The sequence below is a fragment of the Xyrauchen texanus genome, chromosome 6, assembly GCF_025860055.1.
Source record: "Xyrauchen texanus isolate HMW12.3.18 chromosome 6, RBS_HiC_50CHRs, whole genome shotgun sequence".
NCBI lineage: Eukaryota > Metazoa > Chordata > Actinopteri > Cypriniformes > Catostomidae > Xyrauchen > Xyrauchen texanus.
Genome location: NC_068281.1, coordinates 46932740 through 46993687, shown reverse-complemented (window position 1 = coordinate 46993687; position 60948 = coordinate 46932740). Strand labels below are relative to the sequence as shown.

Here is a 60948-nt window from a genome sequence, read left to right as displayed (position 1 = left end):
TTCAGCCTGTCGACCTTAGCACCAACTATTCCTGGTGCTGGGTCCCGAATATCGCCAAACAAAGGGTCTAACAGAATATGAACATGTTTCTCAATGAATGCCACCAAATCTTTGAACAGAGCTCTGCGTCCAGATGTACCCATTATGTTATGTGCCACTGACCTCCATTGCTCCCTCAGCTTGAATGGGAGCTTAGACATGACTGCTCTTACGTTACTCGTCATGTCCAACTCCTGCATATATTGTATGTTCTCCATGACATTACAGCATGAGCGCCAAAAAAGCGAGTAAGCCTGCAGTGTATTGACATCTTCTGCCTTTATAGGCGGCCACGCCAAAACATTTTCCATATATGCAGAGGCAACTTTATACTCGTTGCCGAAGTGTTGTTCAAGCAGCTGCTTTGCTTTAACGTAGCCTAGATCAGCTGTCATATGCTGGCAGCTTCGTACCAGTTCCCGTGGTTGTCCCCTCGTGAATTGTTCTAGATAACAATCACATTGACTGACCTTATCCTCCACTGCCTGCTCAAATGCTCGCTTAAATGAAATATATTGAAGAGGATCCCCATCAAATAAGGGAATCTCTCTTGCAGGCAATAACATGAAGCGCTGCTGTTGGACCAATGCAGTAGTTATTTCGTTTTGCCTTAAGATATTCCCCCATTGCTGTTCCTCTACTGGCTGAGCACTGAACGGGTGGGGTCCCAAAGGTTGTGGTGGTACAATATGGTGATCGTCCATTTGAGAACCAATCCTCTGGCTTAGCCCAGCCTGGCTTTGTTGACTAGTCTGCTGAGTTAGCATAACTGTAGGTTGTGGATTGCCTATTGGCAGTGACCAATCCTGGCTCTGCTGTGCTTTGTGATGGTTTACAGGCCTGTATGCCTTTGCCATAGGATTGAGTTCGTTAACAGTTACCGCTCTTTTGCTTTTTCTCATGTAAGAACTCATTCCATTAGATGTAGTGTTAATGTCGGAGGCAGAGGCCAGCACTTCCAACTTAGCATTGGAGGCAGCTAACATAGATTCCAGCTCAAGTTGCTCTCTTCTCCTTTTTAGTTGTTGCTCCTGTTCCTCCAGTGCATGCATTTCCTTTAAAGATGCAGCCCGAGCAAGCAGTGCAGCTCTTTCTGCCTTTTCCCTTATTCTTGCAGAGTTAGTGGATTTTCCACTACGAGAACTCCTCCTGCTTGATTGCTTGCTAGGAACATTTGAGACACTGTCCTCTGGCCGAATATCATCATTGTCCTGCTCCTCCTGTTTACCTTTTTGAGAACCTTTTTCATCACCACATTCATCATCTTTATTACCTTTCATTGATTGAACAGCACATAACCAACGGTTCACCTCAGACATAAATTCATCATTACAAATCATTTTTGCTTTGAACCAAATACCATGTTTTTCCCTTTCACCCTCAGGTAATATGACCAGCAAGGAATCATGAACACATTTTGCATCATCACACAAATCAATAAGAGCACCCATTGTACATTGTACACCTTCTTTATCACTTATTTGCATAAGCTCTTTAATACGTTCTCTTAGCTTAGAAGCCTTGTTTAATTTAACCTTCCTATCATTTTGCAGCCTTTCCAACTTTTGTTCAAATCCCTTTGCAGTTAATGTTACAACACGTTTTTCTTTCTGTTTTAACACACCAGAACCATTTGCTTTACTGTTCCATTCCGCTGATTGCACAACCGCCTCAGCAGCTGACGCGTCTTTTTCAAGTACACTCATGGTGAACTTGAACGTCACAATGCTAATAATCAATAACCAATGTAATTTGTTTTTCAATACAAAGTTCCTTTGTTCAGTTTTTTTTTTCCTTTCACCAATGCATTGGATTTTTACGCCCGGGTAATGACTAGTATGCACACAACTTATGAATGGCCATTCAAGTACTTTGTAGCGCTACAACATACCTTGCGTGGGACGTCTTGTAGATGAATAAAAACCAGCTCACGTTGTCCTCACATTGGTGAATGATGAAAGAAGTTTCTCGTAGTCCTCGAACAGCTGAACGGACTTTAGCTTGTCTGACGTTGTTTCCGGGCCGGCTGAATCAGCACCGCCGCGTCCTCTCACCGATGCTGGGCTAAGCGGGTAGTCCCCGCTTACTCCGTTTCAGCCTGTCCTCTCGTCAGGTTCCGGTGTGTAACAAATACACAATGAACAGTGCAAATACAATGAACAGTGTTCAGTGTCCGGCTTCCAGCGGCCACTCCGCATGGCTTTAACGGTGAACATCAAACTTCACGCGCGACGATCTTTCAGCTTCATAAAGCCTAGTTTTTGACTTGTGTAACCGCTAAGCCAGCCTAAGCTTAGAACAGCTGAGGGTCACACAGAGGGTTGAAGTAGGCTAGTTGACGTGCTTACCGTGGTCGCTTAGTTCGGTTCAGAAATAATGTTACAGGAGTTCAAGTTCTGATTTCTTCTCTGTCGTGAGAGATATGATTTATTGTTACACAAGGTCTTCATTATCCACAACGAAACAATATTCCATCTTCATCGACACTGTCACATTATCAAACATACAGCCACAGCCTCCTTTGGCGGTCAAAAACTAGTTGGCATTTTCCCTCTGGCAACACCTGTGTCTGATTACACCTATCCTCCTAAGTAGTTGAGCCCCAATAGCTATACCATGAACATGTCACCACCTAATGGCCAAACCTGGACATAAACATTGAAATGGCTCTTACACTACCTTTTCTAGTATTTTAACATAAATGGGAGATTTGAAATCAGTCTATAATTAGCCAATTCTCCAGAATGAATCTGTAGCTTCTTAAGCGGTTTGATAGCTGCCCTTTAAAGTTTCTTGGGACATGTCCTAAGTATTGTGAGGAGTTAATAATATTAACCCTCAGAGCGCGACGGCATCGTCCACGACATCACACGGCACCTCCGATAAATATTTATATAATTTGATGAAAGTTTTATCGATTTTCTTACCGTTTTTTCCAGCAGAAAGCTAAAGAGCTAGCCATCACGGGGGTGTCTTTGGTGTCTTTGTAGCCTTTACAGAAGGTTTTCTATCCAGCCCGGAACTTGTGCCTCTTTTCGAGTTTTTCAGCAATAAATCCAAACACTTACATCCAAGATTTATCCACTTGATGTCCATAATTTATCAATTCTCCATCATTTTTGCCGCTAGCTCGATGATAGCTGCCATTTTGGATATCACATGATGCTTTGCGTGAGGTTGTTGACCAATGACAGGCTGATCCGTCTTCCACGTTGGTGTGCGTCATTACGCATGAACCAAGCTCTGATATTGTGGAGAGAAAGCGCACGGCAAAGTAGTTTTGAGGAGAGAGAGACGCACGGCAAAGTAGTTTTGAGGAGGAGAGAGAGAGAGACGCCAGCAACAAAGTGACCATGTACCTGTGCCAACATCAGACCAAACTGAAACCAGCAAGAAGGCCTCCTATGGTAGAAGGCAATGTGTGAACTGCAAGCAGACAAGGCAGGTCAAACAGGCCACCCCCTGGAAAAGCAAAGCCTGTGATGTGGCCCTCTGTGTGATTGCTGATAGGAACTGTTTTGAGGCTTGGCACCAGTGAATGAGGCAAAAACGCCTGGACTTTTTTTGGAAAAATGTAAATAGTTTTGGTTCTGTAGAAGTTACAATGTTTATTCCTGTGCTCCAGGACTCCAAAGACATGAACAAACTGTTTTCCAGAGGAAATTTGCTTAGCTTTTATTTATTTGTGTGTGATTTCAATAAATATTTGAGTGATTCAATTTCCGTTTTATTTTTTCATTTGTCTTTATGGTCCCATAACTTATTTTACATTCAGGTGACATCAATGCAACACAAATATGCTGAAAGTCCAATTTGTCTTGAAAAAAAAGAGGTGTGTCAATTGTCTGTGCACAACAGGGTTGATGTTTTACAAGCTTTTTTAGTAAATAAAACCAGACGGAAAATGAATTGTAAAAATGCCCTTAGGTCTTAAAGGGTTAAGAAGAGGTTCTGAGATTACAGGGAATACCTCTTTTAAGAGCTTAGCTGGAATTGGATCTAACATGCATGTTGTGGCTTTTGAGGTTTCGATATATTTTGTTGGCTCTTCATAACCTATGACAGTGAAGGATTGAAGTTGCTCTTGAGGAAAATTACGAGACACTGTTTTCTGAGGTACTGTGGCAGATAATTGCATAATTCGACTTTATTTCTGATTATGTCAATTTTATCAGTAAAAAAAATCATGAAGTCATTAGTTACTATTGTGCTGCTGAATATCTGGTTCAGTCGAGGCTTTATTCCTAACCAATAATGAATAAACACTTAGGATTGTTGTGGTTATTTTCTATAAGTTTGCTCAAATATGCAGGCCTAGCAGCTTTTAGTGCCTTTAGCTGTGCTTCCATGCACCACGAAATACCTCTAATTTTGTTTTCTTCCACGTACACTCCATTTTCCGAGCTGCTCTCTTGAGAGCATCAGTGTGATCATTGTACCATGGTGTGGGCTTTTCTTTAATTGTAGGGGCTTGACACTACTATGAGTACTGGAGAAGACTGTATTTATATTTTCTGTTATTACATCAAGTTCTTCTAGACTTTGTGGCTTACTGAGTATATGAGATTGATCTAGAACATTATTAGTGAAGCTGTTGTTAGCGGTCGAAATAATAATTCTACCTGAACGATAGCATGGTGTAGATTGACTAACATTAGCTGATCGTAGCATACAAGTGACGAGGTAATTGTCTGAGATGTCATCGCTCTATGGCAGAATTTCTCTAGTATCAGAATCATCTCCATATGACAGAATTAAATCTAGCGTATTATTGTGGAGATGAGTTGGTCCTGTCACATTTTGTCTGACTCCAAGAGAGTTGAGAATATTGATAAATGCTAATCCCAATGTGTCAAATTCATTATCTACAGTATGTGAATGTTGAAGTCACCAAAACTTAAGGCTGTATCCACAGTAACTACCAGATCTGATTCACCAAGGAAAATTCACCAAGGAAATCTGAATATGGCCCAGGTAATCTATATAATTTTAGCAAGGGCAAAAGACAACAGAGATTTATTTATTTTATCTGATGGTGTCTCATTAAGCATTATTAGTTCAAAAAACATATATCCTTTCCTCTGAGTAACACCCAAAACTTCACTGTAAATTGTAGCAGCAACTCCTCCTCGACCCTTCAGACGAGGCTCATGTTTATAACAATAATGACCTGGGGAAGTAGATTAATTTAAACTGATATATTCCTCCAGTTTAAGCCAGGTTTCAGTCAAACAGAGCACATCCAAATTATGATCTGGAATAATATAATTTACAATTAGTGCTTTTTCAAAGATATCTAATGTTTAGTAGCCCTACCTTTATATGATGTTTATCTTACATTTTTTTATTTTAAAGTTTTACCTCAATCAAATTTTTTCTAAATGATTTAGTGAGAGTTTTGTAGTTCGGGGAATATACATAGTCTATATATGATAGGTGTTACAATCTCTGTGTGTTGTAGTTTGTGTGACCTGTGTGACATCTCAAGGAAGCTAGCATACGTTAGGATTAGCAAGTTCTTTTTTGCTTCCTGACCTGGTCCCCAGTTAGTCAAATAGTATCACTATTAAGACTATGAGCCAAATTACTAGAGATGAGAGCAGTCCGTCTCACTTTAGCAGGTTAGGTCTACCCCAAAAACTCTTCCAATTGTCTATAAATCCTATGCTGTTCTCCAGACACCAATCAGACACCCAGCTATTCAGTGACACTAATCTACTATAAATGTGAAAGCCTTTTCAATGGATCAAACCACTCTCTCAGTCTCCACCCAGGCTCTGGCTACCATCTTGAAATTTTACGAAAACATACTTTTGCAAACTTATCCCACAGTGTTCATCAGACCGTTCCCAGATTTTTGTCAGAGCACCATATCCATTTCAAGGCCCTCTTTTTGTTAAATAATTCTCACATTATTACAGCGGTTCCTATTTACTATATCTTTCACATGGCTCTATTGCGCTTGTTATGCTTTTCACTTTCTCTCACCAGCTGTTGTGTGATATCCTCCACATTCAATATGTGTCCTGATTTAGTAAGGCATTCTTGCATGTATTAACAACATAATTTCAAGTCAGCATGAAGTTTTGTCTACAAACTTTATTAATCTAGATTTAAATTGCGTTGTCATTTGACTGATAAATGATATACGTTCAGTTGTGTTACTTTAGTGTTGAGAAAGAATGCGTCGACCATGCTGGAGACAATTTTAAATGAACTACTATATTGTTTCCCATAAATTGTAGATAGACCAGTTTTACCTTTTTCCCTTTTTCCCAATATGCAATGACAGACGGTTTTTTTTATTTCTGTTTTTAAGGTTATTGAAATTTGTATTTGCTTTCCAACACTGGACACATCCTAGTGAAAGCTAAATTTCCAAATTCTACTCCGAATTGCCTAAAGAAGTTAAGACATATTGATAAAGTTGGTTTTAAACATGCTTTGAGTGAGAAGGGAACAAAAGGGAATGTATGAGGTGCATTTTAGGAGAGTTATAATGTAGACAGAAAAGAAAAAAGATTTTACAGGTGTACTTTTAGTCTAATACTTTATTTTAATTATATATTAATATAATTGTACATATTAAATAATCTGCACCCGTCTACTGAGGTACTTCAACTTGGGAATTAACATTCCTTGCGTTTGAACATCATATTTATGGGCAAAATGGCATAATTTTTTTTTTACATTTCCGTTGAAGCAAAGAATTGTGGGTTATGAGTGCCAACGAAGGATACTTCTCATGCATCCTCCGAATTCCTGTGATCTTTCAGGTTGTATTTGAAGGCTGCATCCGAAGTGTTCTACTCGCTTTTCTGAAACAAGACAGCCTCGATGACGTATGCGGACGACAAATGCGATCTCTGGAGGATGCAGCCTTCCAAGACTTTTAAAAAAAAAATGCGAAACAAGCAAGGGGTATACATAGTACACAATAATTCAGATATACTTTACAAGCATGCAAAGACATTATATTCACTGCACAATGCAATGGTTTTCAAAGCTTTGGAGTTGTTGGATGTACAAAGAGTATTTAAATAATATTTGAAGTCTTTCCAAAAAAGTGTAAATAGGGGTTTTTACAGACAGAAATTTAAACTTATATATAAAAATCTTACCAAGAAATATAAACAGATTTATCGGAAAATACTCACTTTTTAAGTTATCAAAACTGTGTAAACCAAATAAAACGTCTTTATAAAGCAAAGAAAACTAAGTAAAATAGAGGTGCATACAAACAACGTTTTCTCCAAAATAATACAATACAATGTGGACACATTGACAAAAAAGGTGAGGGGCAGATTCATCCACAGCTTTACACACAGAGCAAAGTGGATCTTTATCTGGGAACATGTTTCTTAAATAAACATTGACTGGGTAAAAACAGTGTAACAGTTTAAAGGGCACCTCCTTGACCTTGTTGGTAATTAAATATTTGTGAGTTAAAGACCATACGTTCTTCCAGGGTATGTCTTCATAATACCTACTCCAATAATAAACTTATAAGGGGAGCCTTCTAAACGAGACACAGCCATTATTTTGATTCTCTGAACCGTTGTTGTGACGTTATAAGACTGCACAACAATCAATCCGTCTGGTGTTGTTGTTGCAGGTTTGTCTTCATTTAATATGAATAAAATGATGCAAAATGTTCAAAAGTGCTTTAAACCTTTACAAATGTGTTTTACACGTAGTATTGTTATTTAAATCATTTTGCGGAGGTTTAGGAATTGTTGATAGTTGTTTTTTTGTGTCAGATTGAACGACTAAACGATTGAACGATTGCACTGTAAATATTATTGTAATTGGGTAAAAACATCAAACTCATCAAATAGCCACGTGTCATGCTGTTCTCTCAAAGAGTACAATACATGCAGCCTATTTGTGTTACTCACAGACAAAAAATTAGCGAGTATGTAATTATGTTGCATGTGAACTGGTGTTGCTTACATTAATTTATAACTTTAAATAGAGTTAAAATATAAATAGAACAAATAGAAAAATAAATAGAACAAATATCATGCAAATACTTAATGGAGAGAATTATCTTTCAAACAAGCCCAGACATAAGGTAATCGGATGCATGTTAGATAATTAACACAAAGCCCCATGTGCATAGTGTACACAGCATCTGGTTATCTGGCTAAAAATGTGATAGGTGTGTTCGACATGAACTGCATCTCGATTTACCAATCAGCGAGATTTGCCAGTTGCAGTCGGGGAGGAGTTGAAAAGAGAGCCGTCAAGCCGGGAACTTGCGCTACCTACATCAGTCATGGCAGATCACACAATGTTTGCTTTCTTTATTGCTGACAATCATGGAATTCAGATTAACTGATGCTTGAATATTACTTATAATAACCAGAAACATTATTCATTTGAAAAGGTTATGTGCTGCTTTATGTAGTGCCGGTGGTGGGTACAAGAAGTCCAATAAAAGCCTATATTATTTTAATACCAATAAAGGAGTCAGTATTTTCAATCTTTTCACATAAGTAGTATGTGAGGTATGCCATTGTAAAAGCAGCCCATAAAACACAGATCACTGTAAGATGCTGCAAGACTGGCCAGTCGTGAATAAGCCGTGTCATCATCAGAGCTTGAGCGGCCGCTCTGGAGCAACTGCGCCAGCTGAGCTAGACGGCTGCTCTCATACTCCTCTCACGCCACTTTTATGGCATACATCACGATGCTGCGGTGGCGCCTCTCAAGTCGGAGAAAATTTCAAAACGACTCGCACTGCTCCAGAGCCAATCGGTCTTTGCAGCACTGCAAGAAGTCAGACACACCTGCTTGATAGGATGACGTCATCGAAAATGCTGTGGTGTCATGGAACGCCAAACCAATCGGATTGGGTCCAGATTGTTCCAAGGAATGGTGATAATCCTCCATATTTGGGAAGAGTTATGTGATCAATCACTGTAATTACAAATGGCCATCAGGAGATGGTGCCAAGTAGGGATAAGCACGGGTAATTGACATTCGGTTAAGTGCTCGACGTGCCACTATTGGAATATCAAAATCAGGTTATACTACACGTGCAATAGAAATCTTCATCTCAAACTCGACGAGTTCTGACAAGCCATCAGGTTTTGAGACAGTTTTTCAAGGATAGGGCGAGTAAGGGGCTGTACTTATTATATTATATCATAGAGAGGCATGTTACACCACTCCTTGTCTCTTTTCACTGGCTGTTGGTTGCTGCACATATCAAATTGAAGGATCTGATGCTGGCATACGGGACAGTCACTTGGTCTGTTCCAGCATACCTAAAATCATTTCTGCAGAGCTACGTTCCCTCTAGAATTGCGGTATGCTAAGGAACGTTGCCTTGTTATACTAACACAAAGAGGCACCAAAACAGTTTCCCAGACTTTCGGCTTCATCCTACCACGTTGTTGGAATGACCTTCCCAACTCCATCCGTGAAGCTGACTCTCATTCTGTCTTCAAACACATTTTTCCATGAGAACTTAAACAGTCACTAAAATAGTTTTAAAATTGAATGTATTGAATACTATTCTGATGCTAATGAAACTTGTAATAAGGCACTTTTTGTACCACTGATTAGCTTATTATGTATTCCTCTTTTGTAAGTCGCTTTGGATAAAAGCATCTGCCAAATTAATAAATGTAAATTATATTATGAGACTCTCAGCTTAAGAAACTGCTGCAAAATCACAAAACTATTTTTCTTATTTTTCTTATTTGACATTATATACCTCAGGGTAGTGTTTTCAATATACAACATTTCAGTAGTCGGTACCAATACCAGTGAGATTTCATGGTTCTCGATTCTACAGCAAAAAATTTAAATTAAAATAATAATAATATGGTAAACTGCTATTAAACACACTACTTTAGCTACAGTGGATTAGTGCTCTGCTTTGAGATCTCATACAACACAAATGATTGTCAATATCTGTGGAGTTTCTAGTGTATGAGGAGTGGGCTTCACACATTCATTTAATAAATAAAAATAATAATTCATAGCTCTGCTGTGTCCTGTGCTTTGCCCATTCAGCCAAAAGAGTACAGTTGTGCAGCGGGTGTAGTCATGAATGAGTGGTTAAGCTGACTAGGGTTACTTTTGATTTATTCTCTTGTTTTAGAGTGGGTGTCACTTAGATTAATTTAATTATGCCTTTGGCCGTGTCTTTGTACAAGATTCTTCTGTTCCAAAAGGTCCAAGTCAGGCAGTAGGAGCTGTGGCTTTGGTACACCCTGATGACTTAGAGGCCTTAAATAGCCAGCTCAAGTGTTAATGCTTGATATTGAGTAGAGAGTCTTCCATATCAGAGCAAAGAAAGGTTGCTTTTCTGCTGGCTTTCTGGAATATTTCTGCTTTATCTTCTTAAAGAGAAGAAATTCTCATGTAAATGCATAGGTCCTCCACTCAAAGAGCTCTTATGTGCTCTGTTAGAAAAATTAAGTGTGCTCATTGTAACGTTCTAGTAATAATTACTCGGCTCTCTAGACCACAATAGATTGGGAAAGCTGCCATAAAGGGAGCCCAGACTCTTTTTTAACATTCCCTTCCTGCCAAGAGCAGCACAACGCTCCCAATCCTTATTCTTTGTAGAGTTCATTGCAAATTAACTTAGTCAACCGGTCAAGTGCACATATTGGCTGGAAAGTCTTTATCTTCGCGGGGGTGTCAAAGCTTTCATGAGCCTGGGTAGCTCAGCAAGTAATGCATGAAACTTTTAATCTGAGGGTACAGGGTTGATGTCCCTGTTTGGGCTATCAGTTTACAGTGAATCTTAATTCTGCTTTCCCTTCTAAATGAACGTATACTTGATCTCTTGGATGTGAGAAACATCCAAAAGGGATGATATCCAAGTTGAATTTCTTCCCTTTGGAATTTAGGTTTAGCTACTGGAGGGCTAGGTGGCAATCTCTAGAGGGAAGTATGACTATGCTGGCAAAGGTGCTGCTTTGAGAGCAACACTGGCAGGTTTAACTGACCAAGCAGTTCTGCCATTTGCTTGGGCTGTATTGATGCCACAAGCCAGATACAAGCTACTAGTGACATTTAAAGTAGTCGTGGCCGAGTGGTTAAGGCTTTGGACTAAAAATCCATTGGGGTCTCTCCGCACAGGTTCGAATCATGCCGACTACGGGGCTGCTGTTTATCAACATTGCTTTTTTTGGTTTTATGATCGTTAAAAAAAAAGTTCTGTGACAATGTAGTGTATTTTGAAAAGAATTGTGGTTCATGTATGCTTCAGAAGACCTTTTAAATGTACACAGCGAGACAGGCAAGCAAAAGGCTTTATAAATATTAGCATGACTGCGAAGATGTGTGGTGTGCCGTGATCGTATAGTGGTTAGTAATCTGTGTTGTAGCCGCAGCAACCCTGGTTCGAATTCGGGACATGGCAACCTTTTTCCAAAAGACGAAGAAAGCTAGCTCATTTTGACACTTCTGCTCACACAAGCCTTTCAACTGTGTGTGTTCTCTCAAGCTCTGCTGTGTCCTGTGCTTTGCCCATCCAGCCAAAAGAGTACAGTAGTGCAGAAGGGTGTAGTCATGGCCGAGTAGTTAAGCTGACTAGGGTTGCTCTCTGTTTTGCTTTGGCTTTATTCACTTGTTTTAGAGTGGCTGTCACTTAGATTCATTAATTATGCCTTTGGCCGTGTCGTTTTACAAGATTTTTCTTTTCTATTTCACTTGCTGACCCGTGTCTCGTTTCGAGCCTGAAGTGGGCACTGTTACAAAAGGTCCAATTCAGGCAGTAGGAGCTGTGGCTTTGGTACCCCTGATGATTTAGAGGCCTTAAATAGCAAGCTCAAGAGTTAATGCTTGATATTGAGTAGAGATTCTTCCATATCAGAGCAATGAAAGGTTGCCTTTCTACTGGCTTTTTGGAATATTACTGCTTTATCTTCACTCAAATAGCTCTTATGTGCTCTGTTAGAAAAATTAAGTGAGCTCATTGTAACATTCTAGTAATAATTACTGGGCTCTCTAGACCAAAATAGATTGTGAAAGCTGTCATAAAATGGATCCCAGACTTTTTTTTTAGCATGCCCTTCCTGCCAAGAGCAGCACAACGCTCCCAATCCTTATTCTTTGTAGAGTTCATTGCAAATGAACTTAGTCAACAGGTCAAGTGCACATACTGGCTGGACTGTCTTTATATTCACGGGAGTGTCAAAGCTTTCAGGAGCCTGGGTAGCTCAGCAAGTAAAGCGTGAAACTTTTAATCTGAGGGTACAGGGTTGATGTCCCTGTTTGGGCTATCAGTTTACAGTGAATCTTAATTCTGCTTTCCCTTCTAAATGAACGTATACTTGATCTCTTGGATGTGAGAAACATCCAAAAGGGATGATATCCAAGTTGAATTTCTTCCCTTTGGAATTTAGGTTTAGCTACTGGAGGGCTAGGTGGCAATCTCTAGAGGGAAGTATGACTATGCTGGCAAAGGTGCTGCTTTGAGAGCAACACTGGCAGGTTTAACTGACCAAGCAGTTCTGCCATTTGCTTGGGCTGTATTGATGCCACAAGCCAGATACAAGCTACTAGTGACGTTTAAAGTAGTTGTGGCCGAGTGGTTAAGGCTTTGGACTAAAAATCCATTGGGGTCTCTCTGCACAGGTTCGAATCATGCCGACTACGGGGCTGCTGTTTATCAACAATGCTTTTTTTGGTTTTATGATCGTTAAAAAAAAAGTTCTGTGACAATGTAGTGTATTTTGAAAAGAATTGTGGTTCATGTATGCTTCAGAAGACCTTTTAAATGTACACAGCGAGACAGGCAAGCAAAAGGCTTTATAAATATTAGCATGACTGCGAAGATGTGTGGTGTGCCGTGATCGTATAGTGGTTAGTAATCTGTGTTGTAGCCGCAGCAACCCTGGTTCGAATTCGGGACATGGCAACCTTTTTCCAAAAGACGAAGAAAGCTAGCTCATTTTGACACTTCTGCTCACACAAGCCTTTCAACTGTGTGTGTTCTCTCAAGCTCTGCTGTGTCCTGTGCTTTGCCCATCCAGCCAAAAGAGTACAGTAGTGCAGAAGGGTGTAGTCATGGCCGAGTAGTTAAGCTGACTAGGGCTGCTCTCTGTTTTGCTTTGGCTTTATTCACTTGTTTTAGAGTGGCTGTCACTTAGATTCATTAATTATGCCTTTGGCCGTGTCGTTTTACAAGATTTTTCTTTTCTATTTCACTTGCTGACCCGTGTCTCGTTTCGAGCCTGAAGTGGGCACTGTTACAAAAGGTCCAATTCAGGCAGTAGGAGCAGTGGCTTTGGTACCCCCTGATGATTTAGAGGCCTTAAATAGCAAGCTCAAGAGTTAATGCTTGATATTGAGTAGAGATTCTTCCATATCAGAGCAATGAAAGGTTGCCTTTCTACTGGCTTTTTTGGAATATTACTGCTTTATCTTCACTCAAATAGCTCTTATGTGCTCTGTTAGAAAAATTAAGTGAGCTCATTGTAACATTCTAGTAATAATTACTGGGCTCTCTAGACCAAAATAGATTGTGAAAGCTGTCATAAAATGGATCCCAGACTTTTTTTTTAGCATGCCCTTCCTGCCAAGAGCAGCACAACGCTCCCAATCCTTATTCTTTGTAGAGTTCATTGCAAATGAACTTAGTCAACAGGTCAAGTGCACATACTGGCTGGACTGTCTTTATATTCACGGGAGTGTCAAAGCTTTCAGGAGCCTGGGTAGCTCAGCAAGTAAAGCGTGAAACTTTTAATCTGAGGGTACAGGGTTGATGTCCCTGTTTGGGCTATCAGTTTACAGTGAATCTTAATTCTGCTTTCCCTTCTAAATGAACGTATACTTGATCTCTTGGATGTGAGAAACATCCAAAAGGGATAATATCCAAGTTGAATTTCTTCCCATTGGAATTCAGGTTTAGCTACTGGAGGGCTAGGTGGCAATCGCTAGAGGGAAGTATGACTATGCTGGCAAAGGTGCTGCTTTGAGAGCAACACTGGCAGGTTTGCCTGACAAGCAGTTCTGCCATTTGCTTGGGCTATATTGATGCCACAAGCCAGATAAAAGCTATATATGACTGTTTTGAAGTAGTCGTGGCCGAGTGGTTAAGGCGATGGACTAGAAATCCATTGGGGTCTCCCTGCGCAGGTTCAAATCCTGCCGGCTACGGAGCTGCTGTTTATCAACAATGCTTTTTTTGGTGTTATGATTGTTAAAAAAAAGTTCTGTGACAATGTAGAGTATTTTGAAAAGAATTGTGGTTCATGTATGCTTCAGAAGACCTTTTAAATGTACACAGCAAGCTAGGCAAGCATAAGGCTTTTTAAATATTAGCAGGTCTGAGCAGGTGCTTTACGCGCTAGGTGTGTGGTGTGCTGTGATCGTATAGTGGTTAGTACTCTGTGTTGTGGTCGCAGCAACCCCGGTTGGAATCCGGGTCACGGCAGCCGTTTCCAGTAGACGAAGAAATCTAGCTCATTTTGACACTTCTGCTAATACAAGCCTTTCAACTGTGTGTGTTCTCTCAAGCTCTGCTGTGTCCTGTGCTTTGCCCATCCAACTAAAAGAGTACAGCAGTGCAGAAGGGTTTAGTCATGGCCGAGTGGTTAAGCTGACTAGGCTTGCTCTCTGTTTTGATTTGGCTTTATTCTCTTGTTTTAGAGTGGCTGTCACTTAGATTCATTAATTATGCCTTTGGCCGTGTCTTTGTACAAGATTCTTCTTTTGTATTTCACTTGCTGACCCGTGTCTCGTTTCAAGCCTGAAGGTCAAGTGGTTTTTATTGTCATTACAACCATATACAGTTAGTACAGTACACAGCAAAACGAGACAACGTTCCTCCAGGACCATGGTGCTACATAAAAAACAACAAAGGACCAACATAGGACCACACGAGACTACACAACGAAATAAAATACCTATATAAACTACCTATATATACCTATATAAAGTGCACGTGCAAACATGTGCAAAAAGTACAGGACAGTACAACAAATTACTGACAATGAACAGGACAATAGACAGTGCAGCGCCGACCAGTACTCAGTAGTGCAAAAAGATGACAGTTTCTAAAAATGTAAACATAACATACTATGAGATAGTGTTCTATGCACATAGCAGTTATTGAGGTAGCAGACAGTTATAAAGTGACAGTTATTAAAGTGCAACTCAGGACACGTGTGTGTCAAACCAGTCTCTGAGTATTGAGGAGTCTGATGGCTTGGGGAAGAAGCTGTTACACAGTCTGGCCGTGAGGGCCCGAATGCTTCGGTACCTCTTGCCAGACGGAAGGAGGGTAAAGAGTTTGTGTGAGGGGTGTGTGGGGTCGTCCACAATGCTGGTTGCTTTGCGGATACAGTGTTTTTTGTAAATGTCTTTGATGGAGGGAAGAGAGACCCCAATGATCTTCTCAGCTGTCCTCACTATCCTCTGCAGGGCTTTGCGGTCCGAAACGGTGCAAGTCCCAAACCAGGCAGTGATGCAGCTGCTCAGGATGCTCTCAATAGTCCCTCTATAGAATGAAGTGAGGATGGGGGTTGGGAGATGTGCTTTCCTCAGCCTTCGGTGCCTGAAGTGGGCACTGTTTCAAAAGGTCCAAGTCAGGCAGTAGGGGCAGTGGCTTTGGTACCCCCTGATGACTTTTAGGCCTTAAATAGCAAGCTCAAGAGTTAATGCTTGATATTGAGTAGAGATTCTTCCATATCAGAGCAATGAAAGGTTGCCTTTCTACTGGCTTTTTTGGAATATTACTGCTTTATCTTCTTAAAGAGAAGAAATTCTCATGTAAATGCATAGGTCCTCCACTCAAAGAGCTCTGATGTGCTCTGTTAGAAAAATTAAGTGAGCTCATTTTAACATTCTAGTAATAATTACTTTGCTCTCTAGACCAAAATAGATTGGCAAAGCTGCCATAAAATGGATCCCAGACTTTTTTTTTAGCATTCCCTTCCTGCCAAGAGCAGCACAACGCTCCCAATCCTTATTCTTTGTAGAGTTAATTGCAAATGAACTTAGTCAACAGGTCAAGTGCACATATTGGCTGGACTGTCTTTATATTCGCGGGGGTGTCAAAGCTTTCAGGAGCCTGGGTAGCTCAGCAAGTAACACATGAAACTTTTAATCTGAGGGTACAGGGTTGATGTCCCTGTTTGGGCTATCAGTTTACAGTGAATCTTAATTCTGCTTTCCCTTCTAAATGAACGTATACTTGAGCTCTTGGATGTGAGAAACATCTAAAAGGGATAATATCCAAGTTGAATTTCTTCCCATTGGAATTCAGGTTTAGCTACTGGAGGGCTAGGTGGCAATCTCTAGAGGGAAGTATGACTATGCTGGCAAAGGTGCTGCTTTGAGAGTAACACTGGCAGGTTTGCCTGACGAAGCAGTTCTGCCATTTGGTTGGGATAAAAGCCATATGTGACTGTTTATAACTAGTCGTGGCCGAGTGGTTAAGGCAATGGACTAGAAATCCATTGAGGTCTCACCGTGCAGGTTTGAATCCTGCCGACTATGGGTCTGCTGTTTATCAACAATGCTTTTTTTGGTGTTATGTATATTTAATATATTTAATTTATTCTTCAGCAGTAAAAATAGTGATATTTATAATAACTGATTATAGTAACTGCTTTCAAACTTTCTCATCTCACACCATTTAAAAACAAAAACTACTCTCCTTACTTTTTTCTGTCCATTCAAACAACATACAAATAACCTTCTAATCTTTAATAAAACAGAACACAATGTCTTTTTCGACATTCTCTATATAATCAATTCAACTTATTTTTCGTTCTGTTCATGCAGAGCTTTACATTTACAACATCTATCTTATTATTAATATATTATAATCCCTTTTTTATTGTTAAGTAATAATTTGTTATTACTACTTTCTCCATTTCTTACACTTTCTCAGGTGAAGTAACTTCCATTCTATCTAATAAAATAATATAAATCAAGTTTTTAAACTAACAGAAAAGTAAGTAAAAGTTTAAACATAATAAAGTCGTAAAGAGGCACAATGGAAATTCAAACAAATCGTTTTTCTTGTGTTTTGAAATAATTGCTCAGTAAAATACACTACGTACTTTTAATTTCTCATGACTCTTACATTTAAAAAAAAATATATTTTTATCCAAATGTTTCATCATCATTTAACAGTTATCACTATTATACCTCTGAAAAAATACTTTCATGTATTATCTATGGCAAATGGAAATAGTAGTAATAGAAATAGACACTCAATAAACACTTTGTTTGCACCCACTAAACTTTAATTTCTTTATTATGAGGGTACACTCTGGAAAATTTGGGGCAGTAACCAATCCAATAGGTAACTCTATAACTTTGCCATATGTTTGTAATATTTACTCTTCAAATCAATAAATCAGTGGTTAGCTGCTGGATTTAAATTTAGACCCTCAGAACAATTTAGACACGGGTATTGAACCCCATTGATGGCATTCTGGAAAATCATAAAGTGATCGTATAAGACTGAAATCAACTCTTCCAGAGAAATTTTAATCCACATTATAAATGCAAATCAATAATGATTACCAGCAGTAATGAGCGCAGGAATATCAATCAGATAATAGCCCACATCATTTTCAGTCTTCTTTGTCTCCGGATTTCCTCCTGCAGCATTAGTAACTTATAAAAAAATCATCTTTCTCAGCCGTCTGCAATGGTGAGAAACTAGTTCCAGAATGAGTTAGTGAAACAACATACACATAATGATGACAAAAGAAACACAGAATAGACACATGAATATGAAGTTATTAACATTCATATTTGAGGAAGTTATGATGTTCAATTTAATCTTAACTTTTCTTCATGGGCTTCACCTGCCCCAAAGACCAATTTTTAAATGATCCAAATCTTACTTACATTTATTTTCCTTTAATTTTAGTCTCAAATGCAGCTTCTCAGTGTACCCATGATCAACCAAGACCTATTCTGTGCATACCAAACAAAAAATAAATAAAATAAAAATAAAATATCTATCTATCTGCTTTCTATCTTTTTCTAAAGTCGGGGCCCCTTTCTGTCTGTCTGAAGACATCAAGAGAGGCCTGTTTCCCCTCAAAGTCATCCTCAATCGCTTCATCAGACAGTCCCTATCAAAAATAAAAAAATCTCTGCCTATCTTTTGTTGGTTGATCAAGTTTACACTGATAACGCTGCACTCACATTTAAATTGTTCTCCAGACATTTTTAAAATCATAGAAAAATTAAAAACAACTTTCTAGTGTTTAATTTAATAATGTTAAAATAGTATTCTCTCATAAACTGTACCAGACAGAACATAAAACGGACACATGAATGTGAAGTTTTCACATTTAAGGTTTAACTTCATAAGTTACAAAATATAATTTTCTTATTTTATCATATCATTGGCCCTCTTTTGCCATTTGCTTGAATATAACAACACTTATCTTAAATACAACCTTTGTTTAAAATCCATTTACTTATTTGACTTTAGTTTAATGCAATACACTCGACTCAAAGCTTTATTGTTTGTCCAGATAATGTGATTTCCCAAATGCAATTCAATCGCTTTAAAGTGATCACTTTTTTATAATCGAAATATTCTTACTCATCACTTTGATATAAAAGGAGTTATGATCTGACACATGTCCATTCAACAGCTGCTCCATCTCAGTTTAGTTAATCTTACATCAGGCTTCATTCATGACATGAAAAGAACAGCCCAAGAATAAACATTGTCCAGTCCGCTAAGAGTTAACCTTTTGATTTCATGCACATTTTGGTTTTACAGCTATTTGTTTGTTTATACTGTATTATATTTATCCTTATACACACACACACACACACACACACACACACACACACACACACACACACACACACACACACACACACACACACACACACACACACACATGTTGTGTTTCCATGTTTTATGGGGACTTTCCATAGACATAATGGTTTTTATACTGTACAAACTTTATATTCTATCCCCTAAACCTAACCCTACCCCTAAACCTAACCCTCACAGAAAACTTTCTGCATTTTTACCTTTTCAAAAAACATAATTTAGTATGATTTATAAGCTGTTTTCCTCATGGGGACCGACAAAATGTCCCCACAAGGTCAAAAATTTCGGGTTTTACTATCCTTATGGGGACATTTGGTCCCCACAAAGTGATAAATACACGCTCACACACACACACACACACACACACACACACACACACACACACACACACACACACACACACACACACACACACACACACACACATGTTGTGTTTCCATGTTTTATGGGGACTTTCCATAGACATAATGGTTTTTATACTGTACAAACTTTATATTCTATCCCCTAAACCTAACCCTACCCCTAAACCTAACCCTCACAGAAAACTTTCTGCATTTTTACATTTTCAAAAAACATAATTTAGTATGATTTATAAGCTGTTTTCCTCATGGGGACCGACAAAATGTCCCCACAAGGTCAAAAATTTCAGGTTTTACTATCCTTATGGGGACATTTGGTCCCCACAAAGTGATAAATACACGCATACACACACACACACACACACACACACACACACACACACACACACACACACACACACATATATACAGATACACACACATATACACACACACACGTACAAATATATTTTTTATCATTGGTTTTAATTCTACAACCAGAATATTTATTAAGTGCCCTCTTTGTTTTTAATCATCAGATCTCTTCTGCCTCTTATATTGATGGAAGTTTGAAAATAGTCTAAATAGATTTTCTTTTATGTAAATTGCATACATACTCCTCATTAGTTATGCAGCAAATTATCAACCTCTCTATCTGGATGGATATTTATAGGGCTCATATAACACTTCCATACGCAATCACACTTCAGTCATACTTCCCATACTTTCAAACACAGATTATCTCACAAACACAGAAACTTTCACACTTTTTACAAACACAAGGCCTTTATAAACACAGAGCTCTCAAAAAATACTATACTAAAACAAACCTATTACTTCTGCCCCTCCTTTTGCTCTCCTCTTTATATCCCTCTCCTTTATTTCCATAAAAACCACTCATTATTTACAGTGGTTGATCGCTATATCTGTTAATTCTTTTTATATTAAAACTCATGTACTTCCACCCACAGCTGTCACATCCATTCTGGGTCTCTGTTCAAGACAATTTCTACATTGGTGCTAATTCTCCTTTACTCTCCCTTTTAAAAATCACCTTAAAATTTTTGACTGTATTTAATTTGTTTATAACTCCAGACATGATCACTAATTCCCTGTGTTTCTATTATTAATCTTTTTAATTTGATTTCTTTTCTCCTCTCAGCCTGCCACCACATTAGGATTTTTGTTTCAGGAGGAAACTGAGACAAGAAAAAAAAGTCCTCTTCTTCTCTGTGCATGCTCACAGCCCTCCCTTTACAGCTCCATTTTCTCGCTCTAGCAGCCCCTCCCTTCTCTCTTTCCCAGTATTCAGTCTCCAGCGAGAGAAAATCAACAATTGTGCTTATTTATCCGAGTCTTATCAACTATACTTCTGGATAACATCCAACTAAATAAACTAAATATTTATTACTACTAATACTTATTTATATATTTCTTATACTTATTTTTATTTATTATCTCTTCCCCTTATATTTATTTATTATCTTTTATTTCTTTCTTTTTACTCTTTTGTTATCCCCTTTATTTTCTTAACTTATATTTTCTCTTATTCTTTTATTTTATTATTTGCTTATGTTCCTTCTTTTATTGCTTATATGGTTTCACTTTATTTCTTCTCAAAACCAACTATTTGTTTATTCATGCTTTATGTTTGTTAGTATAATCTTATTTTGTTAATTACAAAACGTTTCTTAAAACATGGTTATACCTCACTTACTACTTATACATACATCTTGGGTACAAAGTCTAAACTGGATAACATGATTATACATTGCTTATTTCTTATACATACAGCGTGGTCACAAGTGTTTAAACTAATGCATTCATTTTTCTAACTATTTGCTTTATCATGCATTATACTTTCATTGTTGATTACATATTTATTTCAACATGAGCAATACATTGCTTTCACATGAGAAATGCATCATTATCCATGCCTTTATTAGCAATACACACTTAAGTTTTGCATTCTGCTTTATACCATGCATATCTATGTTTCCCTATCCAAGTCTGCCCTCTAGTGGTTATTTGGCTGTCTTTCATATATTTCCATTATTGCCTGCTTTATTTGTGCTGGGTAATCTAAATAGATCCTTACTTCAAATCTCTCAATTGTTCCTTCATTTACGGTTGCGGGTACTTTCTCTCTGCTGTCATTTTTATAGAATATCACTTTACTTTTTCTTTCTACTTTTATTATACTTGTTATTTCCATAGCCACATTTCTTAAAACAATTACTCCCAAGCCTGGTTCTTCCAACGTTTCCCAATAATGTGCCACTTCAGATTTCAAGTAAGGAATATTCGCCTCCTTGACTGACACTTTCAAATGTCCCCTGTATATATATATCTATCTCATCTCTATGGCCTGCTTTACAGAGTGTAGTTATGTGATCCACAAATGATTTAGGATCTATGTTCCTAGCCGCAACATCCAACCAGTTAACAAACGGCCACTCCTGTTCTATTTCTCCTAAATTCACCACTTCAGTTAAGGTTCTCATTAACTCCTTCTTTTTTACAGTTAATTTTCTCTTCTGCCCTGCGTAATCTATGTAGTCTGATTCGTTCCAAAAATGATCGCTGATTCCCTTTGACTCTATCAGTGTTTTCTCCAATTCTCTCTCCTATTCTTCAGATCTGCGTTGATCTCCAAACTTTACAAAACATTTTGCCTTTTCTTTATCTTTTTCCCAATTATTCAATTTTTTCTCTTCTTCCCCTCACTCACAGAGCTGTCCGTTCAGCTGACCAGTGAGCGAGAGCAAGGCAGGGAGTTATCAGAGAAGCAGGTACCATTTTGCGTCTTTATACTTTTTCAACAATTGTTTTATTCAATTCACTGTTTCAATTCATTTTCCACTTTTGCTCTCATTTAGCATTTCCTTATTGCACCTGTATTATTCTGCCTTTGCACACAATAAATCATCAACACTGCAATCATGCATTTGAATAAACACAAAAACAGTGCAATTCTGCACAGTCCGGGTTCCGTGAAACACTGCAATAAATAACTTAATCTAACACCTGGAGGAATTTTACGCGAATTTTCACTTCTCCACCCGTGTTAGGATTTTCACCTGTACAGGATTTTTAGCCACTCTTCTGGCAAAGCCTTGAATAAATGCACCTAACCGGGAATTTGTACGCGCCGTCGCTTCTCGACTCACCCCCAGTCTTTAAATAACAATCTCACCCCCAATTTTTGAAATCTGGAACTCGCCTCTATTTTAGCCAATTCAATTTATTCTATGTCCGGACAGGCAAAAGTCTCAGGGAAGTCACTTACTGGGACTTACTATCACAGATCACACAAGAACACCTTAAGCAAAACGCTTACCTTGATTTTGTGGCACCGGTGATCTTGTGTAACTCGTGCAAGCCGTCCTGTCGGTGACCTTTTGACCCCTTTGACCTCACTGCCGTCCCTTCTGTGGTCGCCAGCAATATGTCGTGGAAAATCCAGATGAATCTCTCTTGAGTTGTAAGAAAACTCTCGGAGTCTTGAGTTCCAGATGCCAAAGTTGTAGTTTATTGAACACCAACAAACTTGAGACCGGTCAGCTGTCTGTTCTGACTCGTTATCCTAAGTTCTCAGTTATATAACTTTTTGTTATCTTGTTACCCACTATCTCTGACTAACGAGGTCACTGCCTTGTTTCTTTCCCTCACCCATCTATTAAAAAGAAACATATTTCCTTGCCTCTCTATTGAAAAGAAACATATATCTTTGGTAGCTTCTCATATCTTGACCTCATGTTACAGTTCATGGACAGAGTACATCAACTCCTAGAAACATCTGCGTAAACAGCCATGTCCCCATCAAATACTTTTTATCTTTGTCCTACATTTTCAGCGCATTCCCACAATGAGGCGGCCTTGTTTGCTCATACACATTATCATTTGAAAGAAAACACCAGCTGCAAAGATATAATACATTCAGCTTATTAGAACAAGACACCATTCATATAATAACTGATTAAAAGTATCTTTGAAAAGATACGTGCCAGCACAAAGGAAACACACCAAGGACTCACATCAGAATACTATTGATTAACAGAAACACATTTTGTTTTTGAAGAAATACATATTTTGTTTTTGAAGAAATACACCTGTTTTTCAAGGTTATATACCATAGTGCCAAGTAGGGATAAGCACTGGTAATTGACATTCGGTTAAGTGCTCGACGTGCCACTATTGGAATATCAAAATCAGGTTATACTACACATGCAATAGAAATCTTCATCTCGAACTCGAGTTCCGACAAGCCATCAGGTCTTGAGACAGTTTTTCAAGGATAGGGCGAGTAAGGGGCTGTACTTATTATATTATATCATAGAGAGGCATGTTACACCACTCCTTGTCTCTTTTCACTGGCTGTTGGTTGCTGCACATATCAAATTGAAGGCTCTGATGCTGGCATATGGAACAGTCACTTGGTCTGTTCCAGCATACCTAAAATCATTTCTGCTGAGCTACGTACCCTCTAGAAGTGCGGTATGCTAAGGAACGTTGCCTTGTTGTACTAACACAAAGAGGCACCAAAACAGTTTCCCAGACTTTCGGCTTCATTGGAATGACCTTCCCAACTCCATCCGTGAAGCTGACTCACATTCTGTCTTCAAACACATTTTTTCCATGAGAACTTAAACAGTCACTAAATTTTTTTTATAATTGAATGTATTGAATACTATTCTGATGCTAATGAAACTTGTAATAAGGCACTTTTTGTACCACTGTCTCCTTAAGATGATTAGTTTATAATGTATTCCTCTTTTGTAAGTCGCTTTGGATAAAAGCATCTGCCAAATTAATAAATGTAAATTATATTATGAGACTCTCAGCTTAAGAAACTGCTGCAAAATCACAAAATTATTTTTCTTATTTTTCTTATTTGAAATTATATACCTAAGGGTAGTGTTTTCAAAATACAACATTTAAGTAGTCAGTACCAATACCAGTGAAATTTCACGGTTCTCGATTCTACAGCAAAAAATTAAAATTAAAATAATAATAATATGGTAAACTGCTATTAAACACACTACTTTAGCTACAGTGGATTAGTGCTGTGCTTTGAGATCTCATACAACACGAATGATTGTCAATATCTGTGGAGTTTCCAGTGTATGAGGAGTGGGCTTCACACATTCATTTAATAAATAAAAATAATAATTCATAGCTCTGCTGTGTCCTGTGCTTTGCCCATTCAGCCAAAAGTGTACAGTAGTACAGCGGGTGTAGTCGTGAACAAGTGGTTAAGCTGACTAGGGTTACTTTTGCAAAGCTTTCATGAGCCTGGGTAGCTCAGCAAGTAACGCATGAGACATTTAGTCAGAGGATAGAGGGTTGATGTCCCTGTTTGGGCTATCAGTTTACAGTGAATCTTAATTCTGCTTTCCTCTCTAAATGAAAGTATACTTGATCTAAGTTGAATGTCGTCCCATTGGAATTTAGGGTTAGCTACTGGAGGGCTAGGTGGCAATCTCTAGAGGGAAGTATGACGAAGCTGGCAAAGGTGCTGCTTTGAGAGCAACACTGGCAGATTTGCCTGACCAAGCAGTTCTGCCATTTTCTTGGGCTGTATTGAAGCAACAAGCCAGAAAAAAGCTATGCTTGACTTTTTTAAGTAGTCGTGGCCGAGTCGTTAAGGCGATAGACTAGAAATTCATTGGGGTCTCCCCGTGCAGGTATGAATCCTGCTGACGATGGGGCTGCTGTTTATGAGAAGGAATTCTCATGTAAATGCATAGGTCCTCCACTCAAAGAGCTCTTATGTGCTCTGTTAGAAAAATTAAGTGAGCTCATTGTAACATTCTAGTAGTAATTACTGGGCTCTCTAGACCAAAATAGATTGGGAAAGCTGCCATAAAATGGATCCCAGCCTTTTTTTTCAGCATTCCCTTCCTGCCAAGAGCAGCACAACGCTCCCAATCCTTATTCTTTGTAGATTACATTGCAAATTAACGTAGTCAACAGGTCAAGTGCACATATTGGCTGGACTGTCTTTATATTCGCGGGGGTGTCAAAGCTTTCAGGAGCCTGGGTAGCTCAGCAAGTAACGCATGAAACTTTTAATCTGAGGGTACAGGGTTGATGTCCCTGTTTGGGCTATCAGTTTACAGTGAATCTTAATTCTGCTTTCCCTTCTAAATGAATGTATACTTGATCTCTTGGATGTGAGAAACATCCAAAAGGGATAGTATCCAAGTTGAATTTCTTCCCATTGGAATTCAGGTTTAGCTACTGGAGGGCTAGGTGGCAATCTCTAAAGGGAAGTATGACTATGCTGGCAAAGGTGCTGCTTTGAGAGCAACACTGGCAGGTTTGCCTGACCAAGCAGTTCTGCCATTTGCTTGGGCTGTATTGATGCCACAAGCCAGATAAAAGCTATAGGTGACTGCTTTGAAGTAGCCGTGGCCGAGTGGTTAAGGCTATGGACTAGAAAGCCATTGGGGTCTCCCCGTGCAGGTTCGAATCCTGCTGACTATGGGACTGCTGTTTATCAACAATGCCTTTTTTGGTGTTATGATCGTTAAAAAAAAGTTCTGTGACAATGTAATGTATTTTGAAAAGAATTGTGGTTCATGTATGCTTCAGAAGACCTTTTAAATGTACACAGCAAGACAGGCAAGCATAAGGCTTTTTAAATATTAGCAGGTCTGAGCAGAAGCTTTACCCACTAGGTGTGTGATGTGTCGTGATTGTATAGTGGTTAGTACTCTGTGTTGTGGCCGCAGCAACCCCGGTTCGAATCTGGGTCACGGCAGCTGTTTGCAGTAGATGAAGAAATCTAGCTCATTTTGACACTTCTTCTAATACAAGCCTTTCAACTGTGTGTGTTCTCTCAAGCTCTGCTGTGTCCTGTGCTTTGCCCATCCAGCCAAAAGAGTACAGCAGTGCAGAAGGGTGTAGTCATGGCCGAGTGGTTAAGCTGACTAGGCTTGCTCTGTTTTGCTTTGGCTTTATTCTCTTGTTTTAGAGTGGCTGTCACTTAGATTCATTAATTATGCCTTTGGCCGTGTCTTTGTACAAGATTCTTCTTTTGTATTTCACTTGCTGACCCGTGTCTCGTTTCGAGCCTGAAGTGGGCAATGTTTCAAAAGGTCCAAGTCAGGCAGTAGGAGCAGTGGCTTTGGTACCCCCTGATGACTTTTAGGCCTTAAATATCAAGCTCAAGAGTTAATGCTTGATATTGAGTAGAGATTCTTCCATATCAGAGCAATGAAAGGTTGCCTTTCTACTGGCTTTTTTGGAATATTACTGCTTTATCTTCTTAAAGAGAAGAAATTCTCATGTAAATGCATAGGTCCTCCACTCAAAGAGCTCTTTTGTGCTCTGTTAGAAAAATTAAGTGAGCTCATTGTAACTGTTATGGTCCCTGTGTTCTCTAGTCACGTTCATGTCACGTTTCCATGTGGTCCGTCCCGTGTTTTCTGTTTCACCCTCGCCAGTCACGTTCCATGTCACTCTTACTTGTTATCCGTCCCATGTTTTCCGTTTCACCGAACACGCTCCTGGTCATGTCTTCCTTGCTGCCCGCCTGTGTTTCACTGTCTCTGTTAGAACTACACTTCCCTTCATCCTCGCTCATCACCGCTGTCGCAGCGTTATTGTCCGCACCTGTTGCCTATTTTACTATCACCTGTCTTCGTTTATCTGTCATTGGGTTTGTTTGCTCATTGGTTCCTTTGTTCTCTGTCTGTGTATTTAAGCCCTGTCTGTTTGTTCTGTGGTTGTTGTTCGTTAATGTAAGTACAGTGTTTCCGTGTTCCTGTCCAGTTGTATGTCTTACGCTCTCTGTCCGTGTTTCCATCACTCGTTTCATGGTTACCCTATTGTCCGTCAGCCCGTCCAAGGTTCCCCTGCTGTTCCAGTGTTCCTGCCGTTTTTTCCCATTGTGGATTTTGCTTTGTTCTTATGTTTGTTTATTTTGTCATCCCCCAATAAAACCCGCGTTTGGATCCGCATTCTTGTCTGTCTTCCCTGGTCATGACAGAACGAACAACCACCATGGATCCAGCGGTTTTGCGGGCAAGCTGCCATCTGCTCAGCCTCATGCAGGGAAACCGTCCAGTGGAGGATTACACCCGCGATTTCCTCGCAATTGCGGATGCCACTGACTTCCCTGACTCCGACCTGGCGGCGTTTTTTTCGGGCCAACCTGAGTTGTACGCTCCAGGAACGGTTGCCACCGACGACGCGCGGCTGGACGCTCCTCGACATCATTGAGGAGACCCTGCTGATCTGCGCTTTGCCGTTCACTGTGGGTGTCATCGAGGAGAACCCTCCCACAGTGGTAACCCTCCATTCGCCCGTGGTTTGTTCCTTCACGCCAGCCTTGGTCAGTGAGCCTGCACGGTCCAGTTCGTCTGCCCAGAGGAGGAAGAGAAACAGGCTTCCGCCTCCCGGCCCACGCCTGCCCCGGCCAGCGAGCCAGAGCCCACGCCTGCCCCGGCCAATGAGCCAGAGCCCACGCCTGCCCCGGCCAGGGAGCCGCTAGCCCCCGACGTCAGTGAGCCAGCGCCTGTAGCCTCTACTGACGCCAGTGAGCCAGCGCCTGTAGCCTGTACCGACGCCAGTGAGCCAGCGCCTGTAGCCTCTACCGACGCCAGTGAGCCAGCGCCTGTAGCCTCTACCGACGCCAGTGAGCCAGCGCCTGTAGCCTCTACCGTCCCAGAGCCAGCGCCTGTAGCCTCTACCGTCCCAGAGCCAGCGCCTGTAGCCTCTACCGTCCCAGAGCCAGCGTCCGAGCCTTCCAGAGCTCCGCCTCCCGAGCCTTCCAGAGCTCCGCCTCCCGAGCCTTCCAGAGCTCCGCCTTCCGAGCTTCCTGAGCTTTCCAGAGCTCCGCCCTCAGAGCTTCCCAGGGCTCCGCTTCCCGAGCCTCCTATGGCTCTACTCCCAAAGACTCCAGAGCCTTCTAGAGCTCCGCCTCCCGAGCTTTCCAGAGCTCCGCCTCCTGAGCCTTCCAGAGCTCCACCTTCCGAGCTTCCTGAGCCTTCCAGAGCTCTGCCCTCCGAGCCTCCCAGAGCTTCACCTCTCGGGCCCCTCGAGCCTTCCAGGACTCCGCCCCTCCAGCCTCTCGAGCCTCTCGAGCCCCTCGAACCGCCCAGGGCTCCACTCCTCAAGCCTCTCGAGCCTGCCACAGCCCTTCTCCCCGAGCCTCCTACGGCTCCACCTCCCGGGCCTCCTGTGGATCTGCTCCCAGGACCTCCCGAGCCTCCTACGGCTCCATCTCCCGAGCCTCCTACGGCTCTGCTCCCAGAGACTCCAGGGCTTTCTAGAGCTCCGCCCCTCGAGCCTCCTACGGCTCCACCTCCCGAGCCTCCTATGGCTCCACCTCCCGGGCCCTCTAGGACTCCGCTCCTCAAGTCTCTCGAGCCTCCCAGGGCGCCACCTCCATCGGCCCCGCCTCCAGAGCCTTCCGGGTCTCCACCTCTAGGGCCTCCTTACCCGGCCCCTGTCCTGTGGTCTCCTCCCAGGCCTCCTGACCCGGCCCCTGTCCTGTGGTCTCCTCCCAGGGCCCCTGACCCTGTTTCTGACCTGTGGCCTCCTCCCAGGCCTCCTGACCGCCCTGTCCTGTGGCCTCCTCCCAGGGCCCGGACCCTGTTCCTGACCTGTGGCCTCCTCCCAGGCCTCCTGACCCGGCCCCTGTCCTGTGGTCTCCTCCCAGGGCCCCTGACCCTGTTTCTGACCTGTGGCCTCCTCCCAGGCCTCCTGACCCGGCCCCTGTCCTGTGGCCTCCTCCCAGGGCCCCGGACCCTGTTCCTGACCTGTGGCCTCCTCCCAGGCCTCCTGACCCAGCCCCTGTCCTGTGGTCTCCTCCCAGGGCCCCTGACCCTGTTTCTGACCTGTGGCCTCCTCCCAGGGCCCCTGACCCTGTTTCTGACCTGTGGCCTCCTCCCAGGGCCCCGGACCCTGTTCCTGACCTGTGGCCTCCTCCTGGGCCCCCTGACCCGGCCCCTGTCCTGTGGCCTACTCCCGGGCCACCTAAACCTGTCCCTGTCTCGTGGGCAACTTCCGGACCACCTAAACCTGTCCCTGTCTCGTGGCCAACTTCCGGGCCACCCAAACCTGCTCACCTATTGTGGCCGCCTCCCAGTTCACCTAGACCTACCCTTGCCCAGACAATACCTCCCTGCCCTCCTAAACCAGTTCCTTCCCGGTGGAGAATTCCTAGACCACCTGACCCTAGCCCGATATCGCAACCCCATAGACTGCCTGCCTTCCCCCTCGGCCTCCCGGGTCCATCCGTCTGCCCCTTGTGTCTCCATGGACTGCCCAGTTGTCCCAGTGTTCAGTCTCATCTCCCTTTTTTCCCCCGTGGTCTGCCTAATTGCCCCTTGTGCTTCCTGAATCTGTCTCTGTGTCTCTTGTACCTCCTTGACCTGTCCTTGTGTTCCTTGTGTCCCGTTTGGTCTGTCTTTTTCTCCCCCTCTTCTAACCCCCCTCGCCTGGAACATTTTGGTGTTTTTTTGTTTTTAAGGTTGTTTAGACCGTCTGGAATCCGGTCCTTTGAGGGGGGCTATGTTATGATCCCTGTGTTCTCTAGTCACGTTCATGTCACGTTTCCATGTGGTCCGTCCGGTGTTTTCTGTTTCACCCTCGCCAGTCACGTTCCATGTCACTCTTCCTTGTTATCCGTCCCATGTTTTCCGTTTCACCGAACACGCTCCTGGTCATGTCTTCCTTGTTGCCCGCCTGTGTTTCACTGTCTCTGTTAGAACTACACTTCCCTTCATCCTCGCTCATCACCGCTGTCGCAGCGTTATTGTCCGCACCTGTCGCCTATTTTACTATCACCTGTCTTCGTTTATCTGTCATTGGGTTTGTTTGCTCATTGGTTCCTTTGTTCTCTGTCTGTGTATTTAAGCCCTGTCTGTTTGTTCTGTGGTTGTTGTTCGTTAATGTAAGTACAGCGTTTCCGTGTTCCTGTCCAGTTGTATGTCTTACGCTCTCTGTCCGTGTTTCCATCACTCGTTTCATGGTTACCCTATTGTCCGTCAGCCCGTCCAAGGTTCCCCTGCTGTTCCAATGTTCCTGCCGTTTTTTCCCATTGTGGATTTTGCTTTGTTCTTATGTTTGTTTATTTTGTCATCCCCCAATAAAACCTGCGTTTGGATCCGCATTCTTGTCTGTCTTCCCTGGTCATCACAGTAACATTCTAGTAATAATTACTCGGCTCTCTAGACCAAAATAGATTGGGAAATCTGCCATAAAATGGATCCCAGACTTTTTTTTAGCATTCCCTTCCTGCCAAGAGCAGCACAACGCTCCCAATCCTTATTCTTTGTAGAGTTCTTTGCAAATGAACTTAGTCAACAGGTCAAGTGCACATATTGGCTGGACTGTCTTTATATTCACGGGGGTGTCAAAGCTTTCAGGAGCCTGGGTAGCTCAGCAAGTAACGCATGATACTTTTAATCTGAGGGTACAGGGCTGATGTTCCTGTTTGGGCTATCAGTTTACAGTGAATCTTAATTCTGCTTTCCCTTCTAAATGAATGTATACTTGATCACTTGGATGTGAGAAACATCCAAAAGGGATAATATCCAAGTTGAATTTCTTCCCATTGGAATTGAGGTTTAGCTACTGGAGGGCTAGGTGGCAATCTCTAGAGGGAAGTATGACTATGCTGGCAAAGGTGCAGCTTTGAGAGCAACACTGGCAGGTTTGCCTGACCAAGCAGTTCTGCCATTTGCTTGGGCTGTATTGATGCCACAAGCCAGATAAAAGCTATAGGTGACTGTTTTGAAGTAGTCATGGCCAAGTGGTTAAGGCGATGGACTAGAAATCCATTGGGGTCTCCCCGCGCAGGTTCAAATCCTGCCGACTACGGAGGTGCTGTTTATCAACAATGCTTTTTTTTGGTGTTATGGTCGTTAAAAAAAGTTCTGTGACAATGTAGTGTATTTTGAAAAGAATTGTGGTTCATGTATGCTTCAGAAGACCTTTTAAATGTTCACAGCGAGATAGGCAAGCATAAGGCTTTTTAAATATTAGCAGGTCTGAGCAGATGCTTTACGCACTAGGTGTGTGGTGTGCCGTGATCGTATAGTGGTTCGTACTCTGTGTTGTGGTCACAGCAACTCCGGTTCGAATCCGGGTCACGGCAGCAGTTTCCAGTAGACGAAGAAATCTAGCTCATTTTGACACTTCTGCTAATACAAGCCTTTCAACTGTGTTTGTTCTCTCAAGCTCTGCTGTGTCATGTGCTTTGCCCATCCAACCAAAAGAGTACAGCAGTGCAGAAGGGTGTAGTCATGGCCAAGTGGTTAAGCTGACTAGGCTTGCTCTCTGTTTTGCTTTGGCTTTATTCTCTTGTTTTAGAGTGGCTGTCACTTAGATTCATTAATTATGCCTTTGGCCGTGTCTTTGTGCAAGATTCTTCTTTTGTATTTCACTTGCTGACCCGTGTCTCCTTTCGAGCCTGAAGTGGGCACTGTTTCAAAAGGTCCAAGTCAGGCAGTAGGAGCAGTGGCTTTGGTACCCCCTGATGACTTTTAGGCCTTAAATAGCAAGCTCAAGAGTTAATGCTTGATATTGAGTAGAGATTCTTCCATATCAGAGCAATGAAAGGTTGCCTTTCTACTGGCTTTTTTGGAATATTACTGCTTTATCTTCTTAAAGAGAAGAAATTCTCATGTAAATGCATAGGTCCTCCACTCAAAGAGCTCTGATGTGCTCTGTTAGAAAAATTAAGTGAGCTCATTGTAACATTCTAGTAATAATTACTGGGCTCTCTAGACCAAAATAGATTGTGAAAGCTGCCATAAAATGGATCCCAGACTTTTTTTTTTAGCATTCCCTTCCTGCCAAGAGCAGCACAATGCTCCCAATCCTTATTCTTTGTAGAGTTCATTGCAAATGAACTTAGTCAACAGGTCAGGTGCACATATTGGCTGGACTGTCTTTATATTCGCGGGGGTGTCAAAGCTTTCAGGAGCCTGGGTAGCTCAGCAAGTAACGCATGAAACTTTTAATCTGATGGTACAGGGTTGATGTCCCTGTTTGGGCTGTCAGTTTACAGTGAATCTTAATTCTGCTTTCCCTTCTAAATGAACGTATACTTGATCTCTTGGATGTGAGAAACATCCAAAAGGGATAATATCCAAGTTGAATTTCTTCCCATTGGAAATCAGGTTTAGCTACTGGAGGGCTAGGTGGCAATCGCTAGAGGGAAGTATGACTATGCTGGCAAAGGTGCTGCTTTGAGAGCAACACTGGCAGGTTTGCCTGACCAAGCAGTTCTGCCATTTGCTTGGGCTGTATTGATGCCACAAGCCAGATAAAAGCTATACGTGACTGTTTTGTAGTAGTCGTGGCCGAGTGGTTAAGGCGATGGACTAGAAATCCATTGGGGTCTCCCCGCGGAGGTTCAAATCCTGCCGACTACGGAGCTGCTGTTTATCAACAATGCTTTTTTGGTGTTATGGTCGTTAAAAAAAGTTCTGTGACAATGTAGTGTATTTTGAAAAGAATTGTGGTTCATGTATGCTTCAGAAGACCTTTTAAATGTACACAGCGAGATAGGCAAGCATAAGGCTTTTTAAATATTAGCAGGTCTGAGCAGATGCTTTACGCACTAGGTGTGTGGTGTGCCGTGATCGTATAGTGGTTCGTACTCTGTGTTGTGGTCGCAGCAACTCCGGTTCGAATCCGGGTCACGGCAGCAGTTTCCAGTAGACGAAGAAATCTAGCTCATTTTGACACTTCTGCTAATACAAGCCTTTCAACTGTGTTTGTTCTCTCAAGCTCTGCTGTGTCATGTGCTTTGCCCATCCAACCAAAAGAGTACAGCAGTGCAGAAGGGTGTAGTCATGGCCAAGTGGTTAAGCTGACTAGGCTTGCTCTCTGTTTTGCTTTGGCTTTATTCTCTTGTTTTAGAGTGGCTGTCACTTAGATTCATTAATTATGCCTTTGGCCGTGTCTTTGTGCAAGATTCTTCTTTTGTATTTCACTTGCTGACCCGTGTCTCGTTTCGAGCCTGAAGTGGGCACTGTTTCAAAAGGTCCAAGTCAGGCAGTAGGAGCAGTGGCTTTGGTACCCCCTGATGACTTTTAGGCCTTAAATAGCAAGCTCAAGAGTTAATGCTTGATATTGAGTAGAGATTCTTCCATATCAGAGCAATGAAAGGTTGCCTTTCTACTGGCTTTTTTGGAATATTACTGCTTTATCTTCTTAAAGAGAAGAAATTCTCATGTAAATGCATAGGTCCTCCACTCAAAGAGCTCTGATGTGCTCTGTTAGAAAAATTAAGTGAGCTCATTGTAACATTCTAGTAATAATTACTCGGCTCTCTAGACCAAAATAGATTGGCAAAGCTGCCATAAAATGGATCCCAGACTTTTTTTTAGCATTCCCTTCCTGCCAAGAGCAGCACAACGCTCCCAATCCTTATTCTTTGTAGAGTTCATTGCAAATGAACTTAGTCAACAGGTCAGGTGCACATATTGGCTGGACTGTCTTTATATTCGCGGGGGTGTCAAAGCTTTCAGGAGCCTGGGTAGCTCAGCAAGTAACGCATGAAACTTTTAATCTGATGGTACAGGGTTGATGTCCCTGTTTGGGCTGTCAGTTTACAGTGAATCTTAATTCTGCTTTCCCTTCTAAATGAACGTATACTTGATCTCTTGGATGTGAGAAACATCCAAAAGGGATAATATCCAAGTTGAATTTCTTCCCATTGGAAATCAGGTTTAGCTACTGGAGGGCTAGGTGGCAATCGCTAGAGGGAAGTATGACTATGCTGGCAAAGGTGCTGCTTTGAGAGCAACACTGGCAGGTTTGCCTGACCAAGCAGTTCTGCCATTTGCTTGGGCTGTATTGATGCCACAAGCCAGATAAAAGCTATACGTGACTGTTTTGTAGTAGTCGTGGCCGAGTGGTTAAGGCGATGGACTAGAAATCCATTGGGGTCTCCCCGCGCAGGTTCAAATCCTGCCGACTACGGAGCTGCTGTTTATCAACATTGCTTTTTTTGGTGTTATGATCGTTAAAAAAAAGTTCTGTGACAATGTAGTGTATTTTGAAAAGAATTGTGGTTCATGTATGCTTCAGAAGACCTTTTAAATGTACACAGCGAGATAGGCAAGCATAAGGCTTTTTAAATATTAGCAGGTCTGAGCAGATGCTTTACGCACTAGTTGTGTGGTGTGCCGTGATCGTATAGTGGTTAGTACTCTGTGTTGTGGTCGCAGCAACCCTGGTTCGAATCCGGGTCACGGCAGCAGTTTCCAGTAGACAAAGAGATCTAGCTCATTTTGACACTTCTGCTAATACAAGCCTTTCAACTGTGTGTGTTCTCTCAAGCTCTGCTGTGTCCTGTGCTTTGCCCATCCAACCAAAAGAGTACAGCAGTGCAGAAGGATGTAGTCATGGCCGAGTGGTTAAGCTGACTAGGCTTGCTCTCTGTTTTGCTTTGGCTTTATTCTCTTGTTTTAGAGTGGCTGTCACTTAGATTCATTAATTATGCCTTTGGCCGTGTCTTTGTACAAGATTCTTCTTTTGTATTTCACTTGCTGACCCGTGTCTCGTTTCGAGCCTGAAGTGGGCACTGTTTCAAAAGGTCCAAGTCAGGCAGTAGGAGCAGTGGCTTTGGTACCCCTGATGACTTTTAGGCCTTAAATAGCAAGCTCAAGAGTTAATGCTTGATATTGAGTAGAGATTCTTCCATATCAGAGCAATGAAAGGTTGCCTTTCTACTGGCTTTTTGGAATATTACTGCTTTATCTTCTTAAAGAGAAGAAATTCTCATGTAAATGCATAGGTCCTCCACTCAAAGAGCTCTGATGTGCTCTGTTAGAAAAATTAAGTGAGCTCATTGTAACATTCTAGTAATAATTACTCGGCTCTCTAGACCAAAATAGATTGGCAAAGCTGCCATAAAATGGATCCCAGACTTTTTTTTAGCATTCCCTTCCTGCCAAGAGCAGCACAACGCTCCCAATCCTTATTCTTTGTAGAGTTCATTGCAAATGAACTTAGTCAACAGGTCAAGTGCACATATTGGCTGGACTGTCTTTATATTCGCGGGGGTGTCAAAGCTTTCAGGAGCCTGGGTAGCTCAGCAAGTAACGCATGAAACTTTTAATCTGAGGGTACAGGGTTGATGTCCCTGTTTGGGCTATCAGTTTACAGTGAATCTTAATTCTGCTTTCCCTTCTAAATGAACGTATACTTGATCTCTTGGATGTGAGAAACATCCAAAAGGGATAATATCCAAGTTGAATTTCTTCCCATTGGAATTCAGGTTTAGCTACTGGAGGGCTAGGTGGCAATCTCTAGAGGGAAGTATGACTATGCTTGCAAAGGAACTGCTTTGAGAGCAACACTGGCAGGTTTGCCTGACCAAGCAGTTCTGCCATTTGCTTGGGCTGTATTGATGCCACAAGCCAGATAAAAGCTATACGTGACAGTTTTGTAGTAGTCGTGGCCGAGTGGTTAAGGCGATGGACTAGAAATCCATTGGGGTCTCCCCGCGGAGGTTCAAATCCTGCCGACTACGGAGCTGCTGTTTATCAACAATGCTTTTTTTGGTGTTATGGTCGTTAAAAAAGTTCTGTGACAATGTAGTGTATTTTGAAAAGAATTGTGGTTCATGTATGCTTCAGAAGACCTTTTAAATGTACACAGTGAGATAGGCAAGCATAAGGCTTTTTAAATATTAGCAGGTCTGAGCAGATGCTTTACGCACTAGTTGTGTGGTGTGCCGTGATCGTATAGTGGTTAGTACTCTGTGTTGTGGTCGCAGCAACCCCGGTTCGAATCCGGGTCACGGCAGCAGTTTCCAGTAGACAAAGAGATCTAGCTCATTTTGACACTTCTGCTAATACAAGCCTTTCAACTGTGTGTGTTCTCTCAAGCTCTGCTGTGTCCTGTGCTTTGCCCATCCAACCAAAAGAGTACAGCAGTGCAGAAGGATGTAGTCATGGCCGAGTGGTTAAGCTGACTAGGCTTGCTCTCTGTTTTGCTTTGGCTTTATTCTCTTGTTTTAGAGTGGCTGTCACTTAGATTCATTAATTATGCCTTTGGCCGTGTCTTTGTACAAGATTCTTCTTTTGTATTTCACTTGCTGACCCGTGTCTCGTTTCGAGCCTGAAGTGGGCACTGTTTCAAAAGGTCCAAGTCAGGCAGTAGGAGCAGTGGCTTTGGTACCCCTGATGACTTTTAGGCCTTAAATAGCAAGCTCAAGAGTTAATGCTTGATATTGAGTAGAGATTCTTCCATATCAGAGCAATGAAAGGTTGCCTTTCTACTGGCTTTTTTGGAATATTACTGCTTTATCTTCTTAAAGAGAAGAAATTCTCATGTAAATGCATAGGTCCTCCACTCAAAGAGCTCTGATGTGCTCTGTTAGAAAAATTAAGTGAGCTTATTGTAACATTCTAGTAATAATTACTCGGCTCTCTAGACCAAAATAGATTGGCAAAGCTGCCATAAAATGGATCCCAGACTTTTTTTTTAGCATTCCCTTCCTGCCAAGAGCAGCACAACGCTCCCAATCCTTATTCTTTGTAGAGTTCATTGCAAATGAACTTAGTCAACAGGTCAAGTGCACATATTGGCTGGACTGTCTTTATATTCGCGGGGGTGTCAAAGCTTTCAGGAGCCTGGGTAGCTCAGCAAGTAACGCATGAAACTTTTAATCTGAGGGTACAGGGTTGATGTCCCTGTTTGGGCTATCAGTTTACAGTGAATCTTAATTCTGCTTTCCCTTCTAAATGAACGTATACTTGATCTCTTGGATGTGAGAAACATCCAAAAGGGATAATATCCAAGTTGAATTTCTTCCCATTGGAATTCAGGTTTAGCTACTGGAGGGCTAGGTGGCAATCGCTAGAGGGAAGTATGACTATGCTGGCAAAGGTGCTGCTTTGAGAGCAACACTGGCAGGTTTGCCTGACCAAGCAGTTCTGCCATTAGCTTGGTCTGTATTGATACCACAAGCCAGATAAAAGCTATACGTGACTGTTTTGTAGTAGTCGTGGCCGAGTGGTTAAGGCGATGGACTAGAAATCCATTGGGGTCTCCCCGCGCAGGTTCAAATCCTGCCGACTACGGAGCTGCTGTTTATCAACAATGCTTTTTTTTGGTGTTATGTATATTTAATATATTTAATTTATTCTTCAACAGTAAAAATAGTGATATTTATAATAACTGATTATAGTAACTGCTTTCAAACTTTCTCATCTCACACCATTTAAAAACAAAAAACTACTCTCCTTACTTTTTTCTGTCCATTCAAACAACATACAAAAACTTTCTAATCTTTAATAAGCAGAACACAATGTCTTTTTCGACATTCTCTATATAATCAATTCAACTTATTTTTCGTTCTGTTCATGCAGAGCTTTACATTTACAACATCTATCTTATTATTAATATATTATAATCCCTTTTTTATTGTTAAGTAATAATTTGTTATTACTACTTTCTCCATTTCTTACACTTTCTCAGGTGAAGTAACTTCCATTCTATCTAATAAAATAATATAAATCAAGTTTTTAAACTAACAGAAAAGTAAGTAAAAGTTTAAACATAATAAAGTCGTAAAGAGGCACAATGGAAATTCAAACAAATCGCTTTTCTTGTGTTTTGAAATAATTGCTCAGTAAAATACACTACGTACTTTTAATTTCTCATGACTCTTACATTTAAAAAAATATATATTTTTATCCAAATGTTTCATCATCATTTAACAGTTATCACTATTATACCTCTAAAAAAATACTTTCATGTATTATCTATGGCAAATGGAAATAGTAGTAATAGAAATAGACACTCAATAAACACTTTGTTTGCACCCACTAAACTTTAATTTCTTTATTATGAGGGTACACTCTGGAAAATTTGGGGCAGTAACCAATCCAATAGGTAACTCTATAACTTTGCCATATGTTTGTAATATTTACTCTTCAAATCAATAAATCAGTGGTTAGCTGCTGGATTTAAATTTAGACCCTCAGAACAATTTAGACACGAGTATTGAACCCCATTGATGGCATTCTGGAAAATCATAAAGTGATCGTATAAGACTGAAATCAACTCTTCCAGAGAAATTTTAATCCACATTATAAATGCAAATCAATAATGATTACCAGCAGTAATGAGCGCAGGAATATCAATCAGATAATAGCCCACATCATTTTCAGTCTTCTTTGTCTCCGGATTTCCTCCTGCAGCATTAGTAACTTATAAAAAAATCATCTTTCTCAGCCGTCTGCAATGGTGAGAAACTAGTTCCAGAATGAGTTAGTGAAACAACATACACATAATGATGACAAAAGAAACACAGAATAGACACATGAATATGAAGTTATTAACATTCATATTTGAGGAAGTTATGATGTTCAATTTAATCTTAACTTTTCTTCATGGGCTTCACCTGCCCCAAAGACCAATTTTTAAATGATCCAAATCTTACTTAAATTTATTTTCCTTTAATTTTAGTCTCAAATGCAGCTTCTCAGTGTACCCATGATCAACCAAGACCTATTCTGTGTATACCAAACAAAAAATAAATAAACTAAAAATAAAATATCTATCTATCTGCTATCTATCTTTTTCTAAAGTCGGAGCCCCTTTCTGTCTGTCTGAAGACATCAAGAGAGGCCTGTTTCCCCTCAAAGTCATCCTCAATCGCTTCATCAGACAGTCCCTATCAAAAATAAAAAAATCTCTGCCTATCTTTTGTTGGTTGATCAAGTTTACACCGATAACACTGCACTCACATTTAAATTGTTCTCCAGACATTTTTAAAATCATAGAAAAATTAAAAACAACTTTCTAGTGTTTAATTTAATAATGTTAAAATAGTATTCTCTCATAAACTGTACCAGACAGAACATAAAACAGACACATGAATGTGAAGTTTTCACATTTAAGGTTTAACTTCATAAGATACAAAATATAATTTTCTTATTTTATCATATCATTGGCCCTCTTTTGCCATTTGCTTGAATATAACAACACTTATCTTAAATACAACCTTTGTTTAAAATCCATTTACTTATTTGACTTTAGTTTAATGCAATACACTCGACTCAAAGCTTTATTGTTTGTCCAGATAATGTGATTTCCCAAATGCAATTCAATCGCTTTAAAGTGATCACTTTTTTATAATCGAAATATTCTTACTCATCACTTTGATATAAAAGGAGTTATGATCTGACACATGTCCATTCAACAGCTGCTCCATCTCAGTTTAGTTAATCTTACATCAGGCTTCATTCATGACATGAAAAGAACAGCCCAAGAATAAACATTGTCCAGTCCGCTAAGAGTTAACCTTTTGATTTCATGCACATTTTGGTTTTACAGCTATTTGTTTGTTACTGTATTATATTTATCTTTATACATACACACACACACACACACACACACACACACACACACACACACACACAAATATATTTTTTATCATTGGTTTTAATTCTACAACCAGAATATTTATTAAGTGCCCTCTTTGTTTTTAATCATCAGATCTCTTCTGCCTCTTATATTGATGGAAGTTTGAAAATAGTCTAAATAGATTTTCTTTTATGTAAATTGCATACATACTCCTCATTAGTTATGCAGCAAATTATCAACCTCTCTATCTGGATGGATATTTATAGGGCTCATATAACACTTCCATACGCAATCACACTTCAGTCATACTTCCCATACTTTCAAACACAGATTATCTCACAAACACAGAAACTTTCACACTTTTTACAAACACAAGGCCTTTATAAACACAGAGCTCTCAAAAAATACTATACTAAAACAAACCTATTACTTCTGCCCCTCCTTTTGCTCTCCTCTTTATATCCCTCTCCTTTATTTCCATAAAAACCACTCATTATTTACAGTGGTTGATCGCTATATCTGTTAATTCTTTTTATATTAAAACTCATGTACTTCCACCCACAGCTGTCACATCCATTCTGGGTCTCTGTTCAAGACAATTTCTACATTGGTGCTAATTCTCCTTTACTCTCCTTTTAAAAATCACCTTAAAATTTTTTGACTGTATTTAATTTGTTTATAACTCCAGACATGATCACTAATTCCCTGTGTTTCTATTATTAATCTTTTTAATTCGATTTCTTTTCTCCTCTCAGCCTGCCACCACATTAGGATTTTTGTTTCAGGAGGAAACTGAGACAAGAAAAAAAAGTCCTCTTCTTCTCTGTGCATGCTCACAGCCCTCCCTTTACAGCTCCATTTTCTCGCTCTAGCAGCCCCTCCCTTCTCTCTTTCCCAGTATTCAGTCTCCAGCGAGAGAAAATCAACAATTGTGCTTATTTATCCGAGTCTTATCAACTATACTTCTGGATAACATCCAACTAAATAAACTAAATATTTATTACTACTAATACTTATTTATATATTTCTTATACTTATTTTTATTTATTATCTCTTCCCCTTATATTTATTTATTATCTTTTATTTCTTTCTTTTTACTCTTTTGTTATCCCCTTTATTTTCTTAACTTATATTTTCTCTTATTCTTTTATTTTATTATTTGCTTATGTTCCTTCTTTTTATTGCTTATATGGTTTCACTTTATTTCTTCTCAAAACCAACTATTTGTTTATTCATGCTTTATGTTTGTTAGTATAATCTTATTTTGTTAATTACAAAACGTTTCTTAAAACATGGTTATACCTCACTTACTACTTATACATACATCTTGGGTACAAAGTCTAAACTGGATAACATGATTATACATTGCTTATTTCTTATACATACAGCGTGGTCACAAGTGTTTAAACTAATGCATTCATTTTTCTAACTATTTGCTTTATCATGCATTATGCTTTCATTTTTGATTACATATTTATTTCAACATGAGCAATACATTGCTTTCACATGAGAAATGCATCATTATCCATGCCTTTATTAGCAATACACACTTAAGTTTTGCATTCTGCTTTATACCATGCATATCTATGTTTCCCTATCCAAGTCTGCCCTCTAGTGGTTATTTGGCTGTCTTTCATATATTTCCATTATTGCCTGCTTTATTTGTGCTGGGTAATCTAAATAGATCCTTACTTCAAATCTCTCAATTGTTCCTTCAGTTACGGTTGCGGGTACTTTCTCTCTGCTGTCATTTTTATAGAATATCACTTTACTTTTTCTTTCTACTTTTATTATACTTGTTATTTCCATAGCCACATTTCTTAAAACAATTACTCCCATGCCTGGTTCTTCCAACGTTTCCCAATAATGTGCCACTTCAGATTTCAAGTAAGGAATATTCGCCTCCTTGACTGACACTTTCAAATGTCCCCTGTATATATATATCTATCTCATCTCTATGGCCTGCTTTACAGAGTGTAGTTATGTGATCCACAAATGATTTAGGATCTATGTTCCTAGCCGCAACATCCAACCAGTTAACAAACGGCCACTCCTGTTCTATTTCTCCTAAATTCACCACTTCAGTTAAGGTTCTCATTAACTCCTTCTTTTTTACAGTTAATTTTCTCTTCTGCCCTGCGTAATCTATGTACTCTGATTCTTTCCAAAAATGATCGCTGATTCCCTTTGACTCTATCAGTGTTTTCTCCAATTCTCTCTCCTATTCTTCAGATCTGCGTTGATCTCCAAACTTTACAAAACTCGCTTGTCTCTGCATTTTTCTCTAGTCTTGTTCACACCAATGGAAAACATTTTGCCTTTTCTTTATTTTTTTCCCAATTATTCTATTTTTTCTCTTCTTCCCCTCACTCACAGAGCTGTCCGTTCAGCTGACCAGTGAGCGAGAGCAAGGCAGGGAGTTATCAGAGAAGCAGGTACCATTTTGCGTCTTTATACTTTTTCAACAATTGTTTTATTCAATTCACTGTTTCAATTAATTTCCCACTTTTGCTCTCATTTAGCATTTCCTTATTGCACCTGATTCTCTGTATTATTCTGCCTTTGCACACAATACATCATCAACACTGCAATCATGCATTTGAATAAACACAAAAACAGTGCAATTAGTACCGTAAGCACACATGCACCAACAACATAGTTAGTCATGCACATTATTCATTATCTCAAACATGCACACATAGTTCAACAATTCCCCGTTTTCTGCACAGTCCGGGTTCCGTGAAACACTGCAATAAATAACTTAATCTAACACCTGGAGGAATTTTACGCGAATTTTCACTTCTCCGCCCGTGTTAGGATTTTCACCTGTACAGGATTTTCAGCCACTCTTCTGGCAAAACCTTGAATAAACGCAACCGGGAATTTTCATGCGCCGTCGCTTCTCGACTCACCCCCAGGCTTTTTCTACCTTCTTTAAATAAACAATCCCACCTCCAGTTTTTGAAATCTGGAACTCGAATCTATTTTAGCCAATTAGTTCAAATTATTCTATGTCCGGACCGGCAAAAGTCTCAGGGAAGTCACTTACTGGGACTTGCTATCACAACACACAAGATCCCCTTAAGCAAAACGCTTACCTTGATTTTGTGGTGCCAGTGATCTTGTGTAACTCCTGCAAGCCGTCCTGTCGGTGACCTTTTGACCCCTTTGACCTCACTGCCGTCCCTCTGTGGTCGCCAGCAATATGTCGTGGAAAATCGCGATGAATCTAAGTTGTAAGAAAACTCTCGGAGTCTTGAGTTCCAGATGCCAAAGTTGTAGTTTATTGAACACCAACAAACTTGAGACCGGTCAGCTGTCTGTTCTGATTCGTTATCCTAAGTTCTCAGTTATATAACTTTTTGTTATCTTGTTACCCACTATCTCTGACTAACGAGGTCACTGCCTTGTTTCTTTCCCTCGCCCATCTATTAAAAAGAAACATCAGTGGCGGCTGCTGGTCTTTCAAAGAGGGGAAGCTCATTTTCGGCCTACATTATAAACTTATTTACCCTATTTTTTGCACTAAATCAATCTTAGGTGTTGATCTGCCCTGCTGTTTAATTCTAATTTTTTCCTCGTAAGGAAGACTTTCAAATGGCTTCGCCAAAATCAGGTCGACAATATTAGCACCGTCTGCCATCGTGCGCAGTTTCACCCGTACGACGCTAGCCTAGCCTGAATGAATGAACGAACGAACGAACGCTCTAAAACAAAATATATTAAACTTGGTAAAACTGAAACAAGGAATGTGGTGTATAATTGTGTGAAATGTATTATGCAAATTGACTAGCAATTTCGCCAAACAAATATAAAGAAATAGGTTGCAGCAGTTTGTCTTTCGACTACACTTGAGAAATCCGCGATGGGACTGAGCGCGAAATAGCTTCAGTGACTTCTTATAGTACAGATTCGCTGTCTATCAAAAGGAGATGCAGTCTTTCGACAGATCCTCCAATCATCACGCGGAAGCCCGGAGTCCGGGCCAGCCCACTCCTCATTCACCCCCAGAGACGCTGAGCGTCCGTGGGCGGGACATAATCGCAGCATTTATCCAATGACCGTCTATTTTCGGAGCACTGAAAAAAACTGTTCAGAGCAGCCCCATTGAAGTCAATGGACGCTCGGCTTCAACAGGGAAATGCACTGATGCTACGGGAATGTATGAGAAGTAAATCGAGTCAGCCGACCTGCTATATGTAATGTAGCTGATTCTGAACGAACTCGTCTTCGAGATGAACGTGTTCTAATGCATTTTTAGTCAATAAATTGTTTACACAATAGTACATATTTGACCATTATTTTTTTGACATTATAGGGGAAGCTGAGCTTCCCTTGCAGTCTTAAAGAAATCCCCACTGAGAAACATATATCCTTGCCTCTCTATTGAAAAGAAACATATATCTTTGGTAGCTTCTCATATCTTGACCTCATGTTACAGTTCATGGACAGAGTACATCAACTCCTAGAAACATCTGCGTAAACAGCCATGTCCCCATCAAATACTTTTTATCTTTGTCCTACATTTTCAGCGCATTCCCACAATGAGGCGGCCTTGTTTGCTCATACACATTATCATTTGAAAGAAAACACCAGCTGCAAAGATATAATACATTCAGCTTATTAGAACAAGACACCATTCATATAATAACTGATTAAAAGTATCTTTGAAAAGATACGTGCCAGCACAAAGGAAACACACCAAGGACTCACATCAGAATACTATTGATTAACAGAAACACATTTTGTTTCTGAAGAAATACATATTTTGTTTTTGAAGAAATACACCTGTTTTTCAAGGTTATATACCATAGTGCCAAGTAGGAATAAGCACTGGTAATTGACATTCGGTTAAGTGCTCGACGTGCCACTATTGGAATATCAAAATCAGGTTATACTACACATGCAATAGAAATCTTCATCTCGAACTCGAGTTCCGACAAGCCATCAGGTCTTGAGACAGTTTTTCAAGGATAGGGCGAGTAAGGGGCTGTACTTATTATATTATATCATAGAGAGTGCATGTTACACCACTCCTTGTCTCTTTTCACTGGCTGTTGGTTGCTGCACATATCAAATTGAAGGATCTGATGCTGGCATATGGAACAGTCACTTGGTCTGTTCCAGCATACCTAAAATCATTTCTGCTGAGCTACGTACCCTCTAGAAGTGCGGTATGCTAAGGAACGTTGCCTTGTTGTACTAACACAAAGAGGCACCAAAACAGTTTCTCAGACTTTCAGCTTCATCCTACCACGTTGTTGGAATGACCTTCCCAACTCCATCCATGAAGCTGACTCACATTCTGTCTTCAAACACATTTTTTCCATGAGAACTTAAACAGTCACTAAATCTTTTTTTACTGTTCTGATGCTAATGAAACTTGTAACAAGGCACTTTTTGTACCTCTGTCTCCTTAAGATGATTAGCTTATAATGTATTCCTCTTTTGTAAGTCGCTTTGGATAAAAGCATCTGCCAAATTAATAAATGTAAATTATATTATGAGTCTCTCAGCTTAAGAAACTGCTGCAAAATCACAAAACTATTTTTCTTATTTTTCTTATTTGACATTATATACATCAGGGTAGTGTTTTCAAAATACAACATTTAAGTAGTCAGTACCAATACCAGTGAAATTTCACGGTTCTCGATTCTACAGCAAAAAAAAAAAAAATATATATATATATATTATTATAATATGTTAAACTGCTATTAAACACACTACTTTAGCGACAGTGGATTAGTGCTCTGCTTTGAGATCTCATACAACACAAATGATTGTCAATATCTGTGGAGTTTCCAGTGTATGAGGAGTGGGTTTCACACATTCATTTAATAAATAAAAAGAATAATTCATAGCTCTGCTGTGTCCTGTGCTTTGCCCATTCAGCCAAAAGAGTACAGTAGTGCAGCGGGTGTAGTCGTGAACGAGTGGTTAAGCTGACTAGGGTTACTTTTGCTTTTGCTTTATTCTCTTGTTTTAGAGTGGGTGTCACTTAGATTCATTAATTATGCCTTTGGCCGTGTCTTTGTACAAGAGTCTTCTTTTCTATTTCACTTGCTGACCCGTGTCTCGTTTCAAGCCTGAAGTGGGCACTGTTCCAAAAGGTCCAAGTCAGGCAGTAGGAGCTGTGGCTTTGGTACACCCAGATGACTTAGAGGCCTTAAATAGCCAGCTCAAGAGTTAATGCTTGATATTGAGTAGAGAGTCTTCCATATCAGAGCAATGAAAGGTTGCTTTTCTGCTGGCTTTCTGGAATATTTCTGCTTAATCTTCTTAAAGATAAGAAATTCTCATGTAAATGCATAGGTCCTCCACTCAAAGAGCTCTTATGTAATCTGTTAGAAAAAATGAAAATGAAATGTGCTCATTGTAACATTCTAGTAATAATTACTTTGCTCTCTAGACCACAATAGATTGGGAAAGCTGCCATAAAATGGATCCCAGACCTTTTTTTACCATTCCCTTCCTGCCAAGAGCAGCACAACGCTCCCAAGCCTGTGTATAATCATCACTATCCCGTGGCGGAGCTGAAAGTCCTGAAACTGAACCCCGACCTCGACTGCTCTCCGACCAGTAGACAAGCACCACAAGCAGCTCCTCTCGACTCGGACAGTGAAGAAGACCTGAATTAACTTTTTTCTGAGACGATCCCCGACACCCCTGATCCAGACAGCACAGGGGCCAGCAAACTGGGAAAGATATTGAGAAGATCACAAGTGAAACAAGAAAAACACAGCTTCACGGCTCCGATGGTAGAGGTAGCAGGGCCTGACGGGCCGATGATGGTCTTCAGACCGTGGATGGTGACTGACATGAACGAAGCCATGGCCCATCTGCCAAATCATGACAACGCAGGTGACAAGTTTGCAGATGAACTAACCACCTTTTGTCAAGAATTCAGTCCCACCACACAGGAACTGAAAAGACTGCTGGCCGTGAAACTGGGGGCCACAAGTTGGCACAAGGTGAGCGGAAAGATGACAAGAGCGGACATTCGGCGAAACCATGGAGACTGGGGACATGAGACCAACACCACGTATCGGTTGGCTGTGGGGGAACTTGCCAAAGCCGTGAAAGAGGTATTCCCAGCACGTGTGGACACAGCAATGATCAACAGCTGTTGCCAACTGAGAGATGAGTCTGTCTGAGACTACTACACCAGACTTTTCGAGACATTTCGAAAACAGCGGCCTGACAGAGCCAGCTGACAGAGGAAATCAACCAGGTACGTGGGAGTGCCGTTTGCAAAGTTGTTTCCTGAATGGACTGAGACCTGAGATTGCGCAAGCGGTGAAAGCAAGTTACACTGAATGGAAGTGCGGGCGGCTGACCTCCCCCCTGACGCACGCTGTGCACGCAGATGAACAGCTGCTGACAAAGAAAGAAAAAGTCAAGGCAAAGGGGGAGAAAGATCTTCAGCTGGCAGTTGTGTGACTACAATCTAATGTCAGCACATCTAAACCGCAGCAGAAATGGTCCGACAAAAAGAAGAGAGGCGACAGAAACCAGCGGAAGTGGAATTGCGGCTTGTGTGGGACTGACGACCATGAGTTCAGAGAATGCACGAAATGCAAACTGTGCAAACAAGAGGGAGACTGGGCTACAGACTGTCCAGGGAAGAAAAAGGCGGACTGAAGCAAGCAGAGCAGAGAGCAGCGAGGTTTACATACTGCTCTCTGCAATGAAGACAATGCTTGCAAATCTTTGAGTGTGACTGATGGAGCTTTATGTGATAATGTTTTGGATGAATGTTTGAGAATGTACAAAATTTCAGGGTTTTTACAAATGCAGAGATATCCAATGTTAGTTGATGGGACATTAGTAGATTTTTGGTAGATTCTGGGGCTAGCCATTCTACTATACGACCCTGTGACTTGCCATGTGTGCCAAAATTGACAGGTTCAATGCATGAGAACATTTCGGCCTCGGGCCATTTGATTTCTGAAAAATTCACAGTGCCCTTGGAGTGTGAGACGGAGAAGGGGAGAACATTTAAACATGCGTTTCTGTGTTCACCAGCTTGTCCGGTACCTCTGATGGCCAGAGATTTAATGTGTGAATTGAATTTGACCCTTACGGGGGGTTCCTTTGGGATTAACATTGAGGAAGAACCACAAATATGTTGTTCTAAATTTGAACCGCAGTGGGCATATGAATAGCGTGTGAAAAATGATGATTGGGCAAAAATGATCTTGAAATTGGCAAAAGATCGAACAATGTCATTTAACACAGAAAATATGACGCCTGACCAATTGCATTGCACGTGTAAGCCCGTTTGTCGGTCCAATGGCAGTCTCCAATAATACGGGTGAAGGTCTCTGCGTGTTACTGTCTTTCTTGTTACGCAACACAACAAGATTAAATGAAATACATTTTCTCTTATGTATTACCTCATTATTTCATCTGACTCCATAAATGAAAAAAGGTTTTAATGATATCTGAGCATCATTAAAAGTGAGCGAAGGTTTGATTATTCTTTTAACTCCTTTCATTGTATTTTACCCGTTTAGATTAAGAAACTATGTCGCTTTGAGGTCCTCGCATGTTTTTCTCTACACTGCGGGTCTCACGATCACAAGCGGCCAGTATTGGATCATCAAACAGAGGTAATTGCTATATACCTGAGATCGGTCACATTCACGTTCACGCAATCAAAGATACTTCAGTATAGCCCCAATGGAATTGCATACACTTGAATTTAACTTAACGTTTTCTTCAGTAGAGGTCACGGCCACTATTACAGATGTAAGTTGACCAACATAACTTCTCTTGTAATAGCTTTGGATTGGCCATGCGTGGTTTCCCACGTACACTTATCTGGAGAAACATCAAATCAAAACAGAGGTAAGACACACCCGAATTTAGATTGGTCAAGCAGCATTTGCTGTTCTAAACGGAAATTCCCTTTTTGTCTTTGCAAATCAAGTACACTTGAATTGATGCCAAATATTAGTTGTCACTAATCTGACGCAGACTTGCGGTAACATACGAATCGTTTAATCTGTTTGGGAAACACAATGTCAGAGTCAGTCAGAATAAAATCAAATGTTGACAATTTATTGACCAGGTAACATAATCAATTCATCAATTCCAATTAGACAGTGATAAGTCAAAGTTAGACATTTTATCAAAACATAAGAAATTCAAATTGCAATCACCTGATATAAATTACACAGTAAACTGACTACAGTCTGACTACAGAGAACCATGAGCCTTTTTTCACATCTCCTTAAATACCCAGATAATTCAATATGCTTACCAAATGGTGGTGTCTGTCATTATAATTAGATTTTGGTCCCCTGTTGAGGGGGTTCCTGTAGATTTACATACAGGAGGTATGGAGGATCTGGGGGAGGGCACACCTTTAAGGGGCACACCACGGTTCTCATATTTTATTACTTCTTTTTGCTTTTCATTATGGCTGGGAGGATGAGACCAGTTTACCAGGCGCACTGAGAAACTTTAAATGATACCAAACATGTTATAGTTACTTTTATATACACACTTCACATTGCATAGGTTTTTAGTGAGCTTTAAGTGAGGAGGAGAAGGGAGATGAAGAGACTTTAGAAGGGAGGTGTTAGCTGCACAGTTTATTGCATCTCGGATGTTGCTGTTCCATATGCAAGAGACAGTTCAGATGTTAATTCTCATGAGAGCCTTTTGCTTTCTCGAGGAGTAGCCCAGACTCACTGGCACCCGCCTTACACACGTCACATGTCGTAATTGAACGTGAACCACAATATGAGGAGGGGTGGTTTAATGGGTAGAAAATGAGACTGTAAAATTTGATAAGATTTTCTGGACAGAAAATATGTGTGTGCTCTCAGCTTGCCTGACAGAAAAACAAATGCAGTTCTATTTGATAGCAGGGGACACTGCGCCACACTTATCAGTGACCAAGGCCAAAGAGCAGCCGTGGGCAGATCTGGGCCCTTTTCTGAGAGAATGCATGAAAGAAACAGATTGGGCTGAAATAAGTGCAGAAGTGAAACACAGCAAAAGTGTAGGAGCATTTATGTCAAAATGTGATTTTGAGATTGAAGTACAGAGAACTGTAACTGCTATTGTGAAGAGTGCGGTGGAGAAACATGAGGTGGGGGCTGCTTCTGTCTCAGACATTCACCCTGCTCTGACAGAAGTACCTCCTAGGTTGTGGGCAAAACACAAATATGATGTGGGTTTAATCAAAGGCTGTGAACCGGTTGTTATCACCGCAAAATCTGATTACAGACCGTGTCAAGCGCAATACCCCCTCAAATGGGAGGCATTGCAGTGTATTATGCCAGTTTTTGACTCCTTATTGAAAGATAAACATAATTATACCATGTCATGATTCTCCAGTGCGCACTCCAATCTTCCCTGTGAAGAAAATAAGAGACAAAAATTCACCGACTGAGTGGCGATTTGTGCAAGATCTTCAGGCTGTAAATTCAGCTGTCATTGCTAGGGCGGCACGTGTACCAAACCCTTACACAATTTTGTCACAAATTCCGCAAAATGCAATGTATTTTACTGTGGTGGATTTGGCTAATGCTTTCTTTAGCGTCCCAGTTTTGGTTTGCATTTGATTTTGACAATAAGGGTTATACGTTCACATGATTGTGCCAGGGGTACGCTGAATCCCCGATGATCTATAATGAAGCACTTCGAAGAAGCCTTGAACCCTTAACACTGACAGCTGGAACGGCTTTGTTACAGTATGTGGATGATTTGTTGATCTGTGCATGTGATGAAGCTACGTGTGTCACTGACTCTGTGTCCCTTTTGAAGCACCTAGAAGGAGAGGGACACAAAGTCAGTCTTTCAAAATCGCAGTTTGTGAAACAGGAAATAAAGTTTTTGGGACATGTTATCAGACCAAACAGTAAATCCATCTGTGACAAACGTGTATAGGCCATAAAAGATGTGCCAAAACCAATTACGAAAAAACAATTATTGTCATTTTTAGGAATGTGTGCGTATTGTCGTACATTTATTCCTAATTATGCCATTCTTGAACAACCTTTACAAGCCCTGATGACAGGGAAAGGGCTGAGGTCATGTGACAAGCTTGTTTGGACAAGCGAAGCCGAGGAGGCATTTGCTAACATGAAAGTACAAATGGCTCTGACTCCCACTTTGGGTCTGCCAGATGTAAACAAACCATTTGTTCAGATGGTTGATGAGAAAAATGGGTTTATGACTTCTGTTCTTTTGCAGACTCATGGAGACAGACTGCGACCTGTGGCATATTTTTCAACCAAACTTGATGCAGTTGCAGCAGGTCTACCACACTGTTTGAGGTCTGTGGCGGCTGCTGAACTGGCAGTACTGGCATCCAGGGAATTTGTGGGATATTCTGATTTAACTTTGATTGTTCCACATGCAGTCTCCATGATTTTGCAAGAACAGAGAACGTCACATTTATCTACAGCCCGATGGCTGAGGTACCACACAATTTTATTGGACATGCCAAACATAACTGTTAAAAGATGCACAACTTTGAATCCTGCCACCCTTCTCCCCACAAAGCAGGATGGCGCGAAACATCACTGTTGTCTGTCAGCACTTGAACAGGTGTGCACACCGCGTCCTGATCTATTAGACACGCCATTAGACAATTGTGGCAATATCCTCTTTGCGGATGGGTCGGCTTCCAAAGATCCACAAACAGGAAAGAATAAGGTTGGTTACGCAATAACCACTGAATTTGAGGTCGTTACATCTGGCAAACTGCCATCAAATTATTCAGCTCAGGCAGCTGAACTGGTTGCTTTAACAGAAGCATGTAAACTTATGGCAGACAAATGTGTGATAATTTACACTGATTCGCGTTATGCCTTTGGGGTAACACACGATTTTGGTGCTTTATGGAAGCACAGAACATTTCTGATGTCAGATGGTCATCCAATATTAAACGCATCTCTTGTGTCTGAGCTTTTGGAGGCCATTCTTTTACCAGACAAGGTCGCGATTTGCAAATGCGCAGTGCACGCTAACGATAACAGTTCAGTCTCAACAGGAAACGCACGAGCAGACGCGGCAGTGAAGGCCGCAGCAGCGATGGAGACAAAAGAAACTACGTGTGCTTTGATATCTGACAATAACCTCGACATTTCTTCTTGTTTACAGAGCATGCAAACTTTTTCTACAGGCGAGGAGAAAAACAAGTGGAAGGCGGCTGGCTGTAGTTTTAAGGAGAATGTGTGGATGAGCTGTGATGGCATGCCTTGTTTACCCAAACACTTCTTTCCTCATTATGGAAAGTTGAGACCATGTATCAAAAGCGGGGATGGTTGCGCAAATGAAAGAATTGTGGTTTACAAAGGGTTTCACGATATTTGCTGAAAATGTTTGCAAAAGATGTGTCATTTGTAACACACATAACGTGGCAAGAGAGATAAAAACACCTATAGTATCTCAACCACCAACAGGGGGGCCTTTTGAGTATCTGATGATGGATTTCATCGAGTTAACCCCTTGTGGGAAACAGAAATACTGCCTGGTGATGGTTGACATGTGGTCCAAATGGGTTGAGGCCTTCCCAACCTCGAAACAAGTAGCGAAAGCTCTTTTAACCGAGATTGTTCAGAGATGGGGAATTCCAAGAAAGATCAGCTCGGACAATGGGACACATTGTCAATGAAGCAATAAAGCAGGTGGGTCAGTTTTTGGGAATTGACATGAGAACACACTGCAGTTACCACGCCGCCAGTGGAGGCACTATTGAGAGGGAGAATCAAATGATCAAGAACAAATTGGCTAAGTGCTGTGAGGAAACTGGGCCCACATGGGTTAAAGCACTCCCAATTGTGTTGATGTACACCAGAATGATAAAAAGAGTCAAAATACTCTTTGAAATACTCTTTGGTAGACCACCATTCATGGGAATAGAGGGGGGGAGACAAAGGCTGCCATCAACAGATCTGTGTGAGAATGACATGTTGAATTATTGCAAAGAAATGTCTTCTCTGTTGTCCAATGTTTGTGTTCAGGTGACAGCTGCTCAGGGAAAGGTTGCTGAAACCTTCCTGCACAAAATCAGGCCTGGCGATTTCGTTGTGATTCGTGACCTGAGGAGAAAGAGCTGGAAGGCGAAAAGGTGGCTGGGGGATTCACCTTTCTATGTCTGCAGAGATCCATGCAAGTGGGGCGACGTGAAAGCGTACTACTACGACTACAAGAAGGGGAACGACGGAAGATTCAGAGTACAAACGAACCACAGACTCAGCAACAACATGTATGGAATGCGAGTGGAGCTGAAACAAGTAAGACTTTCTGATCAAGGCAGGTACTACTGCGGACTGGATAAAGAAGGAACTGACTGGTATGAGACAATTGACATTATTGTAGTTGAAGCAGCTCCAACAACAACGACAAAACCTTTTGAGGCACCTGAGCTTGAACAAGAGACAAAGGAAAAGATGGCTTGGATGGGAAACGGATACACGAGAAAAGGTCAAGCGAATCCTGAAGTGCAGAAGGCCATGATAAGTTGTCAAGGGAACAGGGCCTGTGCTCTGGCGATGCTGCAAAAGAAGGAACTGGAGATATCAACGAGCTGCTGGCTTTGTCTGCAAATGTCTCATGCTTGGAAAGCTGTCCCACTGACTGTAGTGACAGCAAAAGAAACAAAGTGTCTGATTCCACAGTAAATGACTGATGTGCTTAAAGCTGCGATTGATCTGGAGATAGGAAACACACCAACAAAGGGACCTGCGGACGACTGTGACCACGTGCAACAATATAACCACACTGATATAGCGATTCCACCTCTGAGAGGGACGGCGACACAGGGTGACGTGTGCATTTGTCTGAACAATGCGAGACGGTTTAAAGCAGGATGGTCTGACTGCAGGGTCAGAATCAACGTGAAGGACAGAACAGCGGACAACTGTACAGCGGTCATCAATGACAAAGAAGTCAACGTCACATGCCCATTCAGCAAGCCACATGAAACTTCACCTGCAGCAGTGTGGGTGTGTGGCAACAGGGCATTTCATCGGATGCCAAAGAAATGGTCAGGGTGTTGTTATCCAGCTTTGATGAATGTGGGTATATCTGTGTATTTGCCAAACAAGGCACCTGGGGTGGGAAGACAAAGAATAAATGTTGAAATTTTGCCTGGGGTTTTACCAAAGCACTATGCAGGGTACACATTATCTGATCCGTGGACGACGCCTGGAGCAAATGTGGGGTGGTCATTGTTCTTAGGGGTGGGTACAACAGTAACAATTAATAAGATAAATGGGCTAGCATGGACAGTATTTGCAATAGCTAACAGCACAGAGAATGCTTTGACAATGATAAATGATGAAATTAAACAGTATAGAGATGCGGTCATTCAAAACAGGTTGGTTCTTGATATGTTAAATGCAGAGAAAGGGGGAGTTTGCAAAATGTTGCGAATGTCTTGTTTCAATATTCCAGATTACAGCGACAACATCACGAATGAAATTGAACACATGAGAAAAGCCGTACAGGAGCCAGAACATGTTGAGAGTACATGGTTTACTTGGTTTATGAATATCTGGGGAGGATGGGGGTATTGGCTGATTCAAACTGTGTTACCAATTGTGGTGATAGGACTGTCGATATTGTTATGTTTACCATGCATTATAACATGTGTTTCCAGCTCAGTACAGAGACTGGTTAAAGCAGGGATGTCTGTTCAATTGGTAAAGATGACATTCTATCCAGAGGATGATGAACACAAATATGATGATACAAGTAGCGAGAGCTACTGTGAAATGTTAAAATTAGGTATGTCTTTTCTTTCTGAGAATGTTTGATATGTAAAGAGGGTTATAAGCAGCGGTCATCCATGTTACGAGATGACGTACGAGCAGAGGGTTTGAAATTAGGGATTTTATTCTACTTTTATTCATTGTATTTTTATAGCCTGCTGACATAACCAAGAGATGTGACATAACCAAAATGTTAAATTGATGTGTTTTATCTACTTAATCTGTACACTATTTCTTATTTATACTGAGGTGACTGAGGGTCTGATTTTATGTTGGAAGTGCAGTGACAGTGTTTACTAATTTAGCCTGGCTTCAGATCAATATTTACTTGCTTGCTAATACTTTAGGGACTATCCAGCAAAAAAAAAAAAAAAAAAAAAGCTTTTTTACTTTTTCCAAATGTTATTTCACAAATGTTTAAGAGAGTGATCATTTATGCGAAAATCAGAGATGAAGAGTGTAAGTGTGATGATATGACTTAAAATTTGTCTTGTTGTTTATTATTATGATTGAGTAATCTGAATGATAAAAAGCAGGGAATTGTTGAAGAAATTTTTAATACTCATTGATCAGTAATAGTCATTGCAAAGGAATGCCACATGGTCTTCTCATTTGTAGATTTATGTATGTGCTTATGTCTGAACCGAGACAGTATTTACAACTGAAAAGCGGAACCAAGACACCTCGGGAAAGGCTGAGTGGGGTCCTCTGCCCTCTTCAGGTCAGAGGTCATTTAGTACAGGGGGATATGTTTGGGCTAGTTAGCAGTAAATCAGGGCTAGTAGCCTAGACCCTGTATCTAAGGAATGTAGAGGGGGAAGTTCTACTTCGTTGGAGACTGTTTGACTGTGTCTCTTACACAGTGATAATGGTTGGTTAATAATTTTTGCCACAACAATCTTAATTCTGCTTTCCCTTCTAAATGAACGTATACTTATACTAAGATAATATCCAAGTTGAATTTCTTCCCATAGGAATTGAGGTTTAGCTACTGGAGGGCTAGGTGGCAATCTCTAGAGGGAAGTATGACTATGCTGGCAAAGGTGCTGCTTTGAGAGCAACACTGGCAGGTTTGCCTGACCAAGCAGTTCTGCCATTTGCTTGGGCTGTATTGATGCCACAAGCCAGATAAAAGCTATACAGGACTGTTTTTATGTAGTCGTGGCCGAGCGGTTAAGACGATGGACTAGAAATCCATTGGGGTCTCCCCGTGCAGGTTCAAATCCTGCTGACTACGGGGCTGCTTTTTATCAACAATGCTTTTTTTGGTGTTATGATCGTTAAAAAAAGTTCTGTGACAATGTAATGTATTTTGAAAAGAATTGTGGTTCATGTATGCTTCAGAAGACCTTTTAAATGTACACAGCGAGACAGGCAAGCATAAGGCTTTTAAAAAATTAGCAGGTCTGAGCAGATGCTTTACGCACTAGGTGTGTGGTATGCCGTGATCGTATAGTGGTTAGTACTCTGTGTTGTGGCCGCAGCAACCCAGGTTTGATTCCGGGTCACAGCAGCTGTTTCCAGGAGACGAAGAAAGCTAGCTCATTTTGACACTTCTGCTGACACAAGCCTTTCAACTGTGTGTGTTCTATCAAGCTCTGCTGTGTCCTGTGCTTTGCCCATCCAGCCAAAAGAGTACAGTAGTGCAGAAGGGTGTAGTCATGGCCGAGTGGTTAAGCTGACTAAGCTTGCTCTCTGTTTTGCTTTGGCTTTATTCTCTTGTTTAAGAGTGGCTGTCACTTAGATTGATTAATTATGCCTTTGGCCGTGTCTTTGTACAAGATTCTTCTTTTGTATTTCACTTGCTGACCCGTTTCTCGTTTCGAGCCTGAAGTGGGCACTGTTCCAAAAGGTCCAAGTCAAGCAGTAGGCGCTGTGACTTTGGTACCCCTGATGACTTAGAGGCCTTAAATAGCAAGCTCAAGAGTTAATGCTTGATATTGAGTAGAGAATCTTCCATATCAGAGCAATGAAAGGTTGCCTTTCTGCTGGCTTTTTGGAATATTACTGCTTTATCTTCTTAAAGAGAAGAAATGCTCATGTAAATGCATAGGTCCTCCACTCAAAGAGCTCTTATGTGCTCTGTTAGAAAAATTAAGTGAGCTCATTGTAACATTCTAGTAATAATTACTTGGCTCTCTAGACCAAAATAGATTGGGAAAGCTCCCATAAAATGGATCCCAGACTTTTTTTTAGCATTCCCTTCCTGCCAAGAGCAGCACAAAACTCCCAATCCTTATTCTTTGTAGAGTTCATTGCAAATTAACGTAGTCAACAGGTCAAGTGCACATATTGGCTGGACTGTCTTTATATTCGCGGGGGTGTCAAAGCTTTCAGGAGCCTGGGTAGCTCAGCAAGTAATGCATGAAACTTTTAATCTGAGGGTACAGGGTTGATGTCCCTGTTTGGGCTATCAGTTTACAGTGAATCTTAATTCTGCTTTCCCCTCTAAATGAACGTATACTTGATCTCTTGGATGTGAGAAACATCCAAAAGGGCTAATATCTAAGTTGAATTTCTTCCCATTAGAATTATATCTAATATCTAAGTTCCAATTACTGCTTTATCTTCTTAAATAGAAGAAATTCTCATGTAAATGCTTAGGTCCATTTTATGTGCTGCAGCGTATTTCGATTGTTTTCTTTTCTTTGTTACTGTTTATTAAGGAATTGTGTGCTGTATCGATAATGGCAGAGGTTTATTATGGATCATAGGTTAGCTAACAGGTACAGCTTTTTCTTTTCTATGTGAGGCATGTTAATGCAAACTGTGATAATACTAAGCTTACTAAATGTCATTTAATTTGCAAAGTTTTCTTGACAATCCCTCTTTGAAGGTGATTGAAAAATGTAGGAAGGATGAATTGTTAACAATAGCTACACACTTCCATATTCCCATTACAAGGCAATCGCTAAAAAAAACAAATAAAAGTTGACTTGATAAACCAGCTGTTTGAGATGGAACTGTTAAAATTGCCTAACGTAGATGGTGAGACCGATCCTTTTAGCAAGGGGCAGCTTGTTGATAATGCTGAATTGGGTAAAGGGGAGGCTGAGACAGCCGTGATTGAGGCGGAGGCTGAAACCAGGGCAGCCTTGCCACCCTTTGAAACTTTTTCACCAGGTACTCCCAGTTCGAGAGGGGAGACACAGGTGAAAGTGTGAATTGCACGACTCCATGTGGAGGTGCAGGAACGAGCACAAGCCCGCCAAGCAGAGATGGATCTGCATCTCGAGATTCGCAGGCTTGAAATTCAAGCCAAAAAAGAGGTAAAGCTTCATCAGTTGGAGATGGAGGCAGCTAAGGTTGCATCGGTTTCCTCTGTTCAGCAGAGCTTCTCATCGGTGAGTGATAATGAATCTATTTCAGTTTCCACCATGTTTGATGTAGGAAAACACATTGCTTTGGTTCCAAATTTTAGAGAATCGGAAGTGGATAGTTATTTTAACGCTTTTGAGAGGATAGCAACTTCCTTAGGTTGGCCAAAAGATGTTTGGTCATTACTGTTGCAATGCAAATTAAATGGCAAAGCTTTAGAAGTGTATTCTACCTTATCTTTGGAAGATGGTTTAAAGTATGACGTAGTCAAACTGGCCATACTTAGAGCATATGAGTTAGTTCCAGAGGCTTACAGGCAATATTTTCGTAATTGTAAAAAAAATGCTACTCAAACCTTCATAGAATTTGCACGAGAGAAGAGCATTCTCTTTGACAAGTGGTGCACTTCTAGTAAAGCTGATGATTTTGCCTCACTTAGGGAACTGATGTTACTGGAGGATTTTAAGCAGTGCCTTCCTGAGCGGATGGTGCGGTATTTAAATGAGCAGAAGGTGGCGAAACTTTCGCAAGCTGCTGTGCTTGCTGATGAATTTGTGCTTATGCATAAGAATGTTTTTCAAGTAGCAAGTGCTGAGAAGAGTTCCTGGTCAAGGTCTTTAGCGAATTCTCAGCTGTCTAAACAGAACAGTGAGAAGTTTAAAGAGATGCGAGAGTGTATTTACTGTGACAAGAAAGGACATGTGATAGCAAACTGTTTATCTTTGATGAAGAAACAGAATCCTCAGCGTTGCTTTTGTGAACTCCGTTAAATCCAGTTCGCTTTCGAAACAAATAGATGAAATGCCAGACCCTTCTTACTTACTATTAAAAGGATTTGTTTCATTGACAGGCAAGAAGGAGGACCAGGTGGAGGTTCAGATTTTACGGGACACAGGAGCTGCGCAGTCCTTTGTATGAGCTGACGTGTTGCCTTTCTCAGATCAGACATCAGTAGGCGTAAAAGCGGTACCACAGAGAATGAGTGGGATGTGGTTTATCAGGTAGTGGTTCCCACTGTCTTTTGGCAGCAGGTTCTGTCACTCGGACATGATCACCTGTTGTCGGGACATTTGGGAATAACAAAGACCTATAACCGTGTCCTTCAACATTTCTTTTGGTATGGACTTAAGCACGATGTAATACAGTATTGTAGGACCTGTCACATTTGTCAGTATGTGGGAAAACCTAACCAGGTTATTCCACCAGCTCTTTTAATCCCAATTCCTGTGTTGGGTGAACCTTTTGAACATGTAATAGTGCACTGTGTGGGGCCTTTACCAAAATCTAAATCCGGTAACCAATTTTTGCTCATAATCATGTGCACTGCTACCAGGTATCCAGAGGCTATTCTGCTGCATAAAATCACAGCCAAAGTGGTTGTTAAGACTTTAATAAAGTTTTTTTACCACTTTTGGTTTACCAAAGGTCATACAAACCTATCAAGGAACAACTTTGTTGTCTAAATTGTGCTCTCAGGTTTTTAAATCATTAAATATCACACACCGTATAGCTAGTGCTTATCATCCCGAAAGTCAGGGAATGTTGGAAAGGATCCACCAGACACTAAAAGCAATGTTGAGGAAATATTGCATTGAGACAGGAAGCGAGTGGGATGAAGGTCTTCCATTGGTTTTATTCTCAATTCGAGAAACTGTGCAGGAATCTCTCAAGTTTAGTCCATCGGAGTTGGTCTTTGGACATACTGTGAGAGGACCACTGAAAGTTCTGAAAGAGAGTTTGTTAGGGATCGAGAGTTGTGAAAAGACAAATGTGCTAGACTATGTAAGCAAATTTCAAGAGCGCTTGCATAAAACTTGCACCTTTGCTCGGGAATCTTTGTCTAAATTTCAGAAGGGGATGAAGGAGCGTTATGATAAAAATGCTGTGAGTAGATCTTTTGCAGTTGGGGACCAAGTGTTGGTCTTGCTTCCCATTCCTGGGTCCGCCTTATCTGCTCGATTTTCTGGACCTTATAGGATCCTTGAGAAAAAGGGGGAGACAGATTATGTGGTGAATACTCCTGACAGAAAACGTCAGAAAAGAGTATGCCATGTTAACATGCTGAAAGCTTACCATACTAGAGATGGTGCTGATTCGGAAACCCTTATTAAAAAAAATGAAGGTTCTGCTGTCTTTCCAATAGCCGTTGGGTGTGAGATGTGTCCAAGTGCTATGCAGCATGATGCTGACCTTGATGGTATATTGGAGTCCGACACTCCATTATTATCTGCCAGGTTATTGAATTCGGAAACACTTGCAGACTTGTCTAACTTTCTGGTTCATCTTAATGCAGATCAAAGGCAGGATATTGTTAAACTTCTCCAAAATGTTTCTACTATTTTAGGTGATTTTTCCCACACAAACGAATGTGCTGCATCATGATATTAACGTAAGTAACACACGGCCAATTAAACAACACCCTTATAGAATTAATGTGGTTAAGAGAGCTTTGATGAAAGAGGAAACCCAGTACTTGTTGGAAAGGGGATTAGCAAGTATTAGTCCTTGGAGTTCTCCATGTCTTTTAGTACAGAAATCCGATGGCACTAAATGTTTCTGTACAGATTATCGGCGCGTGAACTCTGTTACGATACCAGACTGCTTCCCATTACCGAGGATGGAAGACTGTGTGGATAGCGTAGGGTCAGCGAAGTTTGTCAGTAAGCTCGACTTGCTTAAAGGGTATTGGCAAGTTCCTTTGACCCCCAGGGCATCTGAAATTTCTGCTTTCCTGACACCAGATTGCTTCTTACAGTATAATGTTATGGCATTTGGTTTACAAAACGCTGCTGCCACATTTCAAAGACTGGTCAATTTGGTGCTTGTTGATGTTCCAAATTGCAACGCTTATCTGGATGATCTGATAGTCTATTCCCAAAGTTGGACGGAGCATGTATCGTTGCTGAGAACTGTGTTTAAGCATCTAGAGAAGGCATCTCTGACACTAAACCTTACCAAGTGTGAGATCGGGAAAGCAACTGTGACCTATTTAGGTAAACAAGTCGGACAAGGTCAAGTGTGTCCTTTGACAGCAAAAATTTTGGCCATTAGTGAATTTCCCGTACCAACTACCAGACGTGAGCTACATAGGATTTTAGGTATGGCCGGTTACTATCGGGGTTTTTGCCGTAATTTTTCGAAGTCTATTCCCAAAGTTGGACGGAGCATGTATCGTTGCTGAGAACTGTGTTTAAGCGTCTAGAGAAGGCATCTCTGACACTAAACTTTACCAAGTGTGAGATCGGGAAAGCAACTGTGACCTATTTAGGTAAACAAGTCGGAAAAGGTCAAGTGCGTCCTTTGACAGCACAAATTTTGGCCATTAGTGAATTTCCCGTACCAACTACCAGACGTGAGCTACGTAGGTTTTTAGGTATGG

At 40.9% G+C, this 60948-nt stretch overlaps 13 non-coding genes across 13 annotated transcripts; all 13 read left to right on the top strand.

Moving 5' to 3' along the window:
• Positions 1-11081: 11081 nt before the first annotated feature.
• On the top strand, positions 11082-11163 carry trnaf-aaa (transfer RNA phenylalanine (anticodon AAA)). Its single transcript has one exon. It is a non-coding gene; the product is annotated as a tRNA-Phe (tRNA).
• A 1418-nt stretch (positions 11164-12581) lies between these two features.
• Positions 12582-12663, top strand: trnaf-aaa (transfer RNA phenylalanine (anticodon AAA)). The gene has a single exon. It is a non-coding gene; the product is annotated as a tRNA-Phe (tRNA).
• A 1421-nt stretch (positions 12664-14084) lies between these two features.
• Positions 14085-14166, top strand: trnas-aga (transfer RNA serine (anticodon AGA)). The gene has a single exon. It is a non-coding gene; the product is annotated as a tRNA-Ser (tRNA).
• Positions 14167-16427: 2261 nt separating this feature from the next.
• On the top strand, positions 16428-16509 carry trnas-aga (transfer RNA serine (anticodon AGA)). The gene has a single exon. It is a non-coding gene; the product is annotated as a tRNA-Ser (tRNA).
• Positions 16510-25574: 9065 nt separating this feature from the next.
• trnas-aga (transfer RNA serine (anticodon AGA)) lies at positions 25575-25656 on the top strand. Its single transcript has one exon. It is a non-coding gene; the product is annotated as a tRNA-Ser (tRNA).
• A 5264-nt stretch (positions 25657-30920) lies between these two features.
• Positions 30921-31002, top strand: trnas-aga (transfer RNA serine (anticodon AGA)). The gene has a single exon. It is a non-coding gene; the product is annotated as a tRNA-Ser (tRNA).
• Positions 31003-32479: 1477 nt separating this feature from the next.
• trnas-aga (transfer RNA serine (anticodon AGA)) lies at positions 32480-32561 on the top strand. Its single transcript has one exon. It is a non-coding gene; the product is annotated as a tRNA-Ser (tRNA).
• A 1473-nt stretch (positions 32562-34034) lies between these two features.
• Positions 34035-34116, top strand: trnas-aga (transfer RNA serine (anticodon AGA)). The gene has a single exon. It is a non-coding gene; the product is annotated as a tRNA-Ser (tRNA).
• A 205-nt stretch (positions 34117-34321) lies between these two features.
• Positions 34322-34393, top strand: trnah-gug (transfer RNA histidin (anticodon GUG)). The gene has a single exon. It is a non-coding gene; the product is annotated as a tRNA-His (tRNA).
• A 1196-nt stretch (positions 34394-35589) lies between these two features.
• trnas-aga (transfer RNA serine (anticodon AGA)) lies at positions 35590-35671 on the top strand. The gene has a single exon. It is a non-coding gene; the product is annotated as a tRNA-Ser (tRNA).
• A 203-nt stretch (positions 35672-35874) lies between these two features.
• On the top strand, positions 35875-35946 carry trnah-gug (transfer RNA histidin (anticodon GUG)). Its single transcript has one exon. It is a non-coding gene; the product is annotated as a tRNA-His (tRNA).
• Positions 35947-37144: 1198 nt separating this feature from the next.
• On the top strand, positions 37145-37226 carry trnas-aga (transfer RNA serine (anticodon AGA)). The gene has a single exon. It is a non-coding gene; the product is annotated as a tRNA-Ser (tRNA).
• An 18180-nt stretch (positions 37227-55406) lies between these two features.
• trnas-aga (transfer RNA serine (anticodon AGA)) lies at positions 55407-55488 on the top strand. Its single transcript has one exon. It is a non-coding gene; the product is annotated as a tRNA-Ser (tRNA).
• The last annotated feature ends 5460 nt before the right edge of the window (positions 55489-60948 follow it).